A 61,062-nucleotide genomic window follows, 5' to 3' on the forward strand; every position below is an offset into this window, starting at 1 on the left:
CAAGTTTTATCCATAATAAGAGAAGCACCTGATCAACCCAAAAAGCTTCTTTTTTCTGGGTCTGTAACACTTCCCCACACAAAGCCACCCATGAGATCGGCTTTTCCCATCGCCTAAATGTACTGGGATTGCATTGGAAGGTGCTGCTTGGCAGAGTGGCAGCAGGATTGTGCAGGGAAAGGTTTTATTTGATCCCAAAATGAAGAGCTGAGGCCGTGGAGGCTGGATTTTCCCATTAGATGGCAGCAGCTGCAGCAATTCCTCTCCACTGCAATATTGCTGCTGCAGGGAAGCACCAGGGAACTCAAATGGGGCCCAAAGTGGGAGCTGAAAAATAAAAGAACAGCAGGCAGAAATAAATACCTGTCTTATTCCCTGTAAATCATCTCTAGAAAAACGATGGCACTCGTGCCAAAGCATGAGTTGCTCCACTCCAAACCTCCCCACCAAACTTGGAAATTAATCTTTCATTGCCAGGCTGGGACAAACACCAGGAAGGCAATAAATCACATTGGAAAACATGGGCAGAGTGTTGCACTTGAAAACATCTTTCACCTTTAATAATTCACATCCCAGCAAACATTCCTGCTCTGGGATCAAAGGCATCACTCCTTTGCAAGCCATTAAACTGCCTGCACAAGTATTTGGAGGAGGATCAAGGCCTGGGATATTAATAGCAAGAGGGAAATGCATATTTGTTTGGACCACAGAATTTTTATTTTAAATCAGGTGGTTTCCTTTTAAGCTGTTTGTAATTCCTCAAGGCACTCCACAAGAATTAGAGGAGCTGCCTCAGCCAAGCCAAGACTGGGAAGATCTCGGCCACCAGCCCAAAGTCAGCAGGCGTTTACCACCGTCCTGCTTGGATGAATCCACCTTGGAGGCTGAGAACCAACATGAGCTTCTGACAAGTCAGAACAAATCTTCAACCACAGCTTTCAGTGCCCCAGCCATGGGATTTGGGTCTTGCCCAGAAGTGTGCCCCAGCATTTCACCCCATTCCCCTGAAAAGGCAGTAGGATCAGGATGAGGAGACAATCCCACTCCCTGGGCTGGGATTGACAGGGCAGGAAATCCAAACCTGAGAGGAGGAAGTCCTTTTTCTGGCAACGTTTAATTTAGCTGCAGAACTCAGCGCTGCAGGAAGTTGTTGAAGCCAAGAACTTAAACAAGGTTGAAACTTAAACAAGGCTGCTCTAAAGGGACCTGGTCTAGTGGAATGAGATGATCTTTAAGGTCCTTCCAACACAAACCATACCAGGATTCTGTGCAAATGGATTGGAGAGATACTGAAAGCACCCATCACACCCACCATGAAGAGCTGACTGAAAATACATTTAATTGTAATTAAGGACTGAAGCTCATGTCTGAGAGTAGGGTGAGGCTGAGACCCCTCGTTCCTGAATTCTCCCAAGCTTTTCATGCTAGGGGTGGTTCCAGGGACCTCCTCCTGCTCCATCTCCAGCCCTTTACTCCTCAAAGCCTTTCCCACAGTTTTTAGGGCTTTCCCACATTTTTTTAGGGGGCGTTAACTGTGTGCTCAGTGTGTGTGACTTGAGCTGCTGGAATGAGCATCCATGTCCCCCATGGGGCTGGGGTAAGTGTGGTTCACAGGGGCACTTTGTGGGTCTTGCAGGGGGTGCAGGAGGGTCTGTGGGGTGATACTGGGGACTAATGGGGGGCTAGGGAGAGGTGTTATGGATGCTGTGGGATGTGGCTGTGAAAGATTTTGGGGGTTCTGGGCGTTCTTCAGTGTGCTGTGGGCTCAGGCAGGTGCTGAGGGTTAATGTGGGTACTGTGCGGGGTGTCTTAGGGTGCTGGTGGGCATGTGGGGACTCAGGTGTTTCTTGCGGGGATCAGGAGGCTGCTGGGGTTTGTGGCCTCAGGTAAGGTGTCTGTGTGTAATGATGGGGTCAGGCAGGTGCTGGGGTGCTCTCAAGGTGTTTATGGGCTGAGATGGGTGTTGGGGAGTCCCCATGTTGGGGGCTGAAATGTGTGCGAGGATTCTGTGTGAAATATGTGGGGGTCCCAATGGATGTCTGGGGCACTGGTGGGTCCCGGGGGTTGTTGGAAATGCCAGGACAGTGTTGGGAGGTCCCAGCGGTGTTTGGGACAGTGGAGGACTGGGTTTTGGGGGCTTCTGGGGGTGTTGAGGCCTTGGGCCAAGCAGGGTGCTCGGAGTGCCGGGCGGTGTTGGGGCCAGGCCAGGCCGGGTGTTTGGGGCCCTGCACGGTGCGGGGGTCTCGGGCAGTGCTGAGGGCCCTCGATGTTGGGGTACCCGGGCGGCACTGGGGTTCCCCAGGCGGTGCAGGGGTCCCGGTTCGGGCTGGGCCGGGCCGGGCCGTGCCGGGTATTGAAGGCCCGGGGCGGTGCGGCGGTCCCGGTCCGGGCCGTGCCGGGTATTGAAGGCCCGGGGCGGTGTGGCGGTCCCGGTCCGGGCCGTGCCGTGCCGGAAGCCGGAAGGCAGCCCGGGCCCGCCCCGCCGCGGGAGGAGCCGCAGCCGTGCCGGAGGAGAGCGGGGCGGGCGGGGCCGCAGCCGGAGCGGGAGGAGCCGCCGGGCGGGACGGAGCGGGGTGAGGCCGCGGGCCGGGCGGGGGTCGCGGGGGGCCCGGGGAGCCGGAGCGCTGTCCTCACCGCCGGCTCGGCCTGCACGGCTCCTCGGCGTGTGGCGGCCGGAGTCGGGGGTGGGGGCCGGGAGCGTCCTGCTGCAGTTTATTGATTTATTTTTTAAATAACCCCCGGCTGGGGCTCCGCTGCCTCAGAGGAAGGCGGGCGAGGCCGCGGCGCTGTGGGTCACTCCGGAGGGGTTTCAGCAAGGCTGGGAGCTGAGCCCCGGGCAGGGCGAGCGAGGCGGCATCAAGGGTGTTAAAGCAGATGGGAACGTATTTTTATATCTATATCTACATATATGTACATCATTGTGGGTTCACCAGCAAGGCCAGCAAGCTTTCCCTTTTAAAGACTCCTCCAGCAGCGCTTCTGTCTAAATATTTACCTTCTGAAGCCTTGGACTAAGCAGCCTGGGGTCTGTGGGCAGAACGGGGCGCTTGGGTGCAAACCTACAAGCCAAGTGTCATCACTGTTTCTGTCTGTGGAGAGAGCTGCTGATTCCTCCCAGGGCGGTGGAGTTCATGAAAAAACAGAATAACATATGGGTTCCTCGTTTAAAGGCCTCTCTCTAAGGGGTTTGCAAGGGATGAGCCCTGCTCAGTGTGTGTGGTGGCAAAGAGGGTACAGTAGCCTGTTGTTATTGTTTTGTCGGCTGTATTGTGGGGATAGGAAGGGAAATAATGGGTTGTTTTTTGTTTTTTAAGGCCTCATCTGTTCTCCCAACAATGTGGGAGCATAATGCCTCATTTCCTAGCTGGAGGATTGAGTTACTCTTGAATTCGTTAAGGAACTGGATTGGGTTTTTAGCGTCTGTGATTTACAGGGGTTTGTCTACCAAGGTGTTTCCTCCAAGTGGAATGTAAATGTAGAAGGGTGGAAGCTGGGATATATCTCAGTGTTATATCTTAGTAGGATTCCTCTGTTGTTTGGAAAAGGGGAAACCACCGTGTTTGACAGCATTTCTGTGGGGATGTTTGTTGTAAGTGGTTCCAGGCAGATCCTGCAAGCAGGAGAAGCTTTGCTGAATCTGCTGGAATTCTGCAGGGGACAGCTTCCCAGGGGAAAGCTTTGGTACCTGGGAGCCAGAGGACACTGGATAATCTTTCAGACCACTGAGCACACCAGTTACAGTGTCCAGGCAACTAGAGTAACCAGAAAAGCCAGAGGGGGAAAAAAAAGACATTTAATATCCTGCAGATGTGCTGGCTCTTGCTTGTTCCATGAATCAGGGTATTGCATGAATGAAAGAGTTAGTAAAGCAATGGCTTCTTTTTATTGTCACGTGCATGGCAGGTGCTTTACAGATGAGAAGAAAAAGTCCCTGCCTTGGAGAGCTTGATATGAGATATTATTGATCCAACCTGTTTTGGTTGCCCATGGGGCTGCTCAGGTGGCAAGATCTGGGACAAATATTTGCATGGAACGCAAGGAATGTCAGTAGAAGAGGGCCAGGAGCTAATTAAGCTGGCAATGTAGTGCAGCGTGTTCTCGTTGCACACTTAAGGTTGAGTTTTAATTTGGCATTTTTACCTTTTTGGTGTTTCTGTGGCTGCAGCTAGAAATCTGACACTAATGTTAATATAACATCTGACATTAACTGCTGGAGTTGAATGCTTAGGCAGCTGCTGACCAAACAAATCAGGGTTATTTGTCAGCCAGATAATTTTCCTGATCTGATTCTCCATGTGACCACATAAACAAGTGTGCAAGGGCACAGCAGGAAGCTGATCTTGGGGAGAGAGGGGCAATCCCTGAACCTGATAGTCCTGTAAAAAGTGGGGTTTTTTTGAAACTACACCCCAGTGTTGCATGAAAAGAAACATTAATATTGCTATTGCTTGAATTGCGGCTTGTAGGAGGCTGTTGTTTAGGGAGAGAGCTGTTGGCCAGTTCTTTAAAGGCGAATCAGAATTCAAATCTGAACTTTATCTTTGTCTCTTGCTCTCCATACATCCATTTGTGGCTGATTTGTGCTGTGGGAGCAGCCAGAACAAATGACAGCTGAGCAAATCTAAGGTTAGGTGTCCTGTTACTCCAGGCTTGTCAGTGTGTGCTCAGGTGAGCAGAGCAGGTCTGTGCTTTCCCAGGCAGGCTGTGCTGGGAGCTGTGTGCAGAGCCCCGTGAATAGTTGCAGTTCTCACAGTGCAGTGACAGAATTTGTGGAGCAGAGTGGTGAATTGGGTGAGGTGGATTCATGAGTTGGTTCCTAAGGCCTGGAAACTGTGGAGCAAAATGGGGACAGGAGCCTGATATGCATTTCCAGCTGTGATTATCCATCGTGCTTCTTGTGTTTTCACGTGATGGTCCTCGGGCTGTGCTTTCAGGGCAGAGCATTGCCAAACTCTCTCCCAGCTAGCCCAGTTTGATCAGGTTACTGTTACCCCTCTCAGAAACAAGAGGCAAAGCAAAACTTTACAGATTCTGCCTTTCCTTCAGGCAGTGCCAGGGTTTTTCCCAGGCAAAATGTCTCTTTAACAATGTAATTCTCAGGTTGGCAGCTTTTACCTTGTCCAGCAATTTCTTTACATCTTTTCTTGAACCCATCAGCTGCTCTCACAGAGGCCTTTGTGGCAGAGCAGGAATGGTAGAGGAATACTTTTTTTTTTTTTTGGCAATTTAGTGTTGATCTCTCATAGGTGTGTTCTTATAGGTGAGAAATAATTTGCTGTCCAATGCCATTTTGTATCCCAGCACAGTGCAGTTCTTGCTGGGACATTTAGTTCTGTGGCATCTCTGACCTGCAGGCAAACTTGGAGAGGAAGGTGGGGGCTTTGTTGCCTGAAGAGCAGCTGCTCTCACATTGCTGTTACTCAATAATCAGTTGGCCTGGACATTAGGTTGCGAAAATTTAAACCAATTGTAAACTGCTGAACTTTGCCCCACACATTCTGCTTGTTTCTGTGTCCTGTCCCTATTGCTGACGGGGGATTTAATGAAAACAAATCTGGGTTAAAATAAGCGACTGAAATTATAGCGCGGGAGGGCTTAGCCGGGCTGCTGCGTGTGATGATCAGCTTTGTATTGTTGGCTTTTGTACTTGGTGAGCAATCGCTTTATGGGACGGATTCATTTGGACTAGATGAATAAATGGAGTTTCATTGATTTCTGGGAAGCTTTGTTCATTTACATAAGCTGCGAATCTCAGCCGGTTCTGCTCTTGTCAGGAAATTTCACGGCTTCTTTGAGTCGGCGGGAGATCCTGAACCAGCAGAGACTGTTAGGAGTGCAGCTAAATGTTGTGCTGTTGGCTGGGAGCAGGTTTGCTCCAGAGGAGCTTTCCTTCTTTCTCGGGCACTGCCACATTCCTGGGATTGCTGTGCACACACTGGTGTTGATTCCTGTTATCACACCGATCTCTCCACAGGGATTTCTCCTCAGAGGCCATGGAGCTTTCGGCCAACGAGCTCAGCATCTATGACAAGCTCTCCGAGACCATTGATCTGGTGAGGCAGACTGGCCACCAGTGTGGCATGTCAGAAAAAGCCATTGAGAAGTTCATCAAGCAGCTCTTGGAAAGAAACGAACCCCAGAGGGGCCCTCCACGATACCCTGTCTTAGTGGCTCTCTACAAGGTAAGATGACTTCTGTGCATGAACACAACTTTTTGAGGATCAGGGCTCTCCTTTGCACCTGAGCTTTTTATTTCCCATTGCATCTTCCTGATGACTTTTGTGAGGTCTTTATTTAAAAAGCTGTGAAGTGTAGCTTCCTTCCTTCATGCCATGAGCTGCTTTGAGAACGGGATACAGCTGACCAAGATTTGAAATTGCACATGTGCTCTAACTTTACCATGTCAACACCTTCCTCTCCCTTAAATTATTAAAAAATGAGATTTGGATTGATTTTTCAGACTAAGATTCCTTGTGTTGGCATCCTGAGTGGAAATGTGAGGAAGGAAAAGATTCTTGAAGTTCAGGGTTGAATAATGAGTGAGCATGGCTCTGTTTCTGACTCTGCCACAAATTTCTACATGTCTTTATTCTCCTAGTCTATGAAATAAACCTATTATCATCATGCTTGATGGTAGAAAAATGTTTTCAAAGCCTTAATTAAAAGATTGTGTAAAATGTTTTGCAAAGTGGGTGAAAGAATGCTATTGTTAGATAGGTTGGAGATCATACAATCCCGAACTGGTTTGGGTTGGAAGAGACCTTAAAGATCATCCAGTTCCAAGTCCCTGCCATGGGCAGGACACCTTCCACTAGACCAGATGTTTGCTACAAGGCTGAAAAGCTTCCTACTGACATAATATTCCCTAATACTTTAGTGTCATCTTTACAAAACCATTGCAGTGGGTTTTATTTGGAAAAAAATTCAGGCTCTCTTCCTCATGTCCTATAAAAAGCTGTAAAATGAGGCAGGAGAACAGGAAACTGCAAATTTGAACTTTCAGCTTCTGTTCTTGTTTTTGCTGTTGATTCAGTTTGACTTTGGCCAGGGGGAGAAATGCGTCATGTCATCTCTTTAAGGCTTATTTGGGATTCTGGTATGGAGGAGGGAGCTGGTGCCAACTCTGCCAAAGGATTTTGAGGCTTGATGGATGTTTGCAAAAGCCACAGGGTTTTCCTTGTGTAAGAGGCATGGCAGGAGTGCAGGCTTTTATTTGATTAGGTGGGGAGGAAAAGGAACTATCTGTAGATAATCCTCATTGATCTCATGCTGGATTATTTGCAGTGCTAAAATACAGGAACAGAGTTGTTTGTGTGGCTTGGGTTTGAAGGCTGCTTAATTTCATCCTTGGACAGCCTTAATAATAAAACTGGGTGACAACTCTGTGTACATAAATAGCATTGCAGCTGAACGAGGAGACACAGCAAAAATAAGAGCGGTGCACAGCCACAGCCCTTTGATACCAGAAGGTGTGTCCCGGTGTGAGGACACCTCAGCTGCCTGCAGTGTGATTAACTCCATGCCTGTTTTCCCTCGCAGGGCCTGCTCACCCTGGGCTTGGTGTTGCTGACTGTTTACCTGGTGATCCAGCCCTACAACCCTCTGCCACCCGAAGCGCCGCTCTCCAGAGCCCAGGCCTGGGGCTCCCTCGTCGGGCACATCCGCCTGCTGTCCCTGCCCATTGCCAAGAAGTACATGCTGGAGAGTAAGGAAATTATTTCCCTGCTGTAACATAAGCCTAGCAAGAAATGCCGACTTAAATACCAGCCACGCGAGTCGCTCGAGCGTCTCCAGGGCACCACATAACAAATGTGTTGCTGGCTTGGCATCATGGCTTTCTCTTTTCGCTGTACTTAAAAATAGCAGCCTGAATTCTAGCTTCATTGGGGCTGAAGCATATTTTATCTCTAACTTGATAATTTTGTTCTTGCACATTCCCTTTTCCTGGCTTTTAACACCTCGGGTTTTTCTTCCACAAGAGTTCCCTTTCCTCTAGAAATCTTTGCACCTCTGAGAACCAGAACTGAGATAGCTCTGCTGGCGAAATGTCACCTTTTCTTATTTTTTCTGAGTAAGGCAAAACCAGTTACTCAACCAAATCTTGATATCTGTGAGCAAAGTGTAAAAACTTCAACTTGTGGCCTGGTTTAAGGAAAAGTAGTTTTTGCCAAGTGGCATATTGGGAAAGGCCTGGTGGATTGAGTACTGTCGTGTTTACGTGACATTAAGGGCAGTGTTTGTGTCTGTGTGTGTGTGAGGAAGTCAGATAAGGGCTCCCTATGAGGTGATTCCATCACGGGAGAGGAACAATATAGATTTTCCTAGAATGGCATCATAGAAATGGAAAGATTTGGCTGTTTCTCATTCTTGGTTAATCATTTCCACTGACTTAGACTGGCAGGTGGGTGCAAGCCTGGGCTCTGCCTCTGCTCGAACACAAAGACTGTCAGTGATGATAAAGCTGTGAATTATTTTGAGCAGGGATGTGGCACGATGCTGATGGTCTGTCGGCTCACTGTAAAAACAAACTCCTGTAGCCTTGCCCTCAACAGGTTTATATTTAGCTTGGGCACCTCATTGTGTTGAAGTTGTCTGTGTTAGCTCTGACCTTCCTGCCAGAGCTAAAAAGGGCTCCCTGAAATGCCAGCACCATTCTGCATTCTCTCCCTCCCCCTTTTCCGATGACGCTGGTGTGGGATTTCTGTTGACTGCAATTTGTATGGGTGGGACAGGGCATCCCCCATTGTTCCTTTTCTTCCTTATACATTGGGATCTCTCTGGGAGTGAAAAACAGAGGTGAGGACATGGCTCTGATAAGCACTTGACATTAGGAGCCTGCTTATCTACTGCATTCAAGCTTTTCCACGGGTGAGCACCCCCCTGCTCCTGTACTGAGATGGAATCCTGTGGGAATTTTGATGCTCATTTCACTTTTCACAGGGGCCAGGAGTGACAGGACAAGAGGGAATGGCTTAAAGTTGAAGGAGGGCAGGTTGGATGTTAGGCAGAAATTCTTTCCTGTGAGGGTGGGGAGGCCCTGGCACAGGGTGCCCAGAGAAGCTGTGGCTGCTCAATCCCTGGAAGTGTCCAAGGCCAGGCTCGACAGGGCTTGGAGCACCCTGGGATGGTGGAAGGTGTTCCTGCCCATGGCAGGAGGTGGAACAGGATGATCTTTAAGGTCCCTTCCTACCCAAACCAGTCTGGGAATCTGTTGTATTTGTTCAGTCAGATTTTGTCCAGAGTGTTGATGGGTTCTTCCTTCAGATACCACAGACTCCTTTGGATAAGAGGAGCCCAGGGAGGCTCCTTGGACAGCAAAAGGTTTGTAGGACAAGGGCTGCCTAAAACCATGAGCATCTTCTTGTGAAGACAAATAAGAGCAGGAGCAGTTCTAGCCTACCTTTCTTTGGAAAAACCAGCTGAATGATGAGGAGATGGGGAAACAGCCACAGGAACAGGGGAAAAGGGAAGGATGGAGAGGAAGAATGTGGTGTTGTTACTTAAATGCACATAAAATCCCTTATGCCTCTGTGAGTCCTGTAAGTCTTCGGAAGTGATGAGCAACAGGGTGGGCAGCAGTCCAGTTCTGGGGAAAGGAGGAGTGGTCCTGAGGGGATGAGGCAGTTCCCACTCTGGTTTTCCACAGTATTAGGTTGTGGTGGAAGCCTCAGCATGTCCCAATTAACAGATTGACTAGGGCTGGCTGGAGTGACTTTGATCCTGCCTCGGCAAAAGGAACTGGACAAGACCCTGGCTATTTGAAAGGGAGAGTGCAGCACCCAGTCTGAACCTTGGCAGGGTTCCTGTGGGAATCCCTCATGTCCTGGCTTCCCAGCAGGCAGCTGCGGCCACCAGCGCTGTCCCAGTGACACTGGTGTCACCATCACAGCTTGCTGCTGAGAGGACACTAGTGAAGCCATCCAGCAGGGATCTGGAAGAGGGAGTTCCATGCTGTGGGGCTAAGTGGTCTCCCAAGCTCTTTCAGCTTGTGTGTTGCTGCCCTGTGTGTTGTATTATTTTGCCCCTTATTTTGGCCTTGTGATCTGCTGGAGAGAAGGGGTGAAGCTGTATCTTGTGTCCTGTTTGTTGCTGAGAGTGTAAGTCCAGGAGGTCCTGCAGGCAGGTCTGGTGTTCTCTGGTCACAGAATCCCAGAATAGTTCGCGTTGGAAAGGACCTCTGCAGGTCACTCAGTCCAACCCTGCTGCCCAGGCAGAGTCACCTGGAACAGGTGGGCTTGGAATGTGTCTGGAGGGACAGAAGTGCAGCTGTTCCAGTGCTCTGCCACCCTCCATGGAAAGAAGGTCTTCCTCGTGTTGAGGTGGAACTTCTTGTGTTTTAGCTAATGGCCACTGCTCCTTGTCCTGTTGCTGGGCACCCCTGAAAAGTCTGACACCATCCTCTTGGCATCCCTTGGAGATATTTTTATGCATTAATGAGATCCCCTCTCAGTCTTCTCTCTCCAGAAAGGAGGTTTGCACTGCGCCTGAACAGCAAAGAAAACCACTAATGAAGGGACTCGACGTACAGACTCCTCTTCCTTTCCCTGTGTAGATCCTGGTAGATGAAAATACTGAGGGGGCTGAGGATGGAGCTTGGATCTTTCTGTGCTTGGGCACCAGTTCAAAGCCAGCTCGGGCTGTTCCTGTTGGAAGCCACCTGTTGTCAGCTGGAGGCTGCTGTGGCCCACCGGCAGTGCTGGCAGACATTGCTGCAGTGCGGACACAGCCCAGCCCGGCATGGGAGCACGGGTGGTCTGGCTCCTTCCTCCGTGCCTGGGCAGGCAGGGGCAGCCTGGGCTGTGCTGTCCCTCCTGAGCTTTGGGGCAGCTTTCCTGTGTCCGGCGTTGAGGTAGGAGCCTGGCCCCTGGGAGGTGTGGGCTGAACAGCCAGGTTTGTGTTGCAGAACAAGGGCAGCTCAGTTGCTGGGTTTTCCCCAAGAGCCAAGAGCTCCAGTCAGAGTGGAGGTGAGGCTTTGGGAGCAGCAGGGGTGCAGGATGTGCTCCCCTCTCCCTGCTGCTCGTGGTGACCTGCCCTCCATCCTTGTCCCTTCCATCCAAGAGCTGTGCTGTGGGTGACAAGGGCTGCCTGTCTGTCAGTGGCTGTAGGTGGACCTTTGAGCAGCCGAGGTGAGGAGCAGCATCCACAAAGCTCTCTTGCATTGTTTGTAGGATTGAGTCCAAAGTAAATTTCCTTTTTGCCTGTCTCCGTGCTCTCTTGCTTGCTGACTTTCTCCCCCGGATCAATTCCCATATCAAACCTAATGTTCCCACCCTTTGTTCCTTGATAGCTGACTCTTAGACCCTTGGCTTTGGCGTCCATGCCTCTCTTCCAGCTGTTTTCCCAGGGCAAGGTCCCTGTGGTTGGGGAAAAGGTCTGTGGAAATGTGGTTTGCATTTGCTCTTCCTGAGCTGGTGTTGTGCAGAGCTTGTGAAAGCCCCGCTGCTGGGTCACGTTGGCTGCTCCAGGCCTGTGGCTCTTGGCACATCAGCCCTTCATTTACAGCCCCAGAGAGGCAGTGGGCTGTCAGACCTCTGGGTCTACCTGCTGGAAGGAACACATTGTATTTTGATGGGCACAGAGGTTAACTCAAGGCTATCTGATGCTATTCCAGGGAAGAAGTAGGACCTGTGCATCCTGGATTCATTTCTGATGTAGGCTGGGATGGACAAGTAATTTCCTCTGTGTTTCAGTTCTCTGGTGCAAAATAGGGGTATGAGGTTCTTCTCCCCTACCAGAATTAGGGGGTAATACATGAGCTCTCAAAGTCTGCAGTAAAGCCAAATGAAAAGGGGTTTTCTATTCTTTTAACAGAAATTTTAAAACTTCAGTGGTGGTCACTCCACCTGACTTTTCTTCCCTTCACAACTGTGTCATTCCTATAGCTTTTTCAATATCTAAATAAGATTTTTTATGTCAGCTGGTTAGTAACTGCTCCACAGCCACGCAGTGATGTGATGAGCAGAGCATTATGCTGCTCTCGCCTTGTGTGTCTTCCCCTGATAAGTTCAGTCCTTGCAGCTCTGAAACCTCAGCAGGGCAAGTCTGTCAGTGGGGAACAAGCCATGGTCCAACAACATGACAATTTGCACATTGTACTGGTAGCAGGGGGTTGTAATGACCTCGAGGAAAATCCAGCTTTGCTTTATAATAACGACACTTGGTCCTGGCCACACTCATCATGCACAGCCCAAAATCAGCTGGGTCAGTAACTGCTCAGCACACCTGAAATCAGACAAAAGCACACATGGCTCTCAGTGCTGGAAAAGAGATCCTGTTCAAGTTACCCCCAGCTTGGAGAAGAAGTGTTAAATACCCCTTTTTGCCTACACCAGTAGGGCTGAAATCATGTTTATGGGTTTATATGTAATTATTGTAGAGAAAGGAGCCCAGCTGGAGGAGCAGTGTTTAGCAACACCTTGTAAATGGCCTGTCACTGTGTTACTAAAGCCTGCTGAGTGCCAGAGCTATTTGTGGGGACGGGTCACAGCAGGCTGGGTTACTGGGGGAGGACAGCAGCTGGTTACTGGGAGAGGGCAGCAGCCTCTGCCTCTTGGCTGGCCCACCTTGGGTTTAGCTGGAGGCTTGCCTTGGCACTTGGCCAGCTCCTGTCCTCTCTCTGATCTTAACCCTTTGCAGGCAAAACATTTTCCCCTCTGCTTCTCTCACTCCAGCCTTGGCTTGTGTTTATCCTTGGCACAGCTCTGTGCAGTAGGGGAGCATCCAGTAGGCCTGCTTTGCACGAGGATTTGCAGCTTCCTCAGAGCAGCGTGGGCACCCAGGCATTCATCCAGCCTTTCCCCATGGGCTGAGCACCCAGGCATTCATCCAGCCTTCCCCATGGGCTGAGCACCCAGGCATTCATGCAGCCTTTCCCCATGGGCTGAGCACCCTGGTATTCATGCAGCCTTTCCCTGTGGGCTTTGCAGCCCATGCTGTGTCTGACCCGTGGGTCTCAGGGATTCATGAGCCCAAGGAGCATGTGCCTGCTCTGAATGAAGGGTTTCACAATAAGGCTGCTTGGGAGGTAAGGCAGGATCTGGTTTCTAACTTGTTGCCTCTTCCCTTGCTCTCAAAGGATGTTACTTTTTTTTTCTCCTAAGCAAAGCTGAGCTGGTTTTTGCTCTTGTTTTCATGTGTGTTCTTGTGCACCCGCTCAGGGGGCTGGAGCATTTGGAGGTGGTTGTGGGTCACAGCATGTGCAGGGCTCCCTCCCATTGCTGCACAGCTGCCAGTTTATCTGATCTTTTGTGTGTGTAAACAAGCCTTTTATGATATAACCTGAGAGCAACCAGCAGACATGTGCTGGCTCGTTCAAAGGGGAAAAAAACGGCTGACTTTGCAGGGCAGGGTGGTGCCAAGCTGTTCATACTCTCTGTTACTTTGGCCTTGGTTCAGCCAGTGGACTGTTTATTTGGGTTTGCTGGCAGTAAACTAACCCCAAACCAGTGTGGTGCTGTGGAACATGAAATACTTTTACTTCTGTATTGTCATGCCTCCCAAATTTCTTGTTTGCTTATTTATATAGTGAGTGAATTCTTAGTTTAGATTCGCTTCTCTGGGAAGAGTGTTTGCCATAGGAGACCTCTTGCAGAGGCATTTAGCAGCCTGGCAGAGCCCTCTGTGCTCTAGTGACACAGACATGTCAAACCTTTTACAGGCTGAGGCCACCATGAGGCAGGTGACAGCAGCTGGGCGGGATTTGTTTCCAAAGCTGTTCCTCTGAGGCAGATTGCTCATGCATCACAAGCTGTCGCTGGGGCAGGTAACCAGAGGTGCAGCTGGAGTGGACTTTGGATGCTTTCCTGACAGCTCGGTCCCTGCCTTCCCTGTTTGAGGTTGGTAGGTGCAGATTCGTCTTGGAAATAATGCTCTTTTGCCCCAGTGGACTGTGAATTCCTCTTGGGCTCGGCTCAGCAGACTTGATTTCACAATGTCTGGTTGGATCAAAATCATTTTCGTGCTTTGCTCGAGGTTGACTAATGATCCCTGGGCTGGTGGAGCAGCCGTTACCCATTAGTGAGATGAACGAGTAGTTCTTCAAGCTGTTGACTTCTACCCAGAACAACAATAAAGGGGTTCTTGATGGGTTTTTTGTAGCTGTTATTTTGTTCCTAGCTGTTCTTAAAAATGCTGTGAACCAAACTGGGAGGTACTTTCTTCTCGTGGCATAAATATACCCAGCGCTACAATAAAAGTTCAATATGAGGGAGGGGTGAGGATCTTGTGCTGAACAGGGACACTCTTTGTAGTGTATATTTAAAACCCCACTGTGATGCAGTCCTTAATCAGGACTTGCAGGCTGTAATTAATAATCCTTATGTTTCCTGCCTGGCTTACTTAAGAACCCATCAGTTTAGCCTGACTTTGACATGACATTATAAATGATCAAATTAATTTTTAGCCTAGTGAAGAAAGTCAGCAAGATGGAGTTTGGGAAACATTGCTTGTGCAACAAATGCCTCTTTCAAACTGTGCCACCTGGTGACTCCAGAGCTTGGAATTTCTACATCTGTAAAGTAAGAATGATGGGATTTACCTGTGCCACAGGTTGCAATCATGAATTGATGCCTAAATTGCTCTGAGTTTTTTGAGCACTGTTTTATCTTTCTGTAAAATCTGGGAAGGGGAGTCTGCTAATAAGCATATAGTAATGCTTCTGCAATGGCATAGCACAAGTTACAAGGTATTTACTCAAGGAGTATCTATGAGTCTGCAGTGGTCCCAAGGCAGCACAGGGCTGGTCACAGCTCAGAAGTAAGAACAACCTGTCTTGAACATTCTTTGGCTGTCAAAGCAATAACAGTAGGTTATGAGCTGCAACTTCACTCTAAGGTTAAGGTCTAGACCTTGCAAATCCCTGCCCTTTTAAATAATGGAAAACAGCACTGTAACATCCAGCTGGATATTTCCAAGTATGGGGAGAGCTGCAGCCCTAATCCTGCTGTAGGTTGGTAGTACTGGGATGCCAGAGCACTGAGGGATCTTCATCATGGAATCATGGAGTGGTTGGAAGGGACCTTAAAATTCATCTTGTTCCATCCCCTGCCCTGGGCAGGGACACCTTCCACTGTCCCAGGCTGCTCCAAGCCCTGTCCAGCCTGGCCTTGGACACTGCCAGGGATCCAGGGCAGCCACAGCTTCTCTAGACAGCCTCTGCCAGGGCCTGCCCACCTTCACAGGGAAGAATTCCTTCCCAATATCCCATCTAACCCTGCCCTCTGGCAGTGGGAAGCCATTCCCCCTTTTCCTGTCCTTCCAGGCCCTTGTCCAAAGTCCCAGTCCAGCTCTCTTGGAGCCCCTTTATGCACTGTGAGGGACTCTAATGTCTCCCTAGAGCCTTTTCCTCTGCAGAGGAACACCTCCAGCTCTCCCAGCCTAGCTCCAGCCCTTGGAGCATTTCTGTGGCTTCCTTGGGACTCACTCCAGCAGCTCCATGTCCCTCTTGTGTTGGGGTCCCTGGAGGCATCTCTGTGGTGGGGTCTCACCTGAGTGAGGCAGAGGGGCAGAATCCCCTTTAATGGAACACCCAGGTGTGTACAATGGACCTACAAGAGAGGACAAAGAGCTGTAAGGGAAATATTCAGTGTACAGCCATTCCTGGGAGCCCTGAGTTCATGTGAGGCTTGCTGAAGTTGCTTGAATATTCCTAGCACTGGTCCCTGGTGAAGTATGTGGTGGGACTGGAGAATAGTCTCATCCTCAGAAAGAGGAATCTGGGATTTGGAATCAGCCTTTGGAGCTGCTCAGTGCATTACCCAGTCCTCTGGGGAGCTTCCTTCCAGTTCCTGTGGGTGATGGCAGCAACAGCCTCTGTGGACACAGCACCTTGGAGGTTCTGGGAAGTCCTGGAGGAATCTCCCTTCCCTGTGATGGCCTGGTTGGCACTTGCCTGCTTCAGCCTTGCAATCCCAAGTGCTGGGGAGCAAACCAGCTTGGTGGGGAGCCAGCAAACTGCATCAGCACCTGCAGTAATACAAGCAGGAGGTTTTGTGTTTTCAACACTTTGTTAGGGTCAGGAGCAGCCCTTGGCTCTGTGTCCTGCAGGAACAAAGGGTCCCCCTGCTAGAGGCTTCCCTTTGAACCTGCTGCACTGGCAGATTGATCCTGCGCCCTCCATCTGGTCCCTAAAGAGAGCAGGGCTTGCTGAAATGCTGCTCTCACATCCATGTGGGCAAGTTTCCATCAGTTAATTTGCTTTGCTGCAACGGGCAGAAGCAGGGCCAGGTCTTCTCAAGACCCTCTGAGCTTCCAATCTGATCATCCACACCCAGCATCTCTGGGGCTGTGCACACACACCCCTCTCTGGTGCTGGGGGCAGCCAAAAATTTGGGAGATCCTCTGCGAAAACAGCCAAGAAGGGCGGGGTACTCATTTTAAATTGATGGTGACTTGAAAATTATTTTTCTGCATAGTGGAAAGTAGAGTCATAAACTCCTTGTAGCATTAATCATAGATGTGTTTTAAGGGAAGGTTGTTATCTCTTGGCCTGTGCTGTGTTAGCAGCTGGAAGTCCCAGCCCTGGCTCTGCTAGGAGCTCTCCTGACATGGGGGAGAAGACAGCTCTTGTTCTGGAGAAATAATAACATAAAAGGAAATACTAGGTGGTTATGGCCGATGGGGAACTGAAGTTCTGTTAAACAAACTGGAGGCTGCCCCTCGAAAAGGGGTGAGAAAGCACAGAGAAGTTGGCCACACTTCTGTCGTGTAATGGATAGCTGGATGTGTCACTGCTCCAGCTGCTCTCCTGCACTCCAGCTCCGCGGGGATAATTGCCCACGCCCAGCACTTCAGCGTTTGGATGGGAGTGGATGGGACCATGGTGTGAGGGTTGTGCTGGGATGAAAAGAGCATCTTCCATTTGCATCCCTGAGCAGCTGTGTGTGCGCACAGACAGCGCGCTCCACATCCACCAGAGCAATCCCCAGGGTGTCTGGGCAGGCAGGGTGATAATGTAAAAGGAATGCAGGGAGGGTAAGGAGAGAAAAATCAGTATCCTGGGTAAAATCCTGCCCTGATCCCCAGTGGCAGTTGGCTCCTCTGTGCACTGTCTCCTCCCGCCCTCCCTGGGAAGGGCAGGCGCTGCCCGTACTTGTCATGCCAGTCACACACATGCTGGTGCACAGACTAACACCCTCCACAATAAATCTAAAAGATTAATTACTAAAAAAAAAAAAAAAAATCCCACAACCCCACTTGCAGCATTTGAAATGCGTCTCAACTGTGCTCTGCGCTGGTTATTCATGGGGAAAAGAAATCACCTCCTGAATCAAGCAATTGAGAATGCAAATATCCCAGCCTGGTTCAAAAGAGGAATCAAGCTCTGTACTGTCAAGCTGATTAGCATCCTGTTCCGTGGGGTACTGCGCTGAGCCCAGAGGGAAAATTTGGGGACAACTGTGCTTAATGCTTAGGGATGAGGTTTCCAAGTTTTGCCCAGAGAGAAATTACAGTCTTGCTACGCCCCGTCTGATGACAGACCATAGAGATGTTTTCTTGTTCTCTTCGTGGTGACTGCCCTTTCTCTGGTGAGATCTTTCAGCCTTTTGTTTCCTGTCACTGACCAGCTGTTTTTTGTGAGTTGAGTTTTTTTGTTGTTGTAAAATTGAAGCTTTCTGCAGGCAGTAGAACAAAGATTTTCTTTTTTCTCTTGTGAGCACGGAGGGAAAGTACGTCGGAGCAGTTTCTCATGGGAGTGGGACTTCTGCTTGCAAGAAGGATTTTACACTTTGTTTTGCCTTTTTTCCCCTTTCCCTGAAAGCAGTGTAGATGCGTCTTCCAGAAAGACTAGGAATTATATCCTGATCCCTTTCAGTCCATATCCCAGCAGTAGGGTGGGAAATGCAGCATTTGGGAGTTGGAAATACTCAGCAAGAAAGAAGCAAAATGAATCCCAGCCTTCTCCTTATGTCCCAATGAACATAAATCCTCTGTAACATTCCGCGTTGCCTGTTGCAGATGTCAGAGGGGAAAATAAAACAAGAGCTCTCCTATGAAGTGCTGTTCCTCCCTTCTTACCCCTGTGCAAGAGTGTGAGTGTGGCTGGAAATTGCAGTGGCAGTCAAGTTGTGCATGGTCTTTTTCCCCCAAAAAGCTGCTGTGCATCCTTGTTTCCCAGCTTGATTTTTCAGCCAGACTTCACACTTCGTTCTCCCCTTTGCCATCCCCTCCATTTCCTGAGTTTGCCTGCAGCAGTGTCTAGGAGATTTTGGAGCTGTTTTGGCATGTGCTGGCAGGGTGGGCCTGTTGTGAGGACAGATCCCTGGAAGTTTCATGGGAGATTTGTCCCAGGCCTTGGGTTTTTCCTGACCCACCCCGACAGATCAGGCCTGGGATGGGTTTACTGCCACTGCCTGTGTTAGACCTCTCCCACTGAATTAAGGCTGCAGAACCATGGCTGTCACTGCCACAAAATCTGTATTTCAAGTGGAATTTCCATGAAGCTCTCCCATATCTCACAACCTTCAGCTGTATCTCCAAAATGTGCTGGAAACATTCTCTGCAGCCCCCTCCCTGGTGAAGCTGCTTCTTTTTGAGTTACAGCCATCAGAAACTATAAGAAATCTCAGTGTCTCATGGTAGAGATAATGAGTTTATCATCGAATTTGTCTCCTTTCTATTCCATTTTTGGTCTTACTAAACAGGTTTCCCTTGTTTCTTCCCCAGAATGCCAGGACTGGTGGGCAGCAGGTTGCAGACAGAACACTTCCGCACTTCCCGCAAACTGCACAGTCTGTTCTGCTGTGAAAAGCCTTCAGATAGTGACAGACTTCAGAGAGCTATCAGAAAAGCTCCAGAGGCATCAGCCCTTTCTAATCAAGGTAATGCAGGGATTTCTGAGGCTGGTGATGAGTCCAAACTCTTGAATAGCACCCGCCCTAAACCCCTGCCCAGTATTTTCACCCATAAACTCAAACTGCTCATTCAGGATGTGTGTCTAACAAGACATTTCACCCTGGTGTAAAGATGTGGGAGGAGAGAGCTCTCTGCATCCATAGCAAGTTGTTCTTCTGATCATTCCTATTTGGACATTTAGCAATCTAGGTGGCTGTTGCTCTTGGATGTTTTCTAGTGGGAGGGAAATGGGAGCAGGGAGCAGCTCTGGGGGCACAGCATTTATCTTTGTTTCATGTTCTTTAAGACAGGGCAGCATCTCTCCTATGAAGAGCTGAAGCATCTTCAGTCCCAGGATCCAGAACTGGCAAAGGTTATCATAGAAGAAAATTCAGCTGAATTGTGGAGCTGCCCATTTTTCTTTCCCTGGTGAGTCAAAGATAAAACATGTGGTGGATGGGCACATCCTTTCTGCAGGGCTGCTCAGGCTCTGCCTGTGTGAATCCCCAGTGCCTGCAAGTTGCACTTTAACTGGAGGGAAGGAGAACAGGAGTGGGTTAGAGTCTGCTTCTGCTTGCTGGCACTGATTTGTTCCAAGGTCAAGACTTCTGCACTAAAAATGGAGTGTTGTGGCTTGGTCTCCAGGTATTGTTCCCATTACAAGGTAAAATTATCCCAGTGACTGCCTGTGGTCCTGTTCTTCAGGCTGTAAGTCATCTGGGCTGTGATTTGATCACCTGAGGCAACTGGTTCACATTTCTGTCACCTCTGTCTGCTCAGTGGAAATCCTCCACCACTGGTGCTGACTGAGAAGAAATGCCATGACTTCTGCAAACACTGACACGTAATGGAAAGTCCAAGGATCCTGCAATTTGTGTTTGGTCTTGTGCAGAAAAAATAGCCAACCCTAATCCTGCCCCTGTTAACCAGAAGCTCTTTGCCAAAGCCTTCAGTGTGAGCAAGATGTGTGAACACCTCAGAGCTCTCTAAGGTCTTAGAGCAGAAACTGGTAGAGGTATGGTCAGGGTACAGAAGAATTAATCATGTCAGTCCCCTAGACAGGGATGTAAAAATAACAAGCCCCACCCAGCCTTTTCCAGTTGTATTTCCTGGTCTAGAGAATAGCCCTGGATCCTCCCTGCCTTGCCATGTGGTTTCACTTATGGTTTTGTACAATGCCACCTCTCTACATCTTTTGTAATTAATGCATCTGGTCAATGACTTGGATCATTTTAAGGGAAAAGGGGAGGGAAATCAATTTTAGGTATCCATCATGGTCGGTTTGTTCCCTCTTTACATGGTCCTGGAGCCAAGGAGACACTAGGGAGGAGCACAGGTTTAGAGGGTGAGGTTGAATTTTTTTCCTGGCTCCCAGGGCTAGTCTGTCATGCTGGTTATCAGGTATGAATGTTTGGGAAGAATTTTATCTGGAAAGTAGTTTTTAAATGCAAACATTATTAATATGGGTTGGTTTGTTTAGGAACAAGTCTGTGAATAAATCTCGGATTCTGCAGGAATTTTTCCCCGCTTCCTCTTTGCTGTCCTTCCCCAAGACAGTGTCCCTGGAAAGCTGCTTCCTCATCCGCCATCCAGATTTGGGAAATAAGGTGAGAAATTAATTCCAGAGATGTTCTCTTCCTGTCTGGGAGTTGTCCCCCAGCAGCTCTGAGTTTTTGTGGGATTTGCAGGGTATTTTTAGCTGATACAATCCTGAAAAGCAGCATTTGGGTTTGTATCAGTCCTGTCCATCCCTGTGTAAAGTGGCATGTCAAGATGACTGTGCCTCCCAGCAGTTGTGTCTAGTTTGGGGCAGGAGAGACCCTGTGCCCATCTCCCTTGGCAGCTGGAAATGTCACAGAATTAGAGGATGAATCCCAGAATGGTTTGGTTTGGAAGGGAATTGGGAGATTATCTCGTTCCAACACCCTTTGCCAGCTCCATTCATATTTGTGTCTGGCCTTGCTCTATAGCTGGGTGAGGTCTTTTTGTGCACAGTTGGGCAGAATTTATTTAAGAGTTGCATTTTAGGAGCTGTTCCTGGCAGTGAGTCTCACTCATTCTGAGACACTTCAGGCTTCTGGCCTGATCTCCACCTCTGTGTTTTTATGAGTTTTGGGAATGTGCAAGACCTGCCTTGCCTTGAGAGGAGAACCCTCAGCTATGATTCTGTGATCTGCTGGTAGCTGGGGGCAGCAGCAAAAGTGTTGTTAGCTCTTTCACCTGCCTGCAGGGCAGTGACTTGTCCTTGGTTTGGGCAGACAGAGCCAAGGAAAGCTGGCCAGGCTTTTGAAATCCTCTCCTCCCCTCCTAGAGCTACAGCCTGCACAGCCTCTTCGCTGTTGGAAGTGGGCAGCTCACCCTGACTGTTGCACCTCTGGACACATGCAGAGGACACTGTGAGATGTTCAAGGTGGAGCTGGAAGCTGGAGATTTGGGTGAGTACCAGAGCTGTGGCATGCAGGGACTGGGAGATCCCTTGGAATCTGGAGACTGCTTCCAGCTGGGTCTTTTCTGTGTGATACCTGAGACTGGTGTGTACCCCTGTCACCTCCAGACTGGTGTGTGCCCCTGTCACCTCCAGACTGGTGTGTGCCCCTGTCACCTCCAGACTGGTGTGTGCCTGCTTGTCACAGCACAGGGAGTGATCCTTCTGGGCTGGGAGTTTGTGGCCTGGAAACCAACCCTGGTATATCAGGAGGTGCTCAGTGTCAAAGCTGAGCAGTGTGGGACACAATGGTTATTACAAACCCAGTGCTCACCGAGGGAAGTGTCTTTCCAAAGAGCTCCAGCATGACCACAACCCTTCATGGGAGATGGGAGCAGTCATTAAGGATTCACTTATCTAACAGAGCCTCTCCATTGCCTCTTCCCAAGGTTATGCCAGCGCCGATCACTGGACAATGAGCTTCATGGCCAGAGGGACAGAGCCAGCGGTGATTTGTGATGGAGCTGCCAGCTAAGGATGGTGGGGTGGGAAAACAGAGCTGTTCCCAGGACAAGAAGACTTTCAGCTTTGAAGTCAAGGCAGTGTCTTGAAAGGAGCAAGCTGGGGCAACTGGGGCAGGCAGCTTTGCCACCCTGCATGTTTACAGTGTTTAAAAATGACTGTTTTCCTGACCCTTGAGGTAATTCTTTGCCTTTCCTCAAATGTATTTTGGGAGAAGCTCAAGCTATTTATGACCCTCCCTGTCCCCTCAGGTAAGCCCTGGGTTTGCAGCAAAGAGTTTTTTTTCCAGGAGCAGCAGATGGGTTTCTCAGGATGAGATTCACCTTGCGTTCTCTGTGGATTATGGCACTTCTGAAACTTCCCGGGAGGTTTGGGAGTGGACGGGGTGTGTGACATTTCTGTGTACATTCCTCCTGAGGAGGAAGCTTTGAGCCTGTGTTGTCAGGCCAGTTCTATAAAGGGAATGAATTGGTGATGTGTCCCAGCTCTCCCTCACGTCCGCAGCTGTGTGAGCCCTGCAGAGCCGATCTCGGCTCCTCCTCCCGGGCTGGGGAGAGCCTTGAGCCTGAGGGCAGAAACTCTGACCCACTGCATCCTTGTTATACCAAAAGAATCCCTTCAGGCCTCTCTGTGTTGTGATCACCCTTCTGCAGCTCTCTATCAGCAGGCTGTGAGCGAGTCAAATGGTAATTGTGCTTTTCTTCCCCTCCGCTTCCTTTCCTGCAAAAACACCACACACGTGTTAGTGGTGCTGGCAGTGCAGGAGTTGTGGATGGAGCTGGGGCTGAGAGCAGAGCAGCTCTGTCCAACTTTCACCTCACACACCAAGGGCTGCATGGCCATTCTCAGCTGCTCCTTGTTTCTGGAGGCACTGCCTGCGTTCCCAGCCCAGGGTACCTCCGGGAGCACCTGAAAGCTCCCTTTTCCCTGGCACGTTTTTGCATTGACTCCTTCCAGACCTGGAACTCTTTCTTCCGAATGAACGTTGGTTTTTCCTGGGTCCTTTCCAAGCTGCCTTCGCGTGTTTCCTGCTGCTGGAGCAGCGCTGTCTCCAATGCCCTGAGAGAGGCTCGGGTTTGGTGTTTGCAGGCTGCGGATGCTCCGGTCCCTTCCAAGTCTGATCCTTTGGGTCTGATCCCACTGCTGAAGATCATTTACAGATGTGTCAGGCTGAACTCATAGGCCAGGGCTGGAGTTCAGGACATACTCTCACACTTGTTAATATGGAGTTGGGAGGGGTTTTGGTTGACAGCGAGTTAACTCTGTTCTCAGGAGCAAGAGCCTTTTTCTCTGTAAATATTTTAGGTACGTGTGAAATGACAGATTGAGAAAATGTCTGTCCAGCCTTTGTTTTTGAGGAGAATGGGAGCAAACATTGTGCTAATCAGATTAGGGGCTGGCAAAAGCTGCCAAGTGGGATGACCACGTCTGGCTTCTGTACAAGGATAAGGCAGAGGACAGTTCCTGCTCCAAAGAATTTAGTCTGAGGCCTTGACACTACAATCATTTCTATGCATAACCCTTGTTTTTCTCCTGTCAAAACAATCAGAACAAGCCCAGCACCTGTGTCAGTCTGTGCATGGCCCTCGGTGCTGGACACACACCAGATCTAGTAGAACCAAAGGGGGAGAGTCTGGCTCTCTCAGGATAGAAAAGGACTAATATAATTTGTTATAAAATATTAAAGGGAATTGGATTAATAACACTTCCATTAGTATTCTTACCACTTGGAGTGTATTTTGCACTCATGACACTAAATGCAGTCTTGTACATGCCAAGACACACACACACACACACACACACCACCCCTCTCCCTCCTCCTAAAGCCTGGGTGTTAGTTAATGGAAATTTGGTAGTTTGGTGATGGCAGAATTAGGGCCTCATTAGTGACTGTTGCTATTTACACTTTGGCAGCTTTTCAAATCAAATTCAAAGGCTGACAAGGTTACTTCACCTCTTACTGGTTTTGTATCTGACCCATTTTTGTAAAGCATCTGCTCAGAGATGCTGCTGGAGCCATTCTTGCTGAGATTGCGGCGGTTCGGTGACACTGTCACTGCTAAGTGTCCTTGACTGTAACTTGTAAAAGAGCTGCGGAGACAATTCCCAAGTGTCTGTGAAATGCCTGGATTTGGAGAGTCACACTTAAGCCATTGTGGCTGTCTGGCTCTTTCGGGAAGAAGCAGAGAAAATGGATCTATTTACAGTTGCTGTTTAGACTGGGGGAGAGGAGGGGGAGGAAAGGGCAGGTTTGTGCCTGTTTAGCAGAAGTGTTCTCACGTAGTGCTTCTCCCTTCCTCAAAGAGTTGCAGCTGGTTGGACAGGAGCTGGTGAGTCTGGCCTGTTTGCAGAGCAGCCTTCCAAGTGCACTTTATGGGCTCTGCATAAGTTTCCAGCTCTGTCTCAGCGATACATTGCATATGTCCCAACCTCGCTCCCTTCGGAGTTTACATCATTTGTTTTTAAGCTCTCCGGTATATTTTCTCTTCCTCTTCCAAAAGCTGTAAGGAATTAGCTGCTAAACTAAAACAGGAGGGCAGTTCTCCTGCTGATAAAGAGCCGATTTTGGCCAGAGCTGCTGTGGAGTGCAGAGCCCCAGTCTGCAGCACAGCTTCCAGGGCAGCTCCTGTCTCCAGCTGCCAGAGGAGTGGTGCTCACACCTTCCACATCCCAGGGCAAGGAGCCATGGTGGGAAACCCAGAGGTGAGGCCACAGAGGCAAAACTGGGATGGCCAAAGGTTTTGATACCTTTAGCTTCAATTAAGCCTTGGTTGTCTCCCACAACCAGAGCTCCAGCTTCACAGAGTCCCTGGAAAGGCTGCAGGACTTCCCTAGAGAGTGTGGTGGTCCTAGTGACCTGCTGAGGTGGAACTGGGGAGGACAGGGTTGTTCCTGCAGCTATTGAGGTGTCTTGGTAATGGACATGACCAGATGAGTCATGGAGAGGATGTCCCACCATGGTTTCCCTCCCCTCAGCTCCCCTTTGGCACTGTCTGTGCTGGTTTGGACAATCTCCCACTCCCACCCTGCCCAGCTCACAGGGATTCCCAGTCATTTTAAAATCCCTTTGTGTACTTCAGAGCTTGTTGCCTGTGAGCTGGGAGATGGATTCCTCCTCACCCCACATCCCGAAGGCTGCAAAGCTGCTCTGAAATCACACCAGAAATCGGTACTACCCACGAGCCCAGCGGACAGAGGTGAGGAAAGGTCACCTCTGCACTTGCCAGGCTGAGAAGACGGGCTGTCCCTGTCAGCTGGGCAGGAGAATTGTGGTTTAAAGCTGCTCCCCAAAGCAGGGGTCACTGACCGGTGCTGTCAGTCAGTCCTGAACTCAGGGTAACTGAAAGGAGGAGAAAGGATTATTATGATTTACTTCAGTACCAGGAAATCAGCAGCCCCCACGGGAACAAAGCTGACAGTTTCTATTGATTCTTTTTTTTGCTTGCTTTGTTCCTTTTTTTTTCCCTCCCCGCGGTTATTGCACACATTGATTCCCCTGAGGGGTCCCTCTGCAAGGCCCTGGAGAGCTTTGAGTCAGATTTCCCGTGAGTCTCTGGACTTCAGCTTCTCCCACCAGGCCTGTTTTTGCAATGTTCTGGAGGAGAAGCTGGTTTGTCTAGGCTGGATCAAAGCACCTCCCTTCCCTCACGGCCTCCCGGGCTCCAGCAGCAGCAGGAGGAGGTGGGGAGCAGGAGAGCGTCTCATGGTAGAAATGTGAGCTCTGTAAACACCAGTGTCTCAGAAAGGGGCTCCTCCTGCCTTGAAACCCCCTTGTCCACCTCGGTGGTGCTGCTCCAGGAGTTTCCACACCCCCCAATCCCAGGTCCATGTTCAGCCCTGCACCCCCAAGAGAACTGAACACTTCCTGGGGTGCGTTTTAGTGGGTGCACAAAGAGCTTTGGCTTCCTGCAAACCAAACTTTTTCCTCTTGGCAAATTTTCTAGGTAGAACTCGATATCCTCCTCTTCAGGAACCTCCTCCTTGTAAAGGGCAGATTTAGTGTCCTGCTGAGTTAGACAAGGGAGATGCTGGACTTCCCCTTTGCTTTGGAGATTCAAACAAATGGCAGGTGATTTATTTTTAGCATTATCTCTTTGTCTTGGGGAAGGGAGCCACATTCTAAAGGCTCAGGGGTGCTGGGAAGTAAAGCTATATATGCATAAAGACTGTTTCAGTGCTGAACACTAAATTCAGTGGTGGATTAAAAAAAAAGAATGTAAATATGCACTTAATGCAGAATTTTATGGATGGTCCTAATTTAATATATTGCAAACTTTGTAAATACTTGGGAAAAGCCTGTAAAGTGTGTAAATAAATGAGATTTGTATGTAAGAAGAATAAAAAAGTTTTTACTTTTTGCAATTAAATACAAGTGTTAATGACCCTTTTCCCTCTTCCTGATTTTTATTTTCATGTCAGCTATTGAGGGGTTATTAAACCGTTTTTAGGGCACTTTTTCTAAGAGAAGTGTAATTTTAAATGAAAAGTCAGAACACTTTTGTTAGAAAAATATCATAAGAAACACTTTGTGAAAAAGGATCACTTTGAAAAATGTTCTGTGGGTTTTAGCCTGGTTCTCTGAACAAAGTTGATGCAGCAGCTCTGCCTGTCCCTCCTTTCTTTTCTTCCCAGTAACAATCTCCATCTTTCCTTCACAATTCAGTTGATTTCAGCCAGACTTTGAGGCGTGGAAGACAAGAAACTCCTCCAGAGCTCATAAATCCGGGCAAGTAGGGAAAAGAGAGAGATCCTGTTACTCCCACACCAGTGCAGCAGCCTTGTTAGACACCAACCAGCCCCCCTGGACACCCTCGAGATGTGAGTCAGTAGAAACCCAGGCTTGGTCACTTCTCTGGAGGCACCAGGCTGGAGCAGCCCCTGGCAGGTGTTGCTGTGTGGCTCCTGTGCCCCTGCAGAGGCTGCTGCTCCCCGGGGTGTGTGTTCCTCAAGGAGCAGAATGAAAGCTGCATTCCACACACACTTCCCTGCAGATGTGTCTGCTTGTTCCAGCCAGCCCAGAGGGCAGCCACAGCCTCGCAGCTCCCCTGTTTAGGGCGATTTCAGCTCTGTACCCTGTTCTTCCTCTCCTGCTCCCCCTTCTCCTGATGGCTCAGGGAAAGGGCATCAACCCTCTGCTTCCCCCCCATTCCTGGGGGGCTGTTCCTGAGCTGCCACATGCTGTCCCCCAACACAAACACAGGGCTGGCCGAGGAGGGCTCTGACTCTGTCTGGGGAGTTCCCATGCTGCAAACTGCTCTCAGCAGTTGTATCTCGGTGCCTTTGTTTCTAACACAGTTGCATTCAGGGATAGGGAGGACCTGTGTGAGAACAAGGCCTTGTCATTTGATGGGGGATTATTGTTACAGATTGGGGGGAAGTATGGGTGACACTGTGGTGGGTGTTTACTACCGGGCAACTGTGAGGAGGGGGAAGTTGGTGAGGTTCTCTATGGATATCTGGAATTAGCCTCATGGTCACAAGCCCTGCTTCTCCTGGGGAACTTCAACCACCCTGATATTTGTTGGAGAGACAACACAGCCCAGCACAGACAGTCCAGGAAGTTTTGCAGATCACTGAAAATAACTTTTTGGTACAAGTGGGTATCTGTGTTCAATTCTGGTCTCCAAGGAAGATGGGAATTACTGGAGAAGGTCTGGTGGAGGCTATAAAGATTAAGGGACTGGAGCATCTCTCTGATCAGGAGAGATTGCAGGAGCTGGGCCTGGTTATTCTGGAGAAGATTGAGATGGAGTCCCATCAATCCATATAAATATCTCCAGGGTGGGTCAGAGGATGGTGTCAGACTCCTTTCGTGCTGTCCAGCAATAGGACAAGGAGCAATGGCCATAAACTCAAACACAAGAAGTTCCACCTCAATATGACGAAGAGCTTCTTTCTCTGGAGGGTGGGAGAGCACTGGAACAGCTGTCCAGAGAGTTGTGGAGTCTCCCTGTCTGGACACATTCCAAACCCACCAGGATGTGTTCTTGAGTCACCTGCTCCAGGTGATGTTGCCTTGGCAAGGGGGTTGGACTGGAGGATCTCAAGAGGGCCCTTCCAACCCCAGCTGTTCTGGGATTCTGTGATTTTTGAAAAAGGACAGGAGGTAGAAGAGAGAACCCATAACTGAGGGCTCAGGGGGTGGCTGAGGTTTGGAGCAGCAGAGGCTTGGATGAAGAGTGCCAATCCAAGGGCTAGGATTCAGGCACAGGGAGTGACCATGCATGTTTGTTGGCACCAGCCCCAGCACAGCCTCTCCATCAAGGCCGGTATGTGGCACGAGTGTGTCCCATGGGGCTCCAAAACTCTAACAAATACATTTCCTCCCCAATCTTCAAGCTGTTGGGTGTTCCTGGCTCTTGGGAGGTGCTTTAAATCTGACTGCCAGAGCCGTGGGCTGCTGAGAGCAGAAGCTGCCTGCACAATGCTGAGCTCAGGTCTTCCTCCCCTTCTCCTGGTGCTCTCAGTGCTGGAGCTGAGCTGGTCCCTGAGTGATGAAGAAAAGAAGATAATCTTGGATGAGCATAATAGATATCGCTCCCAGGTTGATCCCCCTGCCAGGGCTATGATGAGGATGGTAAGCAGATTTTCTTGCAGGGCAATGTTGGGGTGTTTGTGTGGTGCAGGACTCGATCTCAGTGTGAGGAGGGATCAGGGTGTTCCTTAGGGGAGGCAGAGCAATTCTCATGTGAGGTTACAAGTAGGTGTCAATGGGGGAGTTCCCTAAACTGCCTGTGAAGAAAAGAGTTTCCTTTCCCTTTGGAGTTGTCTTTGATTCTTTTCTGGAAGTTCCTAAGTGTGACCTGAGTCCCCTGCTGCTGTTCTTGAGAGTGATGCAGCTCTCACTCCCCTGAGTGCCCACTGGAGCTCCTTGTGGTGGGACAAAGGGCAGGTGATGGCCTTGAGCAGGTGCCATGGGCTGGAGACTTTGCTGTGGCCATTGCTGGAGCTGCTGGGGGAATCCTGCTGTGTGGGACATTGCCTGCTGCTCTGTATTTGCATCAAAAACAGATGTCATTCAGACATGTCAGTCAGTCTTTCAGTTATTTCAGTTATATGAGTTATTGGGCTCATCACGCTCCTACTCCTCCCCATGCCTCGTGCAGGGCTGTCCTGGAGGTGAGGGATCCCCTGTTTTGCTTGGGGAAATCGAGTCAAGTCCCTAATCACATGTAGCTGCAGTGGGAGCAAAATTGACTTCTAGAGCTGGTGGTGCCTTTTGTCTTGTTCAGACTCTTGATTTGATTAGAACTTGGCTATGAAATTTTATCTTGCACCACATGTGATTTTTTCCTCCCTGTTTACAATTCATGGGGAGGAGAAGGACAACTGTTTATCCTGGAAAGTTGGAAGACCTCTATGGGTCACAGTGTGCTTGGAGGACCCCTCCCTGCCTGGCCCAAAAGTTGACCAGGCTGAGTAAAGCCTTCGTGGGCTGGTAAATGGGAGCTTAACAACCATATGAAGCCAAAGGCTAAATTCAGGGAGAGGAGGCCTGACCAGTCACTACAGACTCAAAGGGTGCAGAGCAAGAACCCTCAGCACTGTGATGGTTTCTCTACACTGAGTTGAGGACGCTCCATGATGGCATTAAATGAGCTCCAGGAGAGGTTGTGAGAGTTGTGCTGATGCCCTGACCTTCTCCTGTTTGCCCTATAAACCAAGGTTTAGTTTGTGCTGGGACTGACCATGGAGTTCCCCTCTCCTGATGACTCTGTTGGGTAGGGATTTGAATTTTCCTCGTGAATGGGGAAACTGTGGCCAGAGAGCACAGGGGTCCTTGGTAAGTGCCTTGTTCCTGTTGGAGAGCCAAACAGGCTCTCCTGTTGCTGACCCTGAGTTCCTTTCAGAGCTGGGACACAGACCTGGAGATCAAAGCTCAAGCCTTTGCAGAGAAGTGCATCTGGGGCCGCAATGGGGACTGGAATGGGATAAACATTATCGCTGTGGATTCAACCCAGGATGTAAAATTTGCCATTGAAAAATGGAATGAGGAGAGGAAATTCTACAACTTGGCAACATTTATGTGTGACCGCAGACAGATGTGTAGCCGCTACACCCAGGTACCAGCTGCTGGGGTGGAGGGGCTGTTGGGACAGGAGCTGTACCACTGCCACAGCTCCTCCCAAAAGGACAGGAAGCCAGGTGGGACTCACAATGATAGAGGGAACCCTGGGCATGGTGTCAGCCATGAGCAGCCTTTTGGAGAAGACCTTTTTTGAGACAAGCTCTGCAGCCTTTTTTTTTGGCTGCTCAGCAGAGCTCAGTGCCAGCTTCTCTTGGGTAGCAGGATGAGGTCTGAGTGTTTCTTCACAGCTTGGGTGGGAGCAAGGAGGAGAAGAGATGGTGGTGGTGGATGCATGGATGGTTCCAAGACCAAAGCAGAGATAATGATGCTCTGCCTGGGTAGACTATATGGTAGGAGAGCTCTGGCACTGGAATATATAACCTTGGGAAGGTGGTTCGGATAGGGGCAAGGGGCAAGATCCTGAATACCAAAGCAACATGGGGATGTGGGATGTGAGGCATAGTCTGTGGGATGAGGAGGACACTGGAGTAGCCTTTAAGGCCAGGGAACAGGTTGCCTTCACGCAGTGCCCTCACCTCCACCCCTGGTCTTTGCCTTAGGTGGTCTGGGCAAAAACAAGTCGCATTGGCTGCGGGGCACATTTTTGTGAGAAGATCGATGGAATCAAAACAGAGAAGCACCTGCTTGTTTGCAGCTATTACCCCACGTAAGTTGCAGGCCCCAATGCCCATCCCCTGCTCTGTTCTAACAGGGGTGAGGGATCTGCTGCAGGGAGGTGTCTGCCCTGGCTTTAGCAGCCTTGGGGTCAGGCTGGTGAGTAAATGACCCTGACAGGCTGTGGCAGGAGACCAAGACCTGTTTTCTACATTAATCCTGAGTTTTGCCTTGGCTGGGATATCCCAGCTGAATCAGCCTCCTCTCTGGGATGGGTGTTTCCCCTTCCTTCATGCTTCTTTTTCCCGGCATTTTCTGCTTCCAGGGGTAACATGAAAGGCAAAAAACCATATGTGGAAGGACCCTCGTGTTCATCGTGTCCCACAGTCTGTGAGGACAAGCTGTGTGGTGAGTGAGAGGAGCCATGCATGGCCCTGGATGGGCTGTCAGGACTGAGACCCCAGGCTGGGTCTGAGCTCTGAAGCCTCCTGGAGCTGACAGGAAGCCCTTGAAAAGCAGCAGTTCCAGGGCTGGACCTAAGACAGGACAGCTGCCACAGTATAAGGAAGGCCTTGTACCCCATTAGGCAGTATTTTTTGCCCCTTGTGGGCAGGAGGTTGTGTGAGGGACATGAGATGTCTCCAGGCTGGGAAGCCCAGAGTGGGGGATGGCCAGAGTGACCTGAGAGGGGTTGGCTGCTCTTTCAGCCCCTGCCTGGCTTCTGCTGGTCCTGCTCAGTGCAGGGATCTGCTGAGGTCAGCTGAGCCAACCCTAACCCACAGCACTTTTCATCTCTCCATCTCTTTCATACACCTCAACCTCAGCCCTGGCAAACTCACAGCCACAGCCAGAGCAGAACCCACAGTACCAATACACACCAGAGCCAAACCACAGCATCAGAGCCCACCATAACCACAGCCAAGCCACCATCCAAAAACACACTTAGAACCACAGCCAAGCCACCATCCACAGCCACACTCCCAAAAACAACCAAGCCCAAACCCCTAGCACTCTCACCCATCACAACAACAACCCAAGCCAGGCCAAAACCCACCACACCAAAACCCACCAGAGCTATGGCCAAGCCACCACTTGCTGCTACATCAGCCCCTGCCACAACAGCGGAGGCACAACTGAAAATTGCCACAACCACAAAGCCAGAACCAGAAAGACCAGATCCTACTGAGGCCCTGGGGATCATGAGCCCATGTTAAACCCAGATAATAAACTATCTCCAGAGGTAGAGGCAGGCACTGGAGAGGCTGTTATTTCCTTCACTAAAGAGGATCTTCTCTAACTTCATGTTTTCTTCTTTTCTTTTGGTATCTGCCCTGTACACAGAAAACATGAACAGGAACGGGAATGGGAACGGGGATGGAAACGGGAATGGGAACGGGAACAGGAACGGGACAAGTGTGGATGGACCCACAGATGGAGCTCCCAGTACCTGCTTGGCTCTTTCACTCTTTCTCCTCCCCAGTGCCACTCTGGTGGGCCTTCTTCTCTGAAGGGTCTTCCTCAGCTGTCCCTGCACCCCTCACCAAGGCTTCTGTCAGCACTGGTTGTTCCACAGCCCTGGTAGGCTCAGGAGACTCCTTGGACAATTCACACTCTCCCTCCTTACACTGCCTTCTCTGCTGCAGCCCTGGCGAGCCAAGGGCAGCCAGCAGCCCTGGGGGAACTTGGTGCCCTTCCTGAGGAGACCCGAGGGCAGAAGGGTGTTTGGTGACTTTGGATGCTTCTCCTTTCTTCCTGGCTTCTGTTCCATTTCCAGGCTGAAGTGTTGAGCTCACACCCCGCCAAACCCGTGTGGCCGGCAGGGCCAGCTGCACTGTGACCCTGGGGACAGCAGGGTGACTGGGAAACCAAGGGGAAATGAAACTGTCTTGGATTGATGATATGATAATCCTTTATCCCCTATCGTTGGCTTATATGCCCAAGAAAGAAAAAATGTGTGGTCCTGTCTCTTTAACTGCACCCAGCCGCAGAGAGAAACGCGGGTTGTTTTGAAAACATTTTCTCCAAGCCTCGCTCCGGGGGAGGATTCGTCGCCCGGCAGAGACTGCGTGCTGGACGGGGGTCGGAGTGAGCTCTGTTCCCGTTTTTTCCATTCTTCTTCTTTTTTCCTCGTTTGGACCCCTTCTCTTCGATCTGCTTTGCCACCCGGAGACCTAGGAGGGCCAGAGGACAGCAGAGCTCTCCAGGGAGCTCCACCCGGCCCCGGGTGGGGGGCGAGGAGGAGAGGGACTGCGTCTGAGAAAAGGACTTTTTAATCAGGTTGAATAACTGCCTTTCACCTTGTGTTTTTTCCCTTTCCCCTGTGCCTTGTAGGGCACTCTGCGTGGTTTTGTTAAATAAATAGTTTTTTCTTCACTTCCATCTAAGAGGTTCTGTTGTGGGTGGGGGAGGGGGTGTCGGGGCCCTTCGCTCTCGGAGGAGAGAGAGTCTTATCATTAACCCGGGACAGAGACATAGTGGTTGGTTTGGGGTTTGTAGATGAGGCATGGTAGTTGGCTTGGTTTGGTGTTTGTCAGGATGAGTTTCCAGAAGAATTGTTCTTTTCCCTCCCAATGTGTTTGCCTCAATTTTGCACACATTTTATCTCCTTTCTTGTAAAAAGAGTGGCTTTTTTGAGGATTTCTTTTTCCTCCTGGTTCTGGTGTAGCTCTGGTCAGTACTACCCAGCTGTTCTCCCCTCTCTTCCTCACACTCTGCAGCCCTTGCCTCCTGCCTTTCTCCTGCTCTCTGGCACATGTCCCATTCCTCAATTACTGCAATGCCATGGATTGATTTTATGTGTGTGTTTTGCACCTGTGTGCATGCACAGAAGAGAAACCTTCAGAGCTGAGAGCAGCCACCAGCTCCTTCATGTAGCTTTTCCCTGCATGGCTTCATTCTTTGCATAATCTCAGTGTATTTGAATTTAAATACAGATCCTGCTTGACACATAACTTGTGTATGTGTGGTCAAGGAGAACAAATCCGCACGTGTGTTGGTACAATCTGAGCTCCAGAGATTCAAGTGATCCTGTTAGAGGTCACTGTGGCTCTGCTGCCCAGCAGCAGCAGCTGTCCTGCAGGATCCCAGCTGCCTGCAGGGTGCTCTGAGGTCACAGCCTGTCCAGCCCAGCCAGGCACTGACCAGCAGATGGCACTGGGAGAGGCACCGCTGAGCACTGGGCAGCTCAACTCGCCCTGCACATCCTGCCCACAGTCCAGAGCTTTATTTAATCGCCAGCTTCTGATGCAGTTAAGAATCAGATTAAAAATAACCTTGTGCCCAGGTGCTGTGGCTGCTGCATGCTCTGGGAGCAGCTGAGCTCCTGCTGCCCAGCTGCTTTTGGGGGAAAATCCATCTTGGCTTAAGGAGAGATGATGAAAATACAGCCCAAGAGGCTGCTACTCACCTCTGTGACAGAAGAGGGGTTGGAGCTGGGAGAGCACTTCAGGACCTCGAATGGGTTTGCATGTGGGTGAAGGACAGTGTAACATTCTCTAGAAATTCCCTAGAAACACTACAAAGAGCAGAAAAACATTTCTCCTCCCAGCAAGATCAGGGCACTTGCGCAAACCCCTGATTTTTTTGCAGTGCTGGATCCCCACCTTGCTGAGTGTCATGGAGGCAAAATAGTGCTTTAATTAACACCACCAAAATAATTGCAGGATTTAAACACTTTATCACTGGTGTGGGGCTGTGAACCTTGTGAAAAATACCGAGTTTTGCTTTCCTGAAGGTTTTGACTTGTGGAGACAGGCTGTTGTGCAAAGATCTATTTATAAAGCTCTTTGCAACAGAAAACTCCAACCCAGAAGGAAATCCTCTTTCCTCTTCCCCTGCTCCCCGGGACAGCAGGGCTGAGCCCTCACAGCACTGGGGAAGTTTGGCTTCATGCTAATGAGGGACTTTAGGCAAGGGCAGGGTTTGGTGTGGTGCACAGGGAAGCACACAAAACATTCCAGGGAGACTTTTGCAGCATTTCCACACCATTTCTGGGTTGGCATAAGGGATACTCTGGCATTGGGGTGATCCTGGCAAAGATCCTGCCAGGTCCTTCCAGCCCCATGGCCATGTGTGGTGGGAGGAAGAGAAGGCATTAAGCATCAGCTGGGCTGACTTGGGTTAAAATGAGGGATTTGTGGTGTTGATGAGGCCTGGCTTCTTGATGAACCTCATCTGCTTGGTTCCCTCCATCCCTGGGACATATTTCCATCAGGGACAGGGATGTGTTTGCTGTGAGAGTTTCCTTTGATTCAGCTGCTGAATCTCCTGTGAATGCAGTGGGTCAGGAAGGTTGTGGTGAGCACATCCACCCTCCTGGGGGATTTGCATTTGGGATTGTGCTGCTGGCAGGTCCATCCAGCTGCCAAGTATTCCCTCAGAGTGTTTGGGCTGAAAGTGTTTTTGTCCCAGTGTTGTGAGGGGAACCCACCTTTTTTGATCTTGCTTTCTGGCTGCTTTTGCTAAAAGAAGGTGTTGTGCTTCCATGCCATTGCAACCAGCTGCAAAACTAAAACAGGAGGGCATTTTTCCTGGTGGTAAGGAGTTGATTTTGGCCAAATCTGCCAAATCCTAGTCTGCAGCACAACCTCCAGAGCAGCTCCTGTCTTCAGCTGCCAGAGCATAGTGGTGTGGGAGAGCAGTCACGATGGGAAGCCTGGAAATGAGGCCACAATGGCAAAACTGGGATGGCCAAAGGGATGTTTTGATACCTTGGCCAAAGAGCTGCAATTGAGCCCTGATCTTTTTCCTCTTCTAGAGCTCCAGCTTAACAGATCCTTGGAAAGGCTGCAGGAAGTTGGGACTTCTTGGAGAGCCTGGTGGCTCCAGGTGATCAGCTGTGGCTGGACTGGGGGGGAACAGGGCTGTTCCTGCAGCTATTGAGGTATGACAGTGACAGACACTATTGGAGGAGTCACAGAGGGGATGTCCCACCGTGGTCTCCCTCCCCTCAGCTCCCCTTTGGCACTGTCTGTGCTGGTTTGGACAATCTCCCACTCCCACCCTGCCCAGCTCACAGGGGTTCCCAGTCAGCATGTGTGTCCCAGTGTTTTTAAATCATAGAATGGATGGATGAATGAATAGTGTGGCAGAGGATAAACTCCTCCAGGACTCATAAATCTGGGCAAGTAGGGAAAAGAGAGAGATCCTGTTACTCCCACACCAGTGCGGGAGCCTTGTTAGACACCAACCAGCCCCTCTGGACACCCTTGAGACGTGAGTCAGTATAAACCCAGGCTTGGTCATTTCTATGCTGCAGAGTGAGGTCTCTCTGGAGGCACCAGGCTGGAGCAGCCCCTGGCAGGTGTTGCTGTGTGGCTCCTGTGCCCCTGCAGAGGCTGCTGCTCCCCGGGGTGTGGGGACAGGCTCTTCCTCGAGGAGCAGAAGGAAAGCTGCATTCCACACACACTTACCTAATGCAGGCTGGACACGAGTGTCTCAGCTCCAGGGTGGGGCTTGGACCTTGCACTGCTAATCTTGATGCTTCAGACATTGGCTCCAGAAGGAGCTGTCAGAGCAGGTTGGGAGTTGAGAAATGGCCCTGTACCTCTTTGGCAGCCACCCTGCACTTGCCAAAAGCATCAGCTCTTACTCACGTTTCCCCATGAGCCACATGCCCTGGTGGTGACTCCTCCAGGGCTGTTTGCTCTTCCCCACAAGCTCTGTGTATCCTGTTTTCCTTCATCCTTGTTGGCACATTATCTCTTCAGGGCTTAGCCAGGGTGCTATAGTGCCAGGGGCTAAGTGGACCTTGGCTCTGCATCTCCACATCACATTTAGAGAGACCAGCACCTGCCCTGCTCTAGTGGAATCTGTCCCTGCCCGTGGCAGAGAGGCTGGAATGAGATGAGCTTTCAGGTTCCTCCCAACCCAAACCATTCAGGGGCTCTGTGATTCTCAGCACTGCCTTGTTCCTCATAAGCCAGGCCGTGCTGAGCTGGCCAGCAGGAGCTGGAGCCCATGCTGATGTTTTCTAGATATTCCTCCAGGTCTCCAGAGATACAACAGCAGATGTGTTGAGTTGTCTCCATCATGAGACAGATTTGCCTTAGCAATACGTGGGAACCTCTGGTGTGACCAGCTGAGTTGAATACCTGGTGAGATGTTGGCCTCAGACCCCATTTGAAGGAATTATTGGACTCTTGAGGGTATGGCAGACCCCAGAGCTAGTGAAGGACAAGGTAATACACAGAGGTAAGAGATGTGGGGGGCAGTAGGAGAGCTGCTGTGGTGAGAGAGGTGATCCGTGTGGTCCAAAACAAAAGGCAAACCGGCAAACCATTGCGTGGGGAGGGGAGGGGAGGACAGAGCCCAGCGTGTGATGAACTCGGCTCTGCTGCCCACCCGCTGCTCCTCTCGAGCAGGCTGCGATCCCAGCGGAGCTGCTGGAGCAGGGCCGGCCGGTTGCACAATCGCAGATGGGGAAGCGAGGCTGCAGCAGCCCGGGGGGCTCGGCCAGCCCGGCTGTGGCTGCGGGGCGCCGATGTTGAGCCCTCCAGGTGCCTGCGGGGAGCGAGCACAGCCTGTCCCTGCAGAGCCGGTGGGCTGCTTCCTCCAGCCAGCCCTGAGGGCAGCCACAGCCTCCCAGCTCCCCTGTTTGGGGCGATTTCAGCTCTGTACCCTGTTCTTCTTCTCCTGCTTCCCCTTCTCCTGATGGCTCAGGGAAAGGGCATCAATTCTCTGCTTCCCCCCCATTCCTGAGGACTGTTCCTGAGCTGCCACATGCTGTCCGGCCAAAACAGACACAGGGCTGGCCGAGGAGGGCTCTGACTCTGTCTGGGGAGTTCCCGTGCTGCAAACTGCTCTCAGCAATTGTGTCTTGGTGCCTTTGTTTCTAACACAGCTGCATTCCAGGGACGGGGTGAAGACCCGAGTGAAAACAAGGCTTTGCTGGTTGCTGTGGGATTGTTGTTATAGATTAGGAGAAATGGGACAGGAGGTAGAAGAGAGGAGCCGTAACTGCGGGCTCAGGGGATGGCTGAGGTTTGGAGCAGCAGAGGCTTGGATGAAGAGTGCCAATCCAGGGATTAGGATTCAGGGATGGGGTCTGTCCCAGGGAGTGGATCCTGCGTGTTCGTTGGCACTGCTGCCTCTCCATCAAGGCCGATATGTGAGATGGGTGTGTTCTGCGTGGCTCCAAAACTCTAATAAATACATTTCCTCCCCAATCTTCAAGCTGTTGGGTGTTCCTTGCTTTTGGGAGGTGCTTTAAATCTGACTGCCAGAGCCGTGGGCTGCTGAGAGCAGAAGCTGCCTGCACGATGCTGAGCTCAGGTCTTCCTCCCCTTCTCCTGGTGCTCTCAGTGCTGGAGCTGAGCTGGTCCCTGAGTGATGAAGAAAAGAAGATAATCTTGGATGAACACAATAGATATCGCTCCCAGGTTGATCCCCCTGCCAGGGCTATGATGAAGATGGTAAGTGGATTTTCTTGCAGTTGGGGTGTTTGTGTGGTGCAGGACTCGATCTCAGTGTGAGGAGGGATCAGGGTGTTCCTTAGGGGAGGCAGAGCAATTCTTGTGTGGGGTTGATGGAATGATTCCCTAAAGTGCCTCTAAGGAGAAGAGTTTCCTTTCCCTTTGGAGTTGTCTTTGATTCTTTTCTGGAAGTTCCTAAGTGTGACCTGAGTCCCCTGCTGCTGTTCTTGAGAGTGATGCAGCTCTCACTCCCCTGAGTGCCCACTGGAGCTCCTTGTGGTGGGACAAAGGGCAGGTGATGGTCTTGAGCAGGTGCCATGGGCTGGAGACTTTGCTGTGGCCATTGCTGGAGCTGCTGGGGGAATCCTGCTGTGTGGGACATTGCCTGCTGCTCTGTATTTGCCTTTGCAGGTGAAGGTACTTTTATCTCTTGGAGGGAATGTCAACTTGTCAGTCAAGGTCTTTCAGTTATTTGGGCTCATCACGCTCCTAGTCCTCACCATGACTTGGTGTCTTGGAGATGCAGGATCCCCTGTTTTGCTTGTGGAAATCGAGTCAGGTCCCAAATCAGCGGGAACCTGTAGTAGGAGCAAAAACAAGCTTGGTGCTGGTGCTGCCTTTTGTCTTGTTCAGACTCTTGATTTGATTAAAAGTTGGCTATCAAATTTTATCTTGCACCACATGTGATTTTTCTTCCCTGTTTGCCAATGACACAGGGAAGGATAATTTTTTTATCCTAGAAAGTTAGAGTCCTTTCCTCTTTGGGTCACAGAGTGCTTGGAAGAGACTTCCCTGCCTGGTCCAAAAGTTGCCCAGAATGAGTTAAACCTTTGTGGGCTAGTAAATGGGAGCTTAATGATTAAAAAAAGCAAAAAGTTAAATTCAGGGAGAGGAGGTTGACCAGTGACTGCAGAATAAAAGGGGACAGAGCCAGATGCCTCAGCACCATCAAAACGACTTCTCAGGGTCCTTAAGTCAGTGCAATTCCAAACCTGTGAGAGCTGCTCCTGGCTGAATCTTTGATTGCAGCCCCTGTGCTTTGAGATGCTCCCTCTGCAGCTTCTGCTTAAATACACAGGACCTTCTTACAGTCTGGAGCCAAAGGCTTTTTCATTTCAAAGCACAGCAAATGTTTAGCTCACAGCAGCCCTGATGACTTTTTGGTAGAGGTTTTCCATGAGAACACCATCCTCGCCTCCCTCCTGGGATGTTTCCTTGGGCTGTCTTTGTCTCTGGGCTCACCTGCTGCCATGGCACCATGCCTGGCTGAGCTCACCCTGTGCTTCATTTTGGGACAAGGGGCTGGTTGCTGTGGAAATATTTAGCTGAAGGGGGAGAATCCATAGCCTAAAGCCACTTTTCTTTATTAATGAGGCAAATCTGCAGGTGTGAGTCCCCTGTTTATGGAGCCCAGCTCCGTGCCAGAGGGAGAGGGGTGTGTTCTCCCCAAATTGGGTCTCCAGCCATTGCTGTCAGCATGGCTTGGGGCCATGGTGGGATGTGAACCAACTTGCTGTGTCCCAGCCAGGTGTTTCCTTCCCCCCCAGTCCCTTAGGGCCTGTCCTCATCCCCTCAATACCCCAACAGTGACATGCCCTCCTGTCTGTCACCTTTTGGATCCAGCCCTGGCTCTGTCCAGCAAGGTTCCCCCCCAGGACCCCCTGTTTGCAGGGCTGCCTTCCAGCAGCCAAGCTGCTCTCTCCATCAAGGATGGTCCAAACAGCTGCAGTGTAGGATTCCCCCTATGCATTCCTGCGAGAAAAACACTCCACCTTCTCCTCCTCCTCCTGCTCTTTGTTCTTCTCCTGCTCATCCCAGTGGCCAGGGGGCTCAGCTGGTGGCAGAAGGGGCTCCTGGCCAGCAGCCAGGTGGCCGTGTCTCGGATCCAGGCAAACAGATGATGTTTCCCAGGAGTGTGCAATCCCAGGCTTTGTGCATCTGCCAGGAGAGCTGTGTCCCCTTCCCCTCCCACCCCCACTCTGGGTGAGGAGGGATGGCCCCAGATCCCCTCTGGTGTGACCTGGGGTGCATTTCCTTCCTTTCTCTACCCGACTTCATGGATTTTCCACGCTGAGTTGAGGATGCTTCATTAGGGCGTCAGATGAGTTCCAGGAGAGGTTTGAGAGTTGTGCTGATGCCCTTCTGTTAGCTCTACAAACCAAGGTTTAGTTTGTGCTGGGACTGACCATGGACCTCCCCTCTCCTGATGACTGTGTTAGGAAGGGATTTGAATTTTTCTCAGTTTCCCTATGAATGGGGAAACTGTGGCCAGAGAGCACAGGGGTCCTTGTGGGTGCCTTGTTCCTGTTGGAGAGCCCAGTGTCCCTCTGTGTGCTGACCCTGAGCTCCTTTCAGACCTGGGACAAGGAGCTGGAGGACCTTGCTCAGTCCTATGCAGAGAAATGCATCTGGGACCACAACAAGGAGAGAGGCCGCCGGGGAGAAAACCTCTTTGCTATGGCCCCAACCCTGGAACTAGAATTCGCCGTGGAAGACTGGAATGGGGAGGAGAAATTCTACAACTTGTCAACAGCCACGTGTGTCCCTGGGCAGATGTGTGGCCACTACACCCAGGTACCAGCTGCTGGGGTGGAGGGGTGGCTGCTCAGCAGAGCGCAGTGCCAGCTTTTCTTAGGCAGAGAGATGAAGTCTGAGTGTTTCTTCACAGCTTGGGTGGGAGCAGAGATGGTGGGAGATCCTGAATACCAAAGCAACACGGGGATGTGGGATCTGGGGCATACTCTGTGGGATGAGGAGGACATTGGAGCAGCCTTTAAGGCCAGGGGACAGGTTGCCTTCAGCCAATGCCCTCACCTCCACCCCTGGTCTTTGCCTTAGGTGGTCTGGTCAAACACACATCAGATCGGCTGCGGGGCACATTTTTGTGAGAAGATCGATGGAATCGAAACAGAGAACATGCACCTGCTTGTTTGCAACTATTATCCCCCGTAAGTGCCAGGCCCTGCATGGATTGGTGCATCTCAGTGGGGTTTCTGTGCTGGAAATGCTTCAGTACTTATGCCAGAGCAGGGTTTGTACTCGGTCAGAAATAGAAGTTAAGCAGTTCTAAATAAAGTGTTTGTTATCTTGGGTTGGTCCCAGCGTAAGGAAGGGTTGTCTGGAGATCCCGGCCTGTGATTGTGACTGCTGACGGCTGGTTCAGCTCCTGGCACACACCCAGGGAGGGACCTTCATCCCTGAGAGCTGCCCAAGGCTGCAGTGGCAGTGGCTGAGGGTACAAACAGCTCCCTGCCCTGTGCCTTGCTCTTCCCTGGTGGCAGCAGCCATCGCCTGGGGTGGAGAAGCCCTTTTGCAGCAGCAGGAAGGGTTGGACATGGGGGAGAGCTGGGTAGCCCCTTCCCAGCCCTGGGAACAGCCTTGGCACTGCTTGCTTGGAGCTGCTGAGGGCACCAAGAGCGGCTGGTGGCTGCAGACCTTCCTGGGGTCTGGAGCAGAAGGGAAACAGAACCCCCTGGCCCAATGCCCATCCCCTGCTCTGTTCTAACAGGGGTGAGGCATCTGCTGCAGGGAGGTGTCTGCCCTGGCTATAGCAGCCTTGGGGTCAGGCTGGTGAGTAAATGACCCTGACAGGCTGTGGCAGGAGACCAAGACCTGTTTTGTACGTTAATCCTGAGTTTTGCCTTGGCTGGGATATCCCAGCTGAATCAGCCTCCTCTCTGGGATGGGTGTTTCCCCTTCCCTCATGCTTCTTTTTCCCGGCATTTTCTGCTTCCAGGGGTAACGTGAAAGGCAAAAAACCATATGTGGAAGGACCCTCGTGTACAACATGTCCCACGGGCACAGTCTGTGTGAACAACCTGTGTGGTGAGTCCACATGAGCAGGGCTATGCAGGGCCCTGGATGGGCTGTCGGGCTGGGTTTGAGCTCTGAAGCCTCCTGGAGCTGTCAGGAAGCTCTTGAAGAGCAGCACTTCTGGGGCTGGACCTAAGACAGGACAGCTGCCACAGTATAAGGAAGGCCTTGTACCCCATTAGGCAGTATTTTTTGCCCCTTGTGGGCAGGAGGTTGTGTGAGGGACATGAGATGTCTCCAGGCTGGGAAGCCCAGAGTGGGGGATGGCCAGAGTGACCTGAGAGGGGTTGGCTGCTCTTTCAGCCCCTGCCTGGCTTCTGCTGGTCCTGCTCAGTGCAGGGATCTGCTGAGGTCAGCCGAGCCAACCCTAACCCACAGCACTTTTCATCTCTCACCAGAACCCGTTGTAGAAGAGACCACTGCGGCCTCTGTGACAACAAAGGCAAGGCCATCCACCCCAGCCACAGCCACACCAGAGCCCACAGCCACACCAGAGCCCACAGCCACACCAGAGCCCACAGCCAAACCAGAGCCCACAGCCAAACCAGAGCCCACAGCCAAACCAGAGCCCACAACCACAGGCAAACCAGAACCCACAGGCAAACCAGAGCCCACAGGCAAACCAGAGCCCACAACACCAGTCCACAGCACAGCTGAACCAGAACCCACACCAGTCCACAGCACAGCTGAACCAGAACCCACACCAGTCCACAGCACAGCTGAATCAGAACCCACACCAGTAACCACCACAGGCAAAACAGCACCTACAACACCAGTGTCCACCACAGCAAAACCTGAGCTCACATCAGTGTCCACCACAGCCAAACCAGAACCCACAAAACCAGTGTCTACCACAGCCAAGCCACCACCCACAGCCACACTACCAACCACAGCCAAGCCCAGACCCCCAGCACAGGCATCCACCAGCACAGCCAAGCCCAAAGCTGCCACCACACTGCCAACAACAACCAGGCCAAAACCCACACCACCAGCAGCCACCTCAGCCATGGCCAAGCCAAAACCTTCTGTGCCAGCAGCCACCAGCACTGCAGCCAAGCCAAAACCCACCACAGCTATGGCCAAGCCAACACCCAGCACACCAAAACCCACCCTAACCACCACTACCACTGAGCCAACAACCCCCACTGCCATCAGGACAACACCCACCCCCCTGAAACACAACACAACCCCCACTACCATCAAACCAACAACGTCCACACCAAACCCCACCACAACCACCACTACAGCCAAACCAATGCCCACCACACCAAAACCCACTACAACCACCAAACCAACACCCACCACACCAAAACCCACTACAACCACCCAACCAACACCCACCACACCAAAACCCACTACAACCACCAAACCAACACCCACTACAGCCACCACAACCACCAAACCAACACCCACCACACCAAAACCCACTACAACCACCACTACAGCCAAGCCAAAACCAACCACAACCATGGCCAAGCCAATACCCACCACACCAAAACCCACCCCAGCTGTGGTTAAGACAAAACCTGCTACAGACACAGCCAAGCCAACACCCACCACACCAACATCTACCACTACTACAGCTAAGCCAACACCTGCTGCTACAACACCAGCAGCTGCCACAACAGCAAAGACACAACTGAAAACTGCCACAACCACACAGCCAGAACCAGAAAGTCCTGATCCTACTGAGGCAACCGAGATCACTCTTTCCTTTGAGCCTACATTAGACCCAGATTATAAACTATCTCCAGAGGCAGACACTGGAGAGCCTCTTAGCTCCTTCACTACAGAAGATCCAGCCTTATTAGAAAGTATAGGCACAGCCTTCAGCCCCAGATCAGTCCCAGAAACAAAGAAAGGTGTCAAAGAGGATGGGAAAGAGAAATCAGCCTTTTCCAGCCCATCTCCATCCCTCAGCCAAGCTGTTCCAGAGATCAAGTTAGGTTTCAATAGAACTGAGCTCATAACCCCCTCCAAGTCAGTGGTCCTCAGCCCTGAAGAGCCCACGTTCTTGCGCTTAACATCATCCTCCAAAGACAAAAAAGGGCCAAGCCCCCATTTCCAGACCTCCCTCTCAGGTAAGGCAACCACGGAGTTTGTCCTGGCATGGACACTTGGACATTCAGAGATCCCCAAGCAGCATGGAGAGGGCTTGGGAGGAGCAGTGTCAGACTGGTCCTTCGGATCCTCCTGTTGTATGTGGCACCAAGCCTTTACCTCACTCTTTGCTCTAACCCTGAGGGGCTGGTTGGATGTCTCAGCCCTGAAGCATGGTCCTGTTCACAGCCTGCTCCCACTAACGCACAGCTTCCCTGGATCAGAGCTCTGCTGCCTCACAGTGCCTTGGGCCACATCATGGCACACCTGCATGAGTGGGAGTTTCTCTTCTGCCAGATCTTCCCCTCTAATTCCACGTTTTCCTCTCTTCTTTCAGCAGGTGCCCTGGACACAGAAGAACTGGAGACAAACTCGGACCAGACCAATGTGGATCCACCCACAGATGGAGCTCCCAGTACCTGCTTGGCTCTTTCACTCTTCCTCCTCCCCAGTGCCACTCTGGTGGGCCTTCTGCTCTGAAGGGTCTTCCTCAGCTGTCCCTGCACCCCTCACCAAGGCTTCTGTCAGCGCTGGTTGTTCCACAGCCCTGGTAGGCTCAGGAGACTCCTTGGACAATTCACACTCTCCCTCCTTACACTGCCTTCTCTGCTGCAGCCCTGGCGAGCCAAGGGCAGCCAGCAGCCCTGGGGGAACTTGGTGCCCTTCCTGAGACCCGAGGGCAGGAGGGTGTTTGGTGACTTTGGATGCTTCTCTTTTCTTCCTGGCTTCTGTTCCATTTCCAGGCTGAAGTGTTGAGCTCACACCCCGCCAAACCCGTGTGGCCGGCAGGGCCAGCTGCACTGTGACCTTGGGGACAGCAGGGTGACTGGGAAACCAAGGGGTAATAAGACATGGTGGTTGGTTTGGGGTTTGTAGAGGAGACATGGTAGTTGGCTTGGTTTGGTGTTTGTCAGGATGAGTTTCCAGCAGAAATGGTCTTCTCCCTCCCAATGTGTCTGTCTCAATTTTGGACAAGTTTCATCTCTTTCCCTTGTCCAAAAAGAGTGGCTTTTTTGAGGACTTCTGTTTCCTCCTGGTTCTGGTGTAGCTCTGGCCAGTACTACCCAGCTGTTCTCCCCTCTCTTCCTCACACTCTGCAGCCCTTGCCTCCTGCCTTTCTCCTGCTCTCTGGCACATGTCCCATTCCTCAGTTACTGCAATGCCATGGATTGATTTTACGCGTGTGCTTTGCACCTGTGTGCATGCACAGAAGAGAAACCTTCAGAGCTGAGAGCAGCCACCAGCTCCTTCATGTAGTTTTTCCCTGCATGGCTTCATTCCTTGCATAATTTCCATGTATTTAAATTTAGATAGAGATTCCTCTTGATGTGTAACTTGTGTGTGTGTGGTCAAGGAGAACAAATCCGCACGTATGTTGGTACAATCTGAGCTCCAGAGATTCAAGTGATGCTGTTGGAAGTTCTTGGTGGCTCCTGGGCCTGTTGCAGGACCAGTGGCATTGTCTGGGACACTGTGTTTTCTTACCCCACATCCCTCCTCCCTTCACCTGAGGATTCCCAGTCAGGTGTGTTAAATATGTGACAAACTTTGCAGACTGGTGGAAGGAAGATAATGGAGATACAACCCCTTCTCCGGTCACTGCATCCTTTCATTTCTCACAGATGAGGTGGGGGATGACCTGAAGCCCATTATTCAAATTCTCCCACTGCTGCACTGTCCTGTGCATCCCCAGAGCATGCACTGAATAAATCCTGTTGTGAAAGTCTGGGCAGTGTCTCATTGTGGGGTCTGGACACCTGGGAGCCACTTCTTATACTTGTAAAATGCTCTTAATTGTGTACTTACACAGAATTGCTAAAAGACAACATGACTTCTGTGGGTCCTGAAGGGTTTTTTTTAGCTTTCCAAAAGCCTCCATGCGCTGCTGTTTGTAAGGGTGTAACTGAATGCTTTTAAACCTGTGTAAAAGCAGCAGAAGGAGGGGATTGAGGATGACATGGGGATAGAGGATGACGTAGGGTATTTTTCTTGAGCGTCCAGCTGAGTGTAAAGCAAAAATGTGTCCCCACCAGGAATTTTTGGGCAAGGAAAGCAAGAGAAAAAGAGCTCAGAGCAAAAGAAAGAAATAAAAATTAGGGCTGGAGCGCTTCTGATTCGCTGTTTTAGGAAGTCCAGCACAAGCCTCTCACACCCTAAACACACACAATTTCATCTTTGCAGCACAGAGAGAAGTTAAATTCAACTGTGTGTCCCCAGCTCCTGTGTTTTTGCAGCATTTTCACCTCAGGACATCCATCTGGGTGCAGCATAAGGGCAAAGGGCCTTGTGAGGCAGAATCTCTCAGCAAAGGAGCGACGCTGGTATCTGACTTTGCCATTTGCTTTTCCCCACCCTCCTGCCCGCTTTTCCCAGCAAAGCTGCCCCTGCAGCTCCACATTTCCCTTCTCCCCAAGCCCTGCTGCTGTCCTGCAGGATCCCAGCTGCCTGCAGGGTGCTCTGAGGTCACAGCCTGTCCAGCCCAGCCAGGCACTGACCAGCAGATGGCACTGGGAGAGGCACCGCTGAGCACTGGGCAGCTCAACTCGCCCTGCACATCCTGCCCACAGTCCAGAGCTTTATTTAATCGCCAGCTTCTGATGCAGTTAAGAATCAGATTAAAAATAACCTTATGCCCAGGTGCTGTGGCTGCTGCACACTCTGGGAGCAGCTGAGCTCCTGCTGCCCAGCTGCTTTTGGGGGAAAATCCATCCTGGCTTAAGGAGAGATGAAAATACAGCCCGAGAGGCTGCTACTCACCTCTGTGACAGAAGAGGGGTTGGAGCTGGGAGAGCACTTCAGGACCTCGAATGGGTTTGCATGTGGGTGAAGGACAGTGTAACATTCTCTAGAAATTCCCTAGAAACACTAAAAGAGCAGAAAAACATTTCTCCTCCCAGCAAGATCAGGGCATTTGGGAAACCCAATTTTTTACAGTGCTGGATCCCCACCCTGCTGAGTGTCACGGAGGCATCACAGTTAACACCACCAAAATAATTAACACCACCAAAATAATTGCAGGATCCAAACAATTTATCACTGGTGTGGGGCTGTGAACCTTGTGAAAAATACAGAGTTTTGCTTTCCTGAAGGTTTTGACTTGTGGAGACAGGCTGTTGTGCAAGGACCTATTTATAGAGCTCCTTGCAACAGAAAACTCCAACCCAGAAGGAAATCCTCTTTCCCCTTCCCCTGCTCCCCAGGACAGCAGGGCTGAGCCCTCACAGGCACTGGGGAGGTTTGGCTTCATCCTAATGAGGGGCTTTAGGCAAGGGCAGGGTTTGGTGTGGTTCACAGGGAAGGACACAAAACATTCCAGGGAGACTATTGCAGCATTTCCACACCATTTCTGGGTTGGCATAAGGGATACTCTGGCACTGGGGTGATCCTGGCAAAGATCCTGCCAGGTCCTTCCAGCCCCATGGCCGTGTGGTGGGAGGAAGAGAAGGCATTAAGCATCAGCTGGGCTGAGTTGGGTTAAAATGAGGGATTTGTGGTGTTGATGAGGCCTGGCTTCTTGATGAACCTCATCTGCTTGGTTCCCTCCATCCCTGGGGCCTGTTTCCATCAGGGACAATTATGTGTTTGCTGTGAGAGTTTCCTTTGATTCAGCTGCTGAATCTCCTGTGAATGCAATGGCTCAGAATGGTTGTGGTGAGCACATCCACCCTCCTGGGGGATTTGCATTTGGGGTTGTGCTGCTGGCAGGTCCATCCAGCTGCCAAGTATTCCCTCAGAGTATTTGGGCTGAAAGTGTTTTTGTCCCACAGTGTTGTGAGGGTGACCCACCTTTTTTGATCTTGCTTCCTGGCTTCTTTTGCTAAAGGTGATTGTCCCACTCTGCCATTGTGGTCAGGGATGATGCTGCTGCCCCAGTGCCTTGTGCTGTGTGATCCTGGGCAGTGAGTCAGGTGGGTGTCCCACGTATCCATGGCTCAGCCAGCCTGCTCACCCACCTCCTGGGCAAAGCTGCCTTTTCCTTTGTGCCAGCAATCATTGGAGAAATTAAGTACTACCTGGGCTTGTTTCTTATCCCTTGATGAGATTTGGGTCAGTGGACTCTGGTAGTCCTGTGTTCTCCTCTTCCTGCTATTAACATTATGAACCTGTTTGTAGTAAGGGCTGTCCAGGGCAGAGGGAAGCCCAACCTGCAGCCCTTGAGCTGAATGAGGGTGGGGAAGCAGATTGGGCTTTGTGTAGGGTTTGTGTTGAAAATTTGTGTCAGGAAAACACCTCCTGACAACCAAAGCATGGTCTCAGCTGCTTGGCTAACCCAGTGTGCCCCACACCCTCACTGTGTCCTGGCTGTGGCTCCCCAGTCATACCCAGGACTTTGGTCAGTCAGGAGCAGTGGCCACCCCTCTAGAGGTCTCAGTTCACCAGCCAAGCTTACTTCAGCGCAATAAAGAGACTGATTCAAAAAAGTCAAACCAAGTTTATTTTCACAAGAGAGTATCTCCACTAATATTTTATTCATGGCTTCCAGCTCACACAGTTCCACTGCTTGAGATTCTCTGCATTAATATCAATGCCATGGAGAGGGACTGAACGGATTCCATGTGGGACACATGGGATTAGCTCTTTTCCAGGGGACACCTCTCCAGATGAAGTGGATCTGCTGCCCTGTTCCCATGCTTGTGGTGCTATTTTAGTACCTCTCAAGCAATCTGCGGGCAGCAGCTCTGCCCCTGAGCAAGCAGCTGGAGGAGAATAATGCAGCTCAGAGGACCAAGCTGTAGTTTAGCACAGCAAGTCGCCAGGACTGCTGAAAAGCCAGATTTATGGAGAGAAGGCTGCATTCCTTCGCCGCTTGGAACTGCAGCATCCCCACCCACCAGCTGCGTCCCAGCCTCGCTGCAGCTACGCCCCGTCCCAGCAGAGGAGCCTGAAATGAGCTGCTTCATCCTGGGGACTCCGGGTCTGGCTCTCCCTGTGCCTTTGCTCAGGGTGAAATTTGAGGGCTCCAATTTCTCTTTGCTTTCTCCCTCCCACTTCATCTGAGAAGGTGTCCTCTGCTTGCCCTCGCTCCCCAGTGTCTCGGATCTCACGCGTCTCCCTGGCAGTGAGATGGTCGTGATAATGGCCTGAAATGTCCTTCCTGAGGCAGCCCTGATCGTGTTACAGCTCCACTCATGGTCTTGATCCTACTTACTTTGGCAAATGGCAGAGGGATAGTCCCATCTGCTCCTAAGAAAGAGAAGAATTAACAATTCCCTGGCCCTTGCCAAGGGCCAGAGCTCTGAAGTGTGACGACTTCTCGCATGTCTCCTGTGAGATGACAGTGCCTGGGAGAACCCAGAAGGATTAGGACTTGCTCCCTTTGGCTCACATCTCTTCCCTACCTGTCTCCACTTTAGGACAAGATTTGAGTCTGAATCATTGGTTTATCCTATGTAAACATCCCGGAGCCCTAAACTTCCCAGCCAGGGTTTGCATGTGAGTGAGTTCAGTTGATAGGGATTATCAGATCAGAGAAGAACCACCCCCTAACTCTGTTCCATGGGACAGGCTGGGAACTTGTCCAGAACAAAATGCACTTCCTGAGCAGGGGCCAACCAGACAAATCTGATCAGCTCCCAGGGCTCTGAGTCCACAGGCTAAGCTTGCCCTTGGGTCTGGTTCTGAACCCAAACTTCAGAGCTGGGCACAACAAAATGAAATCATCAGCTCAAATCTGTCCCATTTATACCAAAGTATCTGCTCCCCCCTCTGGACCTGAGCACAGACCAGAAAAGATCAACACACTTAAACACTTTACAACTCTAGTCCATCTCCTGCAAAAAAAAGAATTTAACTGAACATTGGGAGCTGCTGTACAGACACATTTCCCTGGTTATTTTGCACCTTAAAGAGAGGTGGGTTCTCTGGAAGCAGGTGGCTCCATGCTCCAATGCCTGAGGCATGAAGCAATTCCTGGAAGAATGCAATGCTGGATGCTGTAAGAGAAACACCCACTGAGTTGTTTAACAATGCCATGCTGTGTTTTTGGATCCTCAACAAAAGAAGTGATGCCTTGGGAGCTCCTCCGGTGGTTTTGCTGCTCTTTAAGGAAGGCAATAGACTGTATAGTTATCACCTGAAATGGGATCAAATCCCTCCCACCAAACTATACAACCTACTACCTCACCTCCACAGAGCAGAACAGATGGATCACAGGCACAGATTTGCTCTCCTTGCACCACCTGCCCCCACATCTGGTGTAGAATTGGATGAGGAGACCTGAAGACCTGACTGTCTCCTTAGGAAAGACAGTAGATTGTATAGTTAGCTCAGAGGGAGGACCAGACTCCACAACTATTCAATCTACTACCTCAGCCTCAAGGACAGCTTGGGACCATGGCAGCCTAAGGCACTGAGATGATCCTTCTCCAGGCACTGGGATGAGCCTTATCTAGGCATAAGCTGCTCCTGTGAAGAGAAATGCACAAAAATCAACAGAATTCTTCATGTCAGGAGACAAGTCATATCCAACCTTGTCCTGGAGCTCCTTCTCCTTCTTCAAGCCTCCTTCAGTCCACCTGGTCTACACCTTGAGCTTGGTAATGGCACTGACTGCAAACTTCATGCACCCAAGGGCACACAGAAGCAGCAGCCCTGCCCTTGGAACCCAGGGCCACACATGGAGATAGCAGAGCTCCTGGGAAGCTGCAGCAGCGCCAAGCACACCCAGCCAGGCTGACCTCACCTCCTGAACACACAGCGTATCTAGAACAAACCTGCCAGACCAGATAAGAGAATCCATCAATTTAGCTGCTGTGCACTCCAGGGAATTGAGCAGATTAGAAATAACTGAGTACAAGGAAGCTTTTAGGCTGCAAATGTAATGGTATCGAGTACATCAAGGCAGATCTTATTTCCTAAACAAATGAGTGCAACATGCAGCCGTGCTGTCCCTCTAATGCTCCAGCCCAGCCAGGCAGTATTAGCATGGATCCGAGACAGACTGGCTTCCCCCCAAGCCCTTGGCTCACCTTCTGAGGCTTCCTCGTTCTCTGTACACCCAAATACAGATGCGAGGTATTAATCTGGTAGTTTGAAAGAAACGTGCGAGGCTCTTTTGCAAGGAGAAAGAATTCCCCCTGGAGATTAAAGGAAGCCCTAACGACGAGGGAGCCACGCCAAGCAGGCTGCACGTGCAGCCCAGCACAAACCCAAAGGACAACTTCCCATGGGAGCTCAGCAGGAGATGTCCCCAAGCTCCACAAGTGTCTGCTGAGTGCTGTGGTGGGAGAGGAGGGGGATCAGGCAGAAATCTCCAAAGGGATAAAAGCTGCCACAGCTACCAGGCAACGGCCTAAAAATTCCCAAAGCTTTGGTGAACTACTGTAGCTGGAAACAGAGAGTTTAGGATGGCCTTGGGGGCCAGGGTATCTTTGCAGCATGGTTTGGGAAGTGCCCTGTTAGGGAGCTCTTCACAGGTTCTCCTAGCTGGCAGTTCAACACAGTCCAGGTAATTCTCTTAATTTCCTCTGACAAACTGATCCTTTGCAGGGTATGACCCACTGAGCTGGGCCATCTGGCCTAGGCCTCTCCCGGTGTGACAGGGCATGAGCAACGTCAAAAACCCAAGGTGGCAGGACTGGTTCCTCCAGCACTGAAGTGCTCAGCCCATCCCTGGTGCCAAATGCATCCCAAACACCCTCCTGACAGGAAATGCTACTCCTCCTGTTTTCTCAGCACAGACAGTGATGCACAGAGCTGCACATTCCTCCCCAGCACATGCAGCACCAGCCAGAGCTTCGGTGAGGTTACAACCAGGTAACTCAAAGGTCCATCAGGTCTGTCACTGCTCAGCTCCTTGGGGACAGAAGGGTTAGTTTAGACTAAAATGCTTCAGCTTCCCAAAAATGAAGCTGCTGCCAGAAGCATCAAGGAAAAGGGTGGCAAGAAAGCCAAGGGATGCTGCACTGATCAGGGACTGGGAAGTTGGGTGGGCCTGATGATTCCTGGGTGATGCACAGCAGCAGAGGATGCTCATCTTTTCCAAAGAGACTTTTAGCACCTGACCTGGAGGAACAATTTTCCTTATTCCCAATTTGGTGGCTTATATTTTAAGCACATAAGCCAGATGTATCAGGCAGGCATTTAAAAGGTCACTCTTGATACCATTGCAGAAAACAGCATTTGGGCCAATCTCAAACTGTTGGTGGGAAATTGCATTAAATAACTCCAAGTTCAAATAGATGTAATTATACATGGAGAGAGAAAAAAATAATCCCTTCTGACTTCTATAAGTAATCCTGAAAACAGAAGACTTAATTATAATGATTGTCTTAATGAGTATAGGTTTTGGGAATACCCAGCTGCTGACTCTGGAATCCTGATCTTGGCAGGATCTGTGAAGAAAGGAGTCAAACAGGAGGATTTATGGATCAAATGTGGATTTTTTTATACCCAGTAAGGATGACTAAAAGCATCCTACCGTTAGTATCGCTGTCACACTTGTTTGTCCTACACAAATTGCAATGACAGGAATTCCCTCTCCTCATGGCCTGAGGTCTAAACCATCAAGACAAAGTAAGAGGAAGGAAGGAGATGTGCCCAAATTTGCCTGGATGTAATGCAGCTATGCAGAATTCTGGATAAAACAGCCAATGGGGTCTGTAGGAGTCAGAGGCTCACACCCAAAGCCTCTCACTGCCTTCTGAGATTAAGCCCAGTTTTTGAGGATTTTTGGACACTTGGTTGCCAAGAACGGGACTTCTTGGAGAAACACCATTTTCTGTGCAGGCCTTAAGGCAGTGGCCCTGTAATTTTCTCTTCCCAGATTCATAATTGGTCAAATTTGATTTTTATGTGTAAACACTTGATCAGTCTCTGGAAGACACTTCAAGAAGGTCCCTGTGCACAGGGTGTGACACTCCATGGTCCCAATGTCTGCAGGTGCTTGGAGGGGTGAGGAAAATTGGCAGGTAAAGGATTAATATGTTTTTCACAGCAAGACCCTCCAGGCTAGAATAAAAATGGCATTTCCAGTCCAGCTTTCAGACCTGAGGTGACCTAAACCGCTCCTCATTTATCAGGGCTCAGGGTGTCTTGTGATGACTTCAAGATGATGATCCCCAAATTTCAAAGCATCTCTGCACCAGAGATTCCTGGGCACGGCCAAGTGTCTGCCTTTAAAAGGAGCCCACCTCGGAGGGAAGCTGGAAAGGCTCTGAAGCTCTGAGGAGCTGATCTGGTTTATTAAGGAGCACTGAAAGAAATGGAGGAGGGGGGAGGAGGAAACCATAAAACAACAAAGTCTCTGCTTTAAAAGCTGACACCGCTTTCAGCCTTTGTGAAGCCGCGGTCCCGTGTCGGTGCCAAAATGTGCTGGGGACAGGGAGGGAGAAATTTCCCATTTCTCAGTGGGCAATCAGGACCCTGAGTCTCCAAGAGGATTTTCAGCCTGCTGGAGCTGGGGCAGAACCAGCCCCGAGTCCCTGGAACGGTGGCGTTGGCACAAAATGGCCGAGTGTGGCCATTTTGTTCCCTTGGCTTCGTGTCCTCCCAACCTGGCTGGGATGGAAAAACAAACACCAAACAGACAAAAAAAAAAAAAAAAAAAGATTAAAAAAATCAAATCCGAAAGAAGCCGAAAGAAGCGTGGAAGGGTTTCAGTGACTCCCCAACATTGCAGGGACCCACGGCGCCAATCGGAGCTGCCGATGCGGCCGGCAGCGAGGAACCCGCTCACACAAAATGCAGAAAACAGCCCAAAAACCAATCCTGACACACCCTGTGCCACGGGAAAGCAATCAAAAAATGACATTTGCCAAACTAGCCAGGAGGACAAGTTGTTTTTAACGTCTCCCAGGCCAGGAGAACCTCTCATCAACGCAAGGCCAACCGTCTTCCCAAACACCCCATCCTAAAGGCAATACTGAATTTCACACTTTGAAACAGTTAATCAAAGGTACCGTGAATAGGGAAAGAGAAATGGAATTAAAAATATTTAAAGTTCAATCCTGCAACAGCCCCTGTCTCTCAGCAATGCTTTCACTCCACTCACTTTTAATGACATAGGGAGTATTTCACATCAACTCTGTCATTGTGTTTATTATTAAGCAATTAGCAGGTATCTTTATAAATAACTGCTCATCGCTTAGGGGTTGTCTTGAGTCCTATCAGATGTTTCCAAACATCTGGATCATTATTAATCAATCTGATATTGTTGTTTATAACACAGGCATCCGTAACCTGCTTGTTATATGATTTATCTTTTATTAACCCTTCCTAAATGCATTATTAGAGGTGGCCACAAAGGCAATGGTTTTTCTAAACCTTTGTGTATTTTCCTTGTAAATTTGTATATAACTTACCCTGTCCTGAATTTTAAAAAAATCCCAGAATTTTTGTCATATAAAAGACAGGCGCTACTGATATTCACAGAGTAATTTCACTAAATACTAAAAATAAGAGGAAAAAAATATCCTTCAGGCTTATTTTTACCTGTTCTGTACTCAAATCTATAGGTTAACTCAAAAATCTAAAGAGAGAAGATTTTTTTCTGTAATATTCTATATAAAACTATTTTATTAATACTGTAATGTTCAGTTCATAAGCTGCTCATGAAAGGAGTGCAGGTTACATACACCTCTAACACAAATTTGGACCAAAATATTAAATTTGCACCGTGAAGCACCCGCCCAGCTCCCGCCTATGCAGCCCCAGCTCCGGGACCACCGTGGCCCTGCCATTCTCTCTATTGTCTGTTTGCAAACAAGCCAAGGGGATATGGAGGCAAATCAAATACCTTTCTGTGCAAGAAAAGCGATTTCACCTCTCTCTGCTCTCCTTCCCAGCTCTGCTCCTCTCCACATGTCTGGAAAGCCACTCAAGGAACAGCAGGACGATCATTCCAACACCTTACCAGAGCCCGATCCCCCTGTGCCACCGGGAAGGGATCTGCTCCTCGGAGTGTCCACGAACAAAGTGACGTGGCTACTAATGCCAAGACATCCAGGCTACTGAAGGAAATGCAGAATCACTTAAAAAAAAAAAAAAAAAAAAATCACTTTTATTTGGCGCATGTTCTGGTGTTTTTGCTCTGCTTCTGCGCAGGATTTTATGGTAACGCCACCAAGTTGCTTTAAACTTTCAAGGCGTGTTCCTGTTGATGGTGTTTCTGTCGTGTATCACACCTTAACGTGTGCAGGATACACACAGAGTGCAGCAAACAGCTTGAGAGCACAGTACAGCTCCAGCCTTGGGAGAAAAGCAAGAGCTTAAAAAGCCAAGAACAGCTACTGCTTTAAATATTTAAATTAAGATGTTTTCTATTCCTGAGATGAAAACTTTCAAGGCAAGAAGGCAATAAACAAAAAAATCCCTAAAAAAATATCCTCTGGATTACATCAGCTAAATCCAGGCAGTGCCAGCTCGGCGGAAAGGTCAGCTCCCGTTTGCACCGAAAACAAGAGGACACACAACAGGTTAAAACGCTACCGTCCGGCAATGACCGGCTCTGGTCATACCAAGCCGATGTGTAAAACCATCCGCCCGGCCAAAAACAAATTAAGACAACAGTGCTCTCTGGTACTTTATAAATCCAGGAGAAAGGAGGGCTGTTTTATTGAATGTAGCGAACAAACCTTTCCGTCCAGCTATTCCGTGCAGCCCCGCGGCTCTGCGAGCACCGAGTAGCCCTTACGCTGCTCATACAAAAGCTCACTTTGGCAATTCCAGGCATTTTCAGTGCTCAACAAACGCCAAAACTACCCACTCTGCCTCTGCCTTTGGTCTCGTTCCAAAATGTCCTTTTTTCTTTTTTTTTTCCCTCTTTTTTTTTCCTTTCCCTTTCTCTCTCTTGCTACAGCCGGTGCCACATAGAGATGGCAGAGTTGGGCTCGGACATGGCCGCAGCCTCCAGAAAAGAGCCAAGTCCCAGCGCCCCGGCTTCCCCTTCCAGCCGGGAAACAAAATGGCCATGGAGCAGCCATTTTGTTTGCTGCGGGATGGGAGGGAGAAGGGAAGGGAGGGGAGACGCAGGCCAGGCGGGAAGGATGAGGGGGGAGAGGGGAGGGCGTCGATTCGGCAGGAACCCAAAAGCTCCGCAGCCATGCCCGGGCGCGTCCTCCTTCCTCCTGCCCGCCCCGTCCAGTCCCACAGCGGGGCCGAGCCACAGGGATGGACACAGGGTTGGTTCTCCAGCCCTGCCAGGCCTGTGGAGCGTGAGTTGTCCAGCCTGACATGGCTCTGCTTCCCTGCCCGGGCCTGGCTGGCACCTCCATCCTGCCCCAGCCTGGCCTGGCCGCTCTGCGAGAGCTCCTGAAGGGAGCAGGGCAGGAGAGAGGAAACCAACGCAACAGCGTCAAACTCCTGAACTTCCCCGGGCAGGAAATGGTGTAAAAAACACCCGCAGGGAGGGGGAGAGGAACCCAGCCTTGGGGACAGCGTGGCCTCTCCAGCCCGGATCCCAGCGGCACCCGCGGGAACAGCAGGCCCAGCTTCCCTCGCTCGCTCCCGCCAGGATCAGTGAGGTGGTTTTGCTTAGCCCAGAACATCAGCAAGGGGCAGAATCCAGGGGGATTATCCAAAGGAAAAGAGGTGCCTGGCATTTAGTCAGGGTCAAACTCCGACAATGAGCCTGCCTCAGAAACAGAGGCTGTCTCCAGCAGGACCGTGTGCCCTCAAAAAGCCTCGTGAGCTCCACGACTTTTATCTTCCTCCCCTTCCACATCACAGCTGCCCAGACAGGCAACACACCCATGGCTTGAGGAGCCAGAGATGCCTTTCACTGGACCCTCATGTACCTAAAGCACAGGGCTGAGGTCCCAGTTGCCATCCAACAAGACACACGGATGAATGCTACCCTCCACCTCAGGTCTTATGATCCTCCAAATCCTGACCAAAAGCAATGAGATGTTTTTAGAGCAAGGCAAACACCCCATGGATCTGTCTGGGAGTACCTGGCATGGGAAGACCCTTAGGAGGACACAAATCAAACACCCCCTGGGCTTTCTACTTCTGTAGGTGGGATAAGCAGTGAAAATCACAGTATTCCCAGGATTTGGGATGGGTAAGATCTCACCATCACAAGTTCTATCCCCTATGGATGCAGGGAACTGGAAATGCCAAAGCCAGGTACAGCTTTGAAGATGCTACAGGACCTGTAGGAAAATCCTGTAAGGAAGGTTGTCAATAGGAAAAGGCACTTTGAGGCATATTCACATGGGATAAATCTCAGCAGGGAAGGCTGGACCTGCTCAGCTTTATCCAGTCAGTGGGGAAGGTAATTTCTATGCAGAGTCACAACAGAAGCACAATGACAACATCTTGAATTATCCTGTGAAGAAAGTTGAAATCTTAAGATTTTCTTTTAATAACTGATATTCCTCACTATCTGAGCCTCATCAATTTCTTTCAAAGTAACCCAAGACCTCCAGGTGAAAATTGTTATGGATTTATTAGTGATTTGCTGTGATTGATTAGGTTTATTTAAATGTCCCTGAAAATACACATCAACTGTAAGAAACTCCACTGAGAGCCTGCTCAGGATATTCTGATTTCTGGTATGGGTTTGATGTGAAGCCATGTGACCCCAACAAGCAGGTTTGTGCATTTTGTATTAACCTCAAAGTCTGGGAATTCCGAAGGTATTTGAGAGATCCAAGTCTGGTTTATTTTACTAGGCTTTGGGAAGACAAAGCTTGCTTGAAAATGCCTTTGCATAGAAAGAATACTGCATTTCTTGTGTAATACTCTTCCAGGAAAACCAGCAAGACAGGTTGCAGAATGACAACCAAAGGGTTCTGGATGCCTATAGGAATAGATCAAGAATGGCCACACGCAGCACATCGGGCTGAAGATAAGAATGAAAACCAATTCCAGCTGCTCTGGCACCAACACTCTCTTCTAGAAGCCCCCTGACAACCTGAGGAACTCTGTTTTGACCCTCACTCCCAGTGAAAATCAACAGAGCAGGACAAGACACATTTACAGGACACATTTACAAGATGGGGTGTTTTGCCTTTCCCGATAACAGAGCCCCTGGATCAGCAGCACTTTCCTGGTGGTCCTGAGATGGAGAAATCTGGAATTGGGGACATGCACGGGGCTGGGATAGCTGAACCCATCAACAGCACACCCAAAATTGCACGTAGCTACTCAGCACAAGTTGGTTATTCAATAAATTTTAGTCAAATGTGGGGTGCATGGGGGGAAAGAAGGGAATACAGAGAATAAGCAAAGGGGGGTGTTTGGGAAACTTAAGGAGGGGTGAGTGTCTGATTTGTAAGCAAAGGAATGAGACCAAGAAAGCACAGGTTTTGAGGACCTGGGAGGGAGCTGAGATGGTTTGTGTCAGGAGAGGGAGGTGTGAACATGATTAAAATGCTGGAGCTTCACAAAGGACAAGGGAGGATTTGCTGAACGCGGATATTTTTGTAGCCTCCAATCTGGGCTGCTGTGGGCTCAGTAAACTGGCAGTGGATTAAGCCACAGTCATGAAAGAATCCCTTCCACAGGACAGGCCGCTTGCTTTGGTGCCTTCTGCTTGCAGGTGCTGCTGTGACCTCAGCAGGGACCTCATTCCAGGCACTCCCTTGACATTCCAGGGCTGTGAAGGGCTGGGGCTGCCTGGGCTGGTTGGAAGCCAGCAGACTGGTAAGGCACGTGGCCCCATAATTAAACCCCGTGAGATTCTCTTCCTCAGGGAGGTATCCCTGAGCACAGGAGTTGTTTCTCATTCCTCTGCACACACATCCTCGCTGCTGAGAATTGTCATTCGAGAGTAGCTAAAGAACAAAAAGCCTTCAGGTCAGAGCTGGGTGGGGAGAACAAGCCTCCCCTTTCTGTTTGGGATCAGGGCTCCTGAGAAAGGCTCTGTGATGCTGTCATGGGTCTTGCAAGCCAAAGAACTCTACCCTTGTGCTTCAGCTCAGAATTTTTCCTACCACATTGCAAAACTGTGGAAATCAGCTGCTCATCATCATATGTTGGAGTCGAAGGACTTCCTCAGCATCACAGTTTCCCCTCTGGCTGTTTGTTTGAATCTCTTCAGGTCTTCTGCTCTGACCAAATCCCAGTGAGCATTTACAAACAGCCTCACTGTCATTCCTTGTGTGCTCTCTCCTCCCCACACTGGCCATTTGCTCATGAAATTTAGAGCAGATGAAAATGTGAGCGAGAAGCAAAGGTGGTGAGAAAAACTTTCCTTGAAAATGAGGAGAAGTGGGTTTGGTTTTATTCCTTAGCTGGTGCATGTGGGTGAAGAAAATTGCCTTCTCTGGGTATTTGGATGGATTCAGTTCTCCAGGTTGGTCCAGTGGTGCATTCCCTCAGTGGGCCTGAGCACTCTCTCGGGAGTTTTTAGGACTCCTCTATTTCTGTCTCAGGGAAATTATGTGCATAAGGCAGCAGCAGCAGCAACAACAAAATCATCTGGGACGGGAAAAACCAGACTTAACAGCTGCATCGCTGAGTTCCTGCATCCAGTCTTAGTGAGTCACTTTGCCTCTGTTTCCTCCTTTGGGAGACAGATATTCCCTACCTGGGATGCTAAGAAGGTTAATTAGTTAATGTTCTAATTAACCGAATGTGCTTTGAACAATGGAATTGCTTGAAGCAGAGGATCTCATGAAGTTCTAAGTCTAACACTGGCTTTAACAAGACTGGGCTCCCAGTTCTTATCAGCTGGGACACCTTGCCCTCGGCCAGGGAGAGAAGAATTGAACTCCCATCCATTATTCATACTGTTGGCACAGCACTTCTGAAGCACAAACAGCTGCAGTCCATCCAAGCTCCTTCGTGCCTGATTCTCCCACCGAAGATGAAGATGGAGCTGCTGTATCACAGACACAGCTCTGGGGCTCCAGACCAAGGAAACACAGAAAAACCCCAAGCCAGGGTTTTTGACAGCATTGCTGGTCTTTTTAGCACGTCCCCAGCAGTCTGTGACCCACATCCCACCCTGCTCTGGAGCACTGCTCGCACCCAGGGCAGCTTCTCCTCTCTCTTCCAGAAGCTGGATGGTGGCAGAGACTTCTCTGCCTGCTGAAGTGAGAGGTGGCTTCACTTTCCACCTCACTGGGACCCATCCCAGGCTGGATTCGGAGCCACAGCTGCCACAAATCCTGCAGTTTAGCCTTTGGCTAGTCCTGAGCTCATCCAAAAGCCATTTTGTGCAGCTTCAGGCACCTTATGAGTCTATTGAGGCAACAGAGCAGGGAAGTCAAAACCCCTGTGGAGATTTGAACCTACTGAAAGGTTCCAGTAGAGATGTAACCACTGCAGCTGATGGAGGTTGTTTGCCTTGAATTCATGTTTGGCATGAAAAGAACAATCCTGCTCAACCCTGCACTGCATCAGGGTGCCAAAATTACCCCTTAAGAGTGACACTGTCCCTAGGCCCGGGGGGAAGAGAAATTGTGACAGTTTAGATTACTCAGGGAACTGAGCTTGATTTCCAAACGTGGAACTAAATTCTTCTTCCACAGCAGCTCTGCAAGCTCTGCAGCCCTGCAGGTTTAGCTGGTTCCTCCCCAGCTGGAACAGAAAACGCCAGGCAATGTCACAGCTATTTCTTCTGTGTCACATTTGTACAATGCAAAGACCGAACTGTAAGAAGCTGAAAATCATAATTAGGCAGGCAAGAACCTCCAGTCTGAAAAATTCATCCCTCTTTAGTCTAGTCTGAGGCATGTATTGTATGAGACGCTCAAGAGCTGAGTTTTCAGAGCTGAACTGCTGCTGAAAGCAGGGCCCCTAAAATAAGCAAGATTAGCAAATGTTCCCACCTCCAGCAGTTCTGACGATGACACCAACAGGCAGATTTTCATCACCCTTTTGGCTAAGCCCTTCTGGAACCGTGGACATATTTTCTACAGGCAGAATCCTTTCTAAAACTCCCCCTTTGCAACACAGAAACTGTACAGATTCCTAACTGCAGCCAAGTTTGACCACAGATCCAGCTCTCTGCCCTCTTTGTGGATGCAAAAATGCTTTGCAGAAACAGCATCAATATGGCTTTGCTAATTGATGGTGTTGTTTTGGCTTTGACCCATCAGTTGATTGACCATCCTCAACTGTCATTTCCTAAACCAATTTTTTTTCTGTTTATCTTCCCCAGCCTTGTTTGCACACAGCCACCACCCAAAAACCCTCTGTCTGGGGAGTGGGATTTATCACTCCTATTTCAGTAGCAGCAGAGCACAGAACAATGTAGGGCCTATGCAAACAAGTACTGCTGTTTTCTTTTGCTTTTCATTTATTCCTTATGGCAAATCAGTGTATTCCAAACCAAACAAAAATCAAAATATTTAGGACCCAAAGAGCAGCCCAGAGCGATGTAACAG

At 50.2% G+C, this 61,062-nt stretch overlaps 3 protein-coding genes across 6 annotated transcripts; all 3 read left to right on the forward strand.

Moving 5' to 3' along the window:
• Window positions 1-2,512: 2,512 nt before the first annotated feature.
• C26H6orf89 (chromosome 26 C6orf89 homolog) lies at window positions 2,513-26,165 on the forward strand. Of its 4 annotated transcripts, none has more exons than XM_085082764.1 (8): window positions 2,513-2,573; window positions 5,975-6,182; window positions 7,540-7,705; window positions 18,664-18,818; window positions 19,139-19,260; window positions 20,312-20,438; window positions 21,143-21,266; window positions 21,706-26,165. In XM_085082764.1, the coding sequence occupies exons 2-8, from the start codon at window positions 5,994-5,996 to the stop codon at window positions 21,789-21,791; spliced, it is 969 nt and encodes a 322-aa protein (XP_084938890.1). In that variant the 5' UTR covers window positions 2,513-2,573; window positions 5,975-5,993; the 3' UTR covers window positions 21,792-26,165. The 4 variants fall into 4 exon arrangements, with proteins under 4 accessions (XP_084938890.1, XP_084938888.1, XP_084938886.1 ...); XM_085082762.1 differs by lacking the exon at window positions 2,513-2,573 and adding an exon at window positions 2,667-2,684; XM_085082760.1 differs by lacking the exon at window positions 2,513-2,573 and adding an exon at window positions 2,712-5,372.
• Window positions 26,166-27,187: 1,022 nt separating this feature from the next.
• On the forward strand, window positions 27,188-31,489 carry PI16 (peptidase inhibitor 16). Its single transcript, XM_085082765.1, has 4 exons — window positions 27,188-28,355; window positions 29,629-29,841; window positions 30,407-30,513; window positions 30,787-31,489. Exons 1-4 carry the CDS (start codon window positions 27,951-27,953, stop codon window positions 30,875-30,877), a joined length of 816 nt encoding a protein of 271 aa, XP_084938891.1. The 5' UTR covers window positions 27,188-27,950; the 3' UTR covers window positions 30,878-31,489.
• Window positions 31,490-36,395: 4,906 nt separating this feature from the next.
• On the forward strand, window positions 36,396-45,512 carry LOC146426916 (uncharacterized). Its single transcript, XM_085082757.1, has 7 exons — window positions 36,396-36,653; window positions 37,636-37,873; window positions 40,229-40,447; window positions 40,712-40,821; window positions 41,610-41,698; window positions 42,085-43,767; window positions 44,124-45,512. The coding sequence occupies exons 1-7, from the start codon at window positions 36,610-36,612 to the stop codon at window positions 44,264-44,266; spliced, it is 2,526 nt and encodes an 841-aa protein (XP_084938883.1). The 5' UTR covers window positions 36,396-36,609; the 3' UTR covers window positions 44,267-45,512.
• Window positions 45,513-61,062: the final 15,550 nt, after the last annotated feature.

The sequence above is a fragment of the Lichenostomus cassidix genome, chromosome 26 (assembly GCF_008360975.1).
Source record: "Lichenostomus cassidix isolate B80296 chromosome 26, HeHo_3.0, whole genome shotgun sequence".
NCBI classification, from domain to species: domain Eukaryota; kingdom Metazoa; phylum Chordata; class Aves; order Passeriformes; family Meliphagidae; genus Lichenostomus; species Lichenostomus cassidix.

Bases quoted from the DNA above. Each gene is read 5' to 3' on its own strand.
- LOC146426916 (XM_085082757.1), top strand. From the start codon at position 36,610: ATGGCAGACCCCAGAGCTAGTGAAGGACAAGGTAATACACAGAG. The intron at 40,822-41,609 runs GTAAGTGCCAGG...TTCTGCTTCCAG, and splicing joins GTTTGCAACTATTATCCCCC to GGGTAACGTGAAAGGCAAAA. The intron at 41,699-42,084 runs GTGAGTCCACAT...ATCTCTCACCAG, and splicing joins CTGTGTGAACAACCTGTGTG to AACCCGTTGTAGAAGAGACC.
- C26H6orf89 (XM_085082764.1), top strand. From the start codon at position 5,994: ATGGAGCTTTCGGCCAACGAGCTCAGCATCTATGACAAGCTCTCCGAG. The intron at 6,183-7,539 runs GTAAGATGACTT...TTTCCCTCGCAG, and splicing joins TCTTAGTGGCTCTCTACAAG to GGCCTGCTCACCCTGGGCTT. The intron at 18,819-19,138 runs GTAATGCAGGGA...ATGTTCTTTAAG, and splicing joins ATCAGCCCTTTCTAATCAAG to ACAGGGCAGCATCTCTCCTA.
- PI16 (XM_085082765.1), top strand. From the start codon at position 27,951: ATGAAGAGTGCCAATCCAAGGGCTAGGATTCAGGCACAGGGAGTGACC. The intron at 28,356-29,628 runs GTAAGCAGATTT...AGTTCCTTTCAG, and splicing joins CCAGGGCTATGATGAGGATG to AGCTGGGACACAGACCTGGA. The intron at 29,842-30,406 runs GTACCAGCTGCT...TCTTTGCCTTAG, and splicing joins TGTGTAGCCGCTACACCCAG to GTGGTCTGGGCAAAAACAAG.